The sequence below is a fragment of the Neovison vison genome, chromosome 9 (assembly GCF_020171115.1).
Source record: "Neovison vison isolate M4711 chromosome 9, ASM_NN_V1, whole genome shotgun sequence".
Classification (NCBI taxonomy): domain Eukaryota; kingdom Metazoa; phylum Chordata; class Mammalia; order Carnivora; family Mustelidae; genus Neogale; species Neogale vison.
In genome coordinates this window covers 65,987,352-66,059,440 of record NC_058099.1, presented here as the reverse complement: position 1 = coordinate 66,059,440, position 72,089 = coordinate 65,987,352, and positions in this window count along the sequence as shown.

The window sequence follows — 72,089 nt, the reverse complement described above, 5'->3', positions numbered from 1 at the left end:
ATGGCAAGGTTACCCAGAGCTGAAAGTAGACACAGGTGTACATGCTTATTGGTCAAGGCTGGCTGTGAATTTGAACTGCCTCAAATCTTGATTCTTTTTGCCACTTCTTATTCTCTGACCCTGTTTTTCATAGTTTAGGACGTAGGGATAATAATATCAGCTAATGGGGTATTCTGAATTTTTGATGTTTTAGTTCTTGTCAGACATTTACCATAATGCTTAGCACATGGATGTGTGTGTGCACACACATGCACACACTTGACACTCAAAAAATTGTTCCCTGATATTAACTTTATCAGTGCACTTTGCATCCATCACCAATTGGCTCTTTTGTCACAAACTGATTAAAGCAGAACTGTCAAGTGAGGAACTTCAAAGCCAAAGCATCAAGTGCTATGAGAAACCAGCACCTGGGAGGTTTTGTCTCAGCATCTGTGATTAGAAGGCAGCAAAAAGAGACTTTGGGGACACAGTTCACCCCTTCATGAAGCAGCCATTCAGAACTTTCTCAGAAGGGCTAATGCCTAATCTTCCAAAGACCAGCAAGAACAAGCTTATGGTCTGTTAAAATCAGATTTTTAAAAGATTTTTATTTATTTATTTGAGAGAGAGAGTGAGAGAGAGAGCATGAGAGGGGAGAAGGTCAGAGGGAGAAGCAGACTCCCCATGAAGCTGGGAGCCTGATGCAGGACTTGATCCCAGGACTCCAGGATCAAAATCAGATTTATTGACTCAGTACAGTCAGGGAGGACATTCCTCAGGAGTCATAGAATGCTGGTTGCCATGGGGGAGGAGGGAAGCATCTTTTACAAAGTCTGGGCTCTCACAGGAGTCTGAAGCAGGTGTATGGAAAGCAGAGGTCAGTTCTGGATTATAAGCTCTTTCTGAGAAGAAATGAGTAGAAGCAGGGATTAACCAGGACTTGGGCTCTGCCTTATTCAGTTCAGGCTACTGCAACAAATGATGATAGACTGGGTGGATCAAACAGCAAAACATTAACTATTCCTTGCAGTTCTAGAAGTCCAAAAGCAAGGTCCTGGGAGATCTTATATCTAGCAAGAGACTGCTTCATTATCTATAGATGCCCATATTCCTGTTGTAGCCTTGCATGGCTGACAGCTGGCTGAACAAGCTCTCAGGTCTTTTCTCAGAAGTGCTTTTATCTCATTCACAAGCGTTCCAATCTCATGATCTCATCACCTGTCAAAGCCCATACCTCCTGATGGCACTCCTTCAGGGTTACGGCTTCAACATCTGAATTGGGACAAGACATAAACGTTCAGTCCATTAACAAGTGCTGTCATGAGGACAGCATAGATTAGCAACTGGGTATCCCCAGGAATCCATGGGACTAGCAAAGAAGAATCTGGGGGCATCACTAGTAGGAAAGCAGGAGTTCCCCAAGAAAGAGTCCTCATAGCAATTTTTTTTAAAGATTCTATTTATTTATTTGAGAGAGAGAGAGATCACAAGTAGGCAGAAGGGCAGGCAGAGAGAGAGGGGGAAGCAGGCTCCCTGCTGAGCAGACAGCCTGATGTTGGGCTTGATCCCAGGACCCTGAGATCATGACCTGAGCTGAAGGTAGAGGCTTAGCCCACTGAGCCACCCAGGTGCCCCCCCTCATAGCATTTTTAAGAGACATCGTGACCCTTGAGAAACAATAGTTTCCATGACTCATACATCAGCCTTTATCTATGCCTGTCCTCCATGCTGGATTCACAGCAAGCCTGCTTCTTTCTTTTCCAGTACAAATGGATTTCCACTCTCTGAATCCTGATGAATTTTTGCTCTCTTGCAGTTAGTAGGTTGTCCCTCAGGATTCTGCATGTCTGGATTTGCAATTGTGTAAACTGCCAAAGGTCCAGGGTCCAGGGTGGCAGAACCTGGCCTCAGCCACTATTGCCCAAGGTAGGAACTCTGGTCCCTCAAGCGTCCTGTGCTGCTGTCAAAGGTTTGTGTGCATTGGCTTTTTTTTTTAATGTAATTGCTTATACATGTGTTTGATCATGCTCAAGTGGCCTTTCTGTGGAAACAGCGGCCAAGCTACACCTAGAAGTCACTGAAGAAAGTTCTAAGAACTCCTGGTTGGTATGAGGCTAGAGAAAGAGAGAAAGAGAGAAACGAAATCTGCCTCTCTGCATTTTGCAAGTCCCTGGACAAAATCCGTGGGCTGTGCACTCCCCACATGGAGATTCCAGGCAGGGAGGCCCTCCTGAGCCTCATCTCTCTGGGCTCCTCCTCCAGGAGCAATCCCTAGTTTGAGACCAGGGTTAGGGAGGGAAGAGCAGCAAAGCAGGATCCAGAGTGAAGGACTGCCACAAACCATGGAGCACCAGAGGGCCAGGCTGGTACCTGCTTACTGTTGGAGTACAAATGGGCTCAGCTCAGCAGGTGCAGGGGTGCCCTTGGCCTGTCTGGTGGGCTTTGTAGTACCCCAAACTCAGGAAGAAAAAAGGATGGCTCAGGTGACCTATTTTTGGCTGGGAAAGAGCTGACAGCATTGGAAATAAACGAGTAGGGAATGATGTTGGAAAGTTGGAGGGTTTGTCCTTTATATCTCAGCTTTCTCTCCTATCTTCCCTTGCTCTGTATTGTGTTCTCAAAGAAGTTTTTGGCATGATATTCCTGTTCACTGGTTTACTCCTGAGCTGTGTCTTTTCTGCTGTTCAGCCCATCTGGTGAATTCTTTTACTGTAGAAAAGTATCTTGCCCTTGCAAGGTCTTGTCTCACCCTCTCCCTGGGGAGACCTGAGAAATCCCAGAGAACTCAGCTTGCCACCCAGAAGGAAATCAGGCTATTTGGAATGCTGGAAAGGATTCATAGTAGGGGAAATCTTCTTGGACATCTGAGACCACCCCCACATTCAGCAGTCCCCTGGACACAAACCCAGACCCTGATACTGATCCTGAACAATGCTCTCAACTCAGACCCCTGTGACCCTCAACACAGTGCTTTCAGATCAGTGCAGCCATGCCCATAGGCACAAACTATAAGCCTAGATTCTGTCCTGAGAGGTCGTTCCCCAAGGGCATGGCTCCAAAGCCCCAGAGATTGGGGACAGTGAGGAACACCATAGGACTCACCCTGCCACCCTGAAAGAAACCATGACGTTTGGAACTCCAGAGAGGATTAAGAGGAACTGAAGTCTGCATTCCCATCTCTGGACGCCCCTATATTCAGCAGGCCCCTGGATGCAAACCTGGAGCTTGACACTTACCCTGAACCAATCCCTCGACTCCCCCACCCCCAGGAAGATAGAGTGCTGGCAGATCGGGCCTGCCATGTGGTGGACCCTAACTATAACCTTTGGTTTGGTTCTCAGGGTTCTGACCCCAGAGGCCTTGCAATAGACGCCCTACAATTTGGGGACACCTGGGCAATACCAGAGGACTCAGCTTGATTCCCAGAATGTAACCATGCCATGTAGAACTCTGGAAAGGATGAACAGCAGAAAAAAGTCTGCATGTGCACCTGAGGCCATGCCCACAGTGAGTGGACCTCCATCCAAAAAATCCAGAGCCAGACACTCACCCTGACCCACATCCTCAGCTCAGCAGTCTGGGAAGCTCTCCACAGAGCCTTCAGATGGGTCTTTCCATGCCCCTAGGCCCCAACCCTAAGCCACAGCTGGGTTCTGATAGGTCCATTCCCAAGGGCCTGTCCTCAGAGCACAAGGGACAGGGAACACCTGAGCAATCCCAGAGGACTCAGCCTGCCACCCAGAAGGAAATTGTGCCATTTGGAACTCTAGAAAGGATTCAGAGGAACAGAAATCTGCATGCCCAGCTGAGGACACACCCACACTGAGCTGACTCCTGGACACAAAGCCAGAGCCAGAAACTCACCCTCACCAACACCGTCAACTCAACCACCCAGACAGCTCTCTATGGGGTCTTCAGGTCAGTCCTGCCATGTCCCTAGTCCCTAACGCTAACCCTTGATGGGTTCTGTAATGATCTCCTCATTTCAGGTTATGTGGTGGTTCTGCAGGACATTGTCCTGGTGTGGGGTCAAACACACTGAAGCATCCTGTGTGAAGTGGCAAACGTGGTAAAGAAATGACAGCTGGGGAATCTGAGTGTGGAGACAGCACGTATTTGTGCTGCTATAACAAGCTGACTGCACTTTGAAATCACCGCAGAGGAAATGACTCTTCCAAACATCCATGTTAGTATGATGACACGGAAGCAGAGAGAACATCAGACTTTGAGATGGAGGCCAAGCCCTCCCAGATCCAGGTCACCCAACGTGGAGAGGCCACATGTTAGCAAGAGACTTGTGGGAGGACTAAATCAGGGGCCCCCGTGTCTCAGGTGCAGTAGAAGCAGTGGATTTGGAATTCCAGTTTTCCACAAGCTGGTTAGAACTGTGCAAAAGCAGGAAGGGAAGTAAAGGGGACTGGGGACGCCAGAAGGGAGGCTGGAAGGGGGTGCCTGGTGCTCAGTGCCCATTACAGACCCCACATTGCAATCCCCCACAGGAGAGATTCACCCATTCCAGACCCCACAGGGGAAGCTAGAAGTTCATCTCCTGACTTTTTGTAGGAGCTTGCAGCTCCGCTTGTGAGAATTCTCCATCACCCTGAACTCTTGCCTTTCTCCAGGGGACTTTCCTTCCAAGCACCCCTCCCAACTTCTTCCTCCTTCTCCATGAAATAATGTTCCTTTCCTTTGTTTCTCGTACTTCCCTGTGATGGGACTGTAGCTTGCTCAGCCCAGCTGCCATTCTCTGCTCTTCCCAAATAAACCCATGCTGCTGGTCAAATAACTGGCAGTTTGAGTTTAAGGCAAATTGAACTAATAAATTCAAGAAACTTGCAAGGAACAAAATCAATATGCACAAATCAGTGGCATTTCTACGTGCTCTGCAGGACCATCAGAAAGAGACTAGGGAGAACAATCTCATTTACACCTGCATCCAAAAGAGCAAGATACTGGGAGTCCCCTGAACCAAGGAGGTGACAGACAGGGAGGGAGACACATGGAGATGGGGAGGCACTGTGCTCAGGGAAGAACCCACACTGGGAAAATACCTACTCTCCCCAAAACCATCACAGAGTCTGCACTGTGGCTCCCAAACTTCCGGACTCAGGATCAGCCCGGAGTGGGTGTGGACATGAGAAGGACCCCGCAGGGTCGAGGTGGGGGGAGCACAAGCCCCGAGGCAGGCGGACGCTCCCTGACTGCAGACCATCTGAGGAGCCCCAGGAACCAAATCCGGGAGCCACAAACACAGACGGAGGACCAAGGAGCATCCGAGCCCAGAAAGGGGGAGCCCCACAGCCCCGACACAGCACAGCAGGAGGCCACGTCACCGCACACAAAACGATGGGAGCCTTAGTGTCTACACAGGGCGCCCTTCTTCTGTGGGGTCCTGAGACCACGTACCCCCTTGCCAGTCAGCTCAGGCGGCTTCTCCTCACCTCCTCCAGCGTCCAGTCCTTAGGAGGCTGGACTGCTGTCAGTGTGGGCGCGTCCTCCACAACACGTCCTGTCAGTGTGGATGCAGACCCACACCCTCCTCAGCTTGTCCTGTCAGGGTGGGAGCCGCCCCACATTCTCCAGAAATCTCCACAGTGGGTCCTGAGGAGGCAGGGCTCAGGTCCCAGCTGTGGTGGCAAGGCAAGGGCTCAGGGCGGGAGCTGGGGTCTGGCGCCCCCTGCAGGCGATGAAAGGCAGTGCAGAACTGTGGGTGCTCACCCTTCAGTGGAAGCTCCTGCTCCCTCCCAGGGTCAAGATGACACCATTTCATTCCGGAAATTCAAGCTGCATGGAGCCCAATATCCACCAACTTCTCCAAAAATAGCTAAGGAACAATGAATTGGAAACAATGTGGAATTACAACATTCCTTGACCCAGTGGCACTGAACATGGCCCTGATGCAGACCCACACTCTGACCTCAACTTGGTCTCAAACCTGGACCTGACCCTAATCCAAGACCCTAACCCTAGCCCCCAACCCAAATAATGTTCACAAGAATCAAAATGTAGAAACTGCAAATATCCATCAATGGCAAATGCATAAGCAAAGTGTGGTGAAGGATTTGAATTTGGGTTCAGGTTCAGGTTTTAGTTCTAGATTAGGATTTGGGTTCAGTGTCAGGGTGAGGATTTAGAGTGAAGGGCAAGGGAACAGAATTATATTTTAGGGCTTTAAGTTTATGATTTAGGCTTTAAGACTCAGGGCTTATGGGATAAAGTTCAAAGTCAAATTTGGGGTTTGGCTTCATGCTGAGACTTGGGTTTGGGATTCATGACTTGGAGGTCTGGTTTAGGGTTTAGGTTCATGTTTCAGGGCTTGGATCCAGGGCTCAGGTACAGGTTTTCGGTTCCATTTCAGGTTTGGGATTCAGGGTTCTAGTTTGGGCTTTAAGGTCAGCTTAGGTTTTGGCGTTGTTAGGGGTTAAGGTTAGGTTTAGGGATGACAAATTTTCTTCAGTTGTCATCATGGACACAAAATTTCTATCTGAAGTTTCTAAGTCAGAAATGTATTTAATCTGGGGGTGCCTGAGTGGCTCAGTGTGTTAAGCCTCTGCCTTGGGCTCAGGTCATGATCTCAGGGTCCTGGGATCAAGCCCTTTATCAGGCTCTCTGCTTGGTGGGGAGCCTGCTTCCCCATCTCTCTCTCTGCCTGCCTCTCCCTACTTGTGATCTCTGTCTATAAAATAAATAAATAGAATCTTAAAAAAAAAAAAAAGAAATGTATTTCATCTGGGTGTCAGGAGCTTGTTTGGAATTTAGGATCCCAGTAACTCCCTACCAACAGCATTCTGATCCTAGAGTCTCCCAGTCACCCAGAAGCGGCTCTTGTCTTGGCACAAACTTGGCTCTCTGCCCTTGACAGAGAAGGGCAAGTTGGTGCCAAAGTTGGGATTCACCATGGTAGAGGTGTGAAACCAAATATTGTGGAACTATCATGGAAAATGAGACAGGAGACAAATAACTGGTTGACTCCTGATTCTTCCACAAAAACAAAGACCAAGTTTCCAATAGAATCTGATAATGTTCCCTAGGAAGGCCTATGGTACTCATTACCAGTACCAAAAGAGGACCCCTCCCTGGTTTAAACTAAGAATCACAGCAGGATATTTCCTACTTAGTGTCAAAAATAAAAATTTATTTTTTGGCTGTTCCAGCGTACAATTTGTGGAAGCACTGACAACCGTTTCATGCTCAAATTCTCATCAACACAACGCTGGCAACGTTGTAATGTATTGCTCCTTGGAATACCAAGTACAAGGAGGGCTAATAGAAGTAGTAAAAAGATACCAAATATGAGATTCAGAAAAAGCACCATTTATGGGCATCTAATGTGGATCCCTAACCATAAGATCTAACATATCATCCTATAGATTTCACTTACAAAAGTCATCAATAACAGTAGCCTACTGACCACTGTAACCACCCCACCATTGACTTCTAGGTCTGTAATACACATTCCAACCGCTGGAGACACAATTCTCAGCAGCAGAATGGGACTTGCCCAGTCCAGGTGGACCAACTCTTACAGTAAAGCCACAAAATCCCGCTCCTTGGAAATCTCAGCCATTAGGACACAGTCACAGAAACCATACCCAGAACTCAATAAGGGACAGACATCCCATGGGGCGGATGCTGCAGATCACCCCCACTCCCATGAAGTAGCTCCACAGCGGACTCCAGGTCCGTCCCCTTCCCGAGATCACACATTGCACCACTTCCTCCTCAGAACAAAACCATGAGCTGTCCTCATCAGGCCTGTGTGCAGCCTCACAGAAGGCCAGACACTTCCTTGAGAGTATTCAGCCTCTCATGCCTATACCAGCAGATGGAGGGTGCTGTCTTCCCGACTACCATACCAACTAGAGAAGTCTTGGAACAAGTCTTACCAGACTCTATGCAAAGGAATATTCTCCATCTGCAAAATGATGGATGGTGAAACACCACGGATTCCCTGCAGCTTCTTGAACCTAGGTAAGTTGGAGCTACAGCTTGGCCAGAGCTATTATCCCCAATCCCCTAAACACACACACTTACCTTGTGCACTCTGGGCCAGTTTCCATCCACTTTGCTCCTCAGCCATTGTTTCTGCAGAGAAGGACAGCAGTACTGAGGTGCTGGGACGGAGGTGCTAGGTGCTAAGCCAGGACCTTGGACCCACTTGCTATCAGAAATTAATATTCGTTTTATTAACAGATGCATCCCATAAGATCTTGCCACCATAGCCATTAGAAAAGTCATTACAACAGAGGTCTTAACAACATGTGCCAATCTCCATGGCTCCACTCCCTGGCTCCAGGGATTGGTTCATTCATGGGCATGTGACCTGTTCCCAGCCAATGAGGTGGGAGGAACCTTGGGTCTTAGCCTGCAGGGCCAAGGATGGGGTGAACTGCCCAGGCCAGGGTTTTTTTCCATCATGACTGCATAAGTGGCCTCAGCCAGGCCTGTGCCAGTGCCACAGATTGCTCAGGAAGCCAGATGCTCCATAACATTGCTGAGGGCTGAATCAGACATGTCCTGAAGCTCACACATGCTACATCCTCTGCTAACTCAGGAGAACCCTAAATGTGCTCATGGTCTTGTCCTGAACAAGAAGACCATCTGTGTGGTATATAACCTGCAAGATATACCCACCAGGCAATGGGGACTGTCTCAGCCAAACAATACCTACATGGAATTCAACCACAGACAAACGTCTTGTGGCAAACTTGAGGCCTACAGAGAAAGGCAGGAGAATTCCTGAGGCCTTCATTGTTGGCCAATCTCACTATCATCTTTTTTTCCTTTCAAGTGGAGGGGCCAGGGTCAGGCAGGATATGTCCCAGTGTACTCCCACTCTGCCACTGGAAAAGAAGAGCCCTCTCCCCCATCATCCGTCATGTTGCAGATCTAGAGTGTGGGAAACTATCACCCGTGGGCCAAATGGGACTTCTCCCTGTATTCTGTCAATCAAGTGTGGCTGGAACATGAGTTATGGATGGTCGGTGGCTGCTCTCAAGCCACAGTGCAAGGGTGGAGTCATTGCCAGAGACACCACATGGACAGCAAACCTGACAGAAAATCTCTACAGAAGACTTTATGGAAAAGTCTGTGTCAATTCCTGGTCTCAAAGATCCTAGGATCATGTCACTTCTTTGAACAGAGCATAGTGCCTTCTGGGTAAAATGTAATTTCTTCACCCCCAGAGGCAAGGACTTCCATCCTTTTAGCCAGAACTGGATCTCTATCCTACTCTATTTAAACCTTAAATGGCACATCAAGCCACAGTGTGCAAGGAGGATATAATACAGTAGCGTGTTTTCTGTCCCACAGGAATGGCACACAATGTGGTCCCATTGTGATCTCAGAAGGAAGCCACCTTCATAAAACAAACTTCATCTGGGAGGACTCCCAAGTCCCTTGTCCTAGACACTATGTTCCACCAAGGCTGGGGGCACACAGAGGGACAGAAACTCCCCTGCCCTCAGGGTTTTGAATGATGTCTGTTCTTCCAGGACAAAATATCCTGAAACCATTTATCGACCTGTCATCCAGCCAGATGTCTGCTAGAGAGATCTACTTCAAGCAGAAAGGACGGACCAAGAGACAATAATTGACAGCCTTGTGTGACAAGTGCCATGTCAGGGACACTCAGGAGGACTGGGGGTGTGCAGGGTTGGCCAGACCAGGTTCCCAGGAGGACTGGGAATGTTCCAGGAGGGTGATCACAGCTGTGTCACTACAGGGAATGCTCGGGAAGACTGGAGGTGAGCAGGGTTGGCCAGACTGGGGGCAGGGGCCTGGGAGTGCTCCAAGAGGGTGAACACAGCGGTCACTATAGGGAATGCTCTAGAGGACTGGGGTTGTGCAGGGTTGTCTAGAATGGGGGGCAGAGGAACCAGGAGTGCTCCAGGAGGATGTCGCAGCTGTGCCCTTGTGTGGCTACACATGTCAGTGTGACTCGGCATTGGCCAGACCAGAAATGACAGGGCAGGTGAGGGGCCATGTCCCTAAACTGTCTTCTACAAGGAAAAAATTCAGTAATGAGATTTCTTTCAGTACAATTTCATGTCACATGCGCCCGTGAGCTGACTGTGTAGAACATGAAGTACGTAGTTTGCCATTGCTTTCAAACCTGAGGTGCCGGGGGCAGAGCACACTGGATATTTCATACTCTGCTTTCAGAGTATGATGACGTTTCCTGCCTTCATCTCTGACCCAAGCACAGGGAATGAAGGCAATACAGATCTACACTTCAAAATGTCAACAGAAATCTGAAAACACAAGTTCTCCCAGAATCTAAAGGCTCAGGACCAGGCTGACGGAAAGGGGATGCAGAGAGCAAGGAACCAAAAGAACACGTCATGTGCATGTGAGCTGGCCCACTTCTCCACCTGTTGGAAGTGAGCCATGTCTGACAGGAGGGAGTCCCACCTGCACCCGGTCCGTCTGTTTGCTGCCCTTGGGCAGAGCAGAGGATGGGCTGATCCAGGTGTGGGTGTCATGGGGAGATGGCCAGCTGGCCACAGATGCTACCTGCCAAGTACCTGTAGGACCAGCTCCTGATCCTCAGCTAAGATGAAACAATCATTATGTTTAGTTATCTATAACCTGGTACAGGGCATGTGCTCAGTGCTTTGGTGACTATATCCTCTCCCATTTTATTTTTAAAAAACACATTAGGCAGGTTAAGATTGACATACAAAAAACTGTCTGTCATTAATGTATGAAACTTGACCCTCACTCTAACCCTAATATCTAGTTAAGATATACTCAATTTAGAATATCGATCGAAAGTTAGAGGATGGTTTTTAGGAGCTAAGGAACTCAGTGACCAACCTTCTGTCTTATTCTCCTTTGAATCTGTTTAAGTTGGAAAACGTTCAGCCACATGCTTTCTGGAGAGTGGCCACACGGGGGCAACAGTGAGTAAACACTGACACAAACCCCACTCCAAGCCAATTCTTCCTTCACCCCGTCAAACCTCGTTCATTCAATGTTTACAGGTTATTGTACACATTATGAAAAGTGTGACTTTGTTGAATTTTTAAAAAAAACAAATTAATTCTTTCAACCTGTTAAGAATAGAAGATGTTTTCTAAAATCTGGGAGTTGGCGAGTGGATGAAGGCCCAGGGGTCTGGGAAAAGGCTACTACTGTCGAATCTATTCAGGTCTACTAAGGAAACAAGGATGACTTCTATTCCACTTCTTTGCAGGAAGAATTTGTGTCAACTCACAGCACTGAATCCACACAAAATAGTGTAGCTCAGAGGAAAACAAAAAGAGAATAAACAGCCTCCAGGAGCAGAGAAAGACCCACACCCAGGAACAGAGAAGACAGACCACAGAGGCTCTGCTCAAGCCAATTTATATTTCTGTAGATCCTCTGGAGCTAGAATGCCCCTGGTGCCCCTGGGGGTCATGGGTCAGGCAGAGAGCACACCCTGATACTGCACTGTCGGAACCCATGACAAGCCTCCTGGTCCCTTCCTCTGCGAGACACCCCCTACCCCCTGACTATTCCATCCTGCTTTTGGAACTGCCATTCCCCTTTCTGACACCATTGTTCACTTTTCCCATCACTGCCATCATATAGAGTACATACTATTTTGTCATTTAAATGTTTTTTGTCATGTTTGCTGTGAAACTACACTTTGCAACATCTACCCGGATGTAGATCACCTGCTGCTTTGCGTGACAAAGCTGTGGACTCTGAGTGCCCTCATGGTGTCATGGGGGCTAGTGTCCTGGGCAAGGTCCTCACTAAGCCAACTCAGTTGTTGCAGTGAAGGCCTGAGAGGGGCACTGCTATTTTTGTGCAAGCAAGGTAGCACAGCCAAAGCCTTGGTTTGGGTTCCTAATTGCTCATGGCCCCTTGGCCACATCAGATGGCATGGGGGCACACTCTGAAGACCCTTGCTAATCCAGTGTTGCTCTGGTTAATTTCCATGGAACAGCCATTGTGTCCAATGGAGGAACTCAATAGGAGTGGGAAGGATGGGAGTCAGAACTCCTGAGATAGAATCCATCTTGGGGGTTGCCCAAAACTTCCTAGGAGTTCATGCCACAGTCTTGAATGAATCCATTAATCTAAAAACATTTCCTCATTTTAAAAATAATGAGCCTAAAGCTCTGATGAAGTGACTCTCCCAAGTCATACTGGAAATCAGTGAAAGAGCCAGAATGAGCTGGGAGATGGCCTCCAGGAGGAACCCCCAGAGTGGCTTTTGCTAGAGCCGCAATCTCCCATTTATCTTTCCTGGAATCCCCAACTCTCATGGGACTCTTCATGGGACATATCCTGGGAACAAAGGTCATGTCAGTGCCACAAAAACCTCTGACACTGGCTATAAAGATGTCAATGGAGTCCCAAGCCATGGGCCATTTCAGAGTTTGTCTGCAAAAGAAATGGTTGGTGGGAAACCCACATGATGACAGATGGTAGAGGAAGATGGAAGCAACTAGGGAAAGAGGAGTTGCGCACATCACATCTGGCCCCAGATGACACAATGGTGTCCAGCAGGACAAGCCCCCCAAACGCCCCCCAGCACCTTCACAGAACTCACCCTAAGCTTTGAAGCTGATCTTCCTACATGGGTCAGGAGTGCTTGGCTAGCTCAGGGAAGCATGACACAGGACATAAGAAAGCCACAGCCTTGACAGATGTGTTTTCATGGAACAATAGTTTTCTCCAAATATATTCTGAAATAGTAAAAAAATTCACTGATAGAACATGGATATTTTTGATTAAAAAGAAAGCCATACTTGTTGAATTAATAAATATTTATGGAGTATCTACTTGGTGCAAATGTATAGCTCTAGTCCCACCTGGGAGCTTGCAAAGTACACGGAATACAATCAATGGATCAATGGTAGGAAGGAATGTAGGCTGAGGGTTGAGAGAGCCATCCTATTCAGAGACGCCCATTAAGGAAGCCCACTGAGGAGATGTCTTTCAGCCAAGACCAGAAAGACAGGGCCAGTGAATCCATCTGGGAGAGGAGTGATAGAGCAACTTGATTTTTCATTATTTTGACCATAAAACACAAATGTCAAGAAATACTGTCTTAGGGCACCTGGGTGGCTCAGTGGATTAAAGCCGCTGCCTTCGGCTCAGGTCATGATCCCAGGGTCCTGGGATCGAGCCCCACATCGGGCTCTAGGCTCAGCAGGGAGCCTGCTTCTTTCTCTCTCTCTGCCTTCCTCTCTGCCTACTTGTGATCTCTGCCGTCAAATAAATAAATAAAATCTTTAAAAAAAAAGAAATACTGTCTTAAGTGTTGATTTGGAACATTTGGTTCTTCTCTGTAACTATTTCGGTTACATGCTAACCTTACTCACTATAAAATACTCTAAGAAAATATCTTATTTAAGCATGGACATCTTGTATTAAAAGGCAAATTAAGGCACGCCTGGGTGGCTCAGTGGGTTAAGGCCTCTGCCTTCAGCTCAGGTCATGATCCCAGGGTCCTGGAATTGAGCCACACATCAGATCCTCTGCTCGGTGGGGAGCCTGCTTCCCTTCCTCTCTCTCTCTGCCTACTTGTGATCTCTGTCTGTCAAATAAATAAATAAAATCTTAAAAAAAAATAAAAGGCAAAGAAATTAACCCTAGCACAACCCTAAACTTACTCCTACCCCAACCCCTGACACTAACCCTACCCCAAACCCCTAACCTTAACCCCTGACCCTAACCTGTGACCCTAAACCCTGACTATAAACTTGACCCCAACCCTGACCCTAGGTTGGGCTCAGAGGGGTCTGTTCCCAGACCTGATGCCAAAGCCCCAGGGACTAAGAACACCTAAGCAAATCCAGAGGATTCCACCTGCCACCCAGAGGGAAACCATGCCATTTGGAACTCCGGAAATGGTTCAGAGCAGGAGAAATCCGCATGCTCACCTAAGGCAACACCCACATTCGGTGCTGGCTGGACTCAAACCTGGAGCCTGACACTCACCCTGGCCATGCCCTGAACTCAGGCCTTTAGTAGTCTTGCCACACAGCTGGCAGATTGAACCTGCCATGATCCTAGCCCCAACCCTAACCCTAGATTGGCTTTTTAAAGGACCATGCCCAGAGGCCTGGCTCCAGATCTGCAGGGAATGGGGACACCTAAGCGAAGCAGAGGGCTCATCCTACAACAAAGTCAGAAATCATGTCTTTTGGAACTGCAGAAAGGATTTAGAGAAAAAATCTGAATGAAATCTTGAACCAATCCCTGCTTATTTATAATTCCAAACCATACTGGATGCAAAGGCTGAGACTGATACTCTCCTTAACTCAATTAAGGACGTCTGTGAAGGTCTCCACACCTAAGCAGATCACACCTTCCATGCTCCTGGGACCACCCCTATCCTAGATAAAGACATCGGTATAAACATGAACACAACTTTCTACCAAAAGGACATGCAAGAGATCAAGAGACCCATGAAAAAGTGCTCCACATCACTTAGCATCAGGGAAATACAAATCAAAACCACAATGAGATACCACCTTACAACAGATGGCATGGCTAAAATTATCAAGGCAGGGAAAAACAAATGTTGGTGAGACATGGTGAAGGGGGAACCCTCTTACACTGCTGGTGCAAAAGCAAGCTCATACAGCCACTCTGCCAAATGTTATAAAGTTCCTTCAAGAACTTAAACATAGAGCTACCCTACGACCCAACAATTGCACTACTAGGTATTTACCCCGAAGACATAGATTGAATGAAAAGTAGTGGCACATGTTCCCCAATGTTCATTGCAACATTATCCTCTCTAGCCAAAGTATGGCAAGAGCTCAGATGTTCATGGACAGATGAATGGATAAAGAAGATGTGGTTCATATCTAAAACAGAATATTATTCAGCCATCAGAGAGGATGAAGACTTAGTATCACATCCACCTGGATGGAATTGGAGGGTGTTATGATGAGCAAAATAAGTCTATCAGAGAAAGACAGTTGTACATGGGTTCACTCCTATGTGAAATAGAAGAAACACCACAGATGATCAGAGGGGAAGGGAGGAAAGCTGAATGGGAAGTCATCAGAAGGAGGAAAACCATGAGAGATTCTTCAGTACAGAAACAAACTTTTGGGTTTGTTACAGAAACAAACTGAGGGTTGCTGGAGGGGAGGTGGCTAGGGGATGTGGTAACTGGGTGATGGGCATTAAGGAGGGCATAAGATGCAATGAACACTGGGTGTTACACACACCTGATCTATTATTGAACACTATATCTGAAACAAATGATGTTCTCTAAGTTGGCTGATTGAATTTAAGTTAAACAAAAAGAACTCAAGAAAACACTCCTAAAAATCTGTATGGAACCAGCAAAGATACTGAACAGCCAACACAATGCTGAGCAAGGAAAACAAAGCTGGAGGAGTCACAATTCCAGATTTCAAGTTCTACTACAAAGCTGTAGTCATCCTAACAGGATGGTCCTGGCAAAAAAATACACACAGCAACCAAGGGAACAGGACAGAAGCTCAGATTAAACCCACAGTTGTGTGCCCAATTAATCTTCCACAAAACAGGCAAGAGTATCAAAAAGGAAAAAGTCTTTACAACAAATGGTTTTGGAAAAACTGGACAGCCACGAACAATAGAATGTAGTTACCCTGCTTCCTTACACCATAGAGACAAATAAACTCAAAACAGTTTCAAGACCTCAGTGAAAGACCAGGAACCATAAAATCCCTACAAGAGGGCTCAGACAGTAACTTCTTGACATGGACCAAGCAGCATTTTTCTAGACTGTCTCCTGAGGCAAAGGAAAGAAAAGCAAAAATAAACTACTGAGACTATATTAAAAAAATAAGAAGTTTCCAGGGGGGAAGGTTATGGACATTGGGGAGGGTATGTGCTTTTGGGTAAATTGGAAGGGGAGATGAACCATGAGAGACTATGGACTCTGAAAAACAGTCTGAGGGGTTTGAAGTGGCGGGGGGGTAGGAGGTTGGGGTACCAGGTGGTGGGTATTATAGAGGGCACAGCTTGCATGGAGCACTGGGTGTGATGAAAAAATAATGAATACTGTTTTTCTGAAAATAAATAAATTGGAAAAAAAATAAGAAGTTTCCACACAGAAGAACTAGGAAGAAGTAATAATAATAAGACAACCTACTGAAAGGGAGAAGGTATTTACAAATATCCTATGCAATGAAGGGATAGTGTCCAAAATATATAGAATGGATACAACTCAGCATCCGAAAAACAAGTAATCTGGTTAAAAAATAGTCTGAAGACATGAACAGACATTTTTCTAAAGAAGAAATAAAGATGGCCAATGGTCCCATGAAAAGCTGTTTCACCATCACCCAAGCTCAGGAAAATGCAAAGCAGAAGTATAACGAGATATTACCACATACTGTCAGAATGGCTCCCATCAACAACACAAGGAACAGCAGGTTCTGGGAGGGTGTGGCAAAAGGGGACCCTCGTGCACAGTTGGTGGAACAACAACCTACTGCAGCCACTCTGGAAAACAGTATGGAGGGTCCTTGAGCTGTTAAACATAGAGTTGCCTTGGATCCGGCAATAACACTACTGGGTATTTACCTAAAGCACATGAAAACAAGAACTTTGCTTCTTCCAGCATTATTTAAAAGATCACAATACAGAAGCAACCGAAGTGTCTGTTGATAAAGTGATAAATGAAATGAGATGCAAACACACACACACACACACACACACACACAGGAATATTACTCGGACAAAAGAATAATGAAATCTTGCCATTTGCAGCCACATGGATGGAACTAGAGATTATCCTAAGTGAAAACAGTCAGTCAGAGAAAGACAATACCATATGATGTCACTCTAGTGTAGAATTGAGGAAACAAACATACACACATAAAGGAGAAAAAAGAGACAAACCAAAATACAGATTCTTTTCTTTTAAATTTCTTTTCAGTGTAACAGTATTCATTATTTTTGCACCACACCTAGTGCTCCATGCAATACGTGCCCTCTATAACACCCATCACCTGGCTCCCCCAACCTCCCAGCCCCCCGCCCCTTCAAAACCCCCAGGTCGTTTTTCAGAGTCCATAGTCTCTCATGGTTCACCACCCATTCCAATTTCCCTCAATTCCCTTCTCCTCTCCATCTCCCCTTGTCCTCATATGATCATTGACTCTCTCTGCTTGACTTATTTCACTCAGCATAATCTCTTCCAGTCCTGTACATTTTGCTACAAAAGTTGGGTACTCATCCTTTCTGATAGAGGCATAAAACTCCATAGTGTATATGAACCACATCTTCCTTATGCATTTGTCCGTTGAAGGGCATCTTGGTTCTTTCCACAGTTTGGCGACCGTGGCCATTGCTGCTATAAACATTGGGGTATAGATGGCCCTTCTTTTCACGCCATCTGTATCTTTGGGGTAAATACCCAGGAGTGCAATGGCAGGGTCATAGAGAAGCCCTATTTTTAATTTCTTGAGGAATCTCCACACTGTTCAAAGTGGCTGCACCAACTTGCATTCCCACCAAGAATGTAAGAGGGTTCTCTTTTCTCCACATCCTCTCCAACACACGTTGTTTCCCGTCTTGCTAATTTTGGCCATTCTATGTGGTGTAAGGTTGTATCTCAATGTGGTTTTAATTTGAATCTCCCTGATGGCCAGTGATGATGAACATTTTTTCATGTGTCTGATAGCCATTTGTATGTCTTCATTGGAGAAGTGTCTGTTCATATCTTCTGCCCATTTTTTGACATGATTATCTGTTTTGTGTGTGTTGAGTTTGAAAAGTTCTTTATAGATCCTGGATATCAACCTTTTGTCTGTACTGTCATTTGACAATATCTTCTCCCATTCCGTGGGTTGCCTCTTTGTTTTCTTGACTGTTTCCTTAGCTGTGCAGAAGCTTTTGATCTTGATGAAGTCCCAAAAGTTTATTTTTGCTTTTGTTTCCTTTGCCTTTGGAGACATATCTTGAAAGAAGTTGCTGTGACTGATATCGAAGAGGTTACTGCCTATGTTCTCCTCTAGGATTCTGATGGATTCGTCTCGCGTTGAGGTCTTTTATCCATTTCAAGTTTATCTTTGTGTATGGTGTAAGAGAATGGTCGAGTTTCATTCTTCTACATATAGCTGTCCAGTTTTCCCAGCACCATTTATTGAAGAGACTGTCTTTTTTCCACTGTATATCTTTTCTGCTTTGTCAAAGATTATTTGACCATGGAGTTGTGGGTCCATATCTGGGCTCTCTGTTCCACTGGTCTATGTGTCTGTTTTTATGCCAGTACCATGCTGTCTTGGTGAACACAGCTTTGTAGTAAAGCTTCAAATCAGGTAACATGATGCCCCCCGTTTTATTTTTGTTTTTCAACATTTCCTTAGTGATTCGGGGTCTCTTCTGATTCCATACAAGTTTTAGGATTATTTGCTCCAGCTCTTTGAAAAATACTGGTGGAATTTTGATCGGAATGGCATTAAAAGTATAGATTGCTTCCCTATGACCCTGCAATTGCACTCCTGGGTATTTACCCCAAAGACACAGATGTCGTGAAAAGAAGGGCCATCTGTACCCCAATGTTTATAGCAGCAATGGCCACGGTTGCCAAACTATGGAAAGAACCAAGATGCCCTTCAACGGATGAATGGATAAGGAAGATGTGGTCCATATACACTATGGAGTATTATGCCTCCATAAGAAAGGATGAATACCCAACTTTTGTAGCAACATGGACAGGACTGGAAGAGATTATGCTGAGTGAAATATGGCAAGCAGAGAGAGTCAATTATCATATGGTTTCACTTATTTGTGGAGCATAACCAATAGCATGGAGGACAAGGGGCGTTAGAGAGGAGTAGGGAATTTGGGTAAATTGGAAGGGGAGGTGAACCATGAGAGACTATGGACTCTGAAAAACAGTCTGAGGGGTTTGAAGTGGCGGGGGTGTGGGAGGTTGGGGTACCAGGTGGTGGGTATTATAGAGGGCACGGCTTGCATGGAGCACTGGGTGTGGTGAAAAAATAATTAATACTGTTTTTCTGAAAATAAATAAATTTGAAAAAAAAACATAAAAGGAAATAAAAAAAAAAGGATAGATTGCTCTAGGCAGTATAGACATTTTAACAATGTTTATTCTTCCGATCTGAGAGCATGGAATGGTCTTCCATCTTTTTGTTTCTTCTTCAATTTCTTTCATGAGTGTTCTGTAGTTCCTCAAGCACAGTTCCTTTACCTTTTTGGTTAGGTTTATTCCCAGGTATCTTATGGTTCTTGGTGCTATAGTAAATGGAATCGATTCTCTAATTTCCCTTTCTGTATTTTCTTCTTAGTGTATAAGAAAGCCACTGTTTTCTGTACATTGACTTTGTATCCTGCCACGTTACTGAATTGCTGTATGAGTTCTAGAATTTGGGGGTGGAGTCATTTGGGTTTTCCATATAAGGAATCATGTCATCTGTGAAGAGAGAGAGTTTTACTTCTTCATTGTCAATTTGGATACCATTTATTTCTCTTTGCTGTCTGATTGCTGTTGCTAGGACTTCTAATACTATGTTGAACAAGAGTGGTGAGAGTGGGCATCTTTGTCGTGTTCCTGATCTCAATGGGAAGGCTGCAAGTTTTTTCCCATGGAGGATAATATTTGCTGTGGTTCTTTCATAGATAGATTTCATGAGTTCAGGAATGTTCCCTCTATCCCTATACTTTGAAGCGTTTTAATCAAGAACAGATGCTGGATTTTGTCAAATGCTTTTTCTGCATGAAATGAGAGGACCATGTGGTTCTTCTCTCTTCTCTTATTGATTTGTTCTATCAAACTGATTGATTTGTGAATGTTGAACCAACCTTGTAACCCAGGGATGTATCCCACCTGGTCATGGTGGATAATCTTTTTAATGTGCTGTTGGATCCTGTTTGCTGGGATCTTGTTGAGAATCTTAGCATCCATATTCATCAGGTATATTGGTCTGAAATTCTCCTTTTTGGTGTGGTCTTTGCCTCGTTTGAGGATCAGGGTAATGCTGGCTTCATAAAAAGAGTCTGGAAGTTTTTCTTCTCCTTCCATTCTTAAAACAGCTTTACGGTTTCTTTGAAAGTTTGGTAGAAGTCCCAAGGGAATCTGACTGGTCCTTGGCTCTTGTTTTCTGGGAGGTTTTTGATCACTGCTTCAATCTCCTCACTAGATATCGGTCTATTCAGGTTGTCAATTTATTTCTGGTGCACTTTTGGGAGTTTAAAGGGCGGGGAAAGACGCTGTTCATCTAGCATCATTCTGGAAGCCAGAGCCCATGCCCGGTGCTGAAGAGGCCCAGGGCCCAAACAGCCGTGAGAGCCGGTCACACTGAAACTGCATCCACGCAGGCAGAAGACAGCCCCACTCTCCACACGGTGTGTGGAGGTTCGAGGAACATGCTGGACCCTTCTCTGGGAGCGAGAAACAGGTCTGCTGAGAGAGCAGCCTTCCCATCCGACAACACTCTCGAGGAAAGGTGCCTCCACAAATTCGCTCCTGCCAGTGAACACAGGTGCCTTCAGAAGCATGTGTGAGGGGAAAGGGGGCAGTGTAGCCATCTCACCAAGGAGGCCGGTGTGTGAGGCCTGCACCCAGGGCGAGAACCCTGATCCACGGAGACAGATGTGATTTCCAAATGTATGTGAAGAAACCTCAGCCAAAGAGTCCTACGGATGAGCACTCAGACACATTCCTGTCAGGAAAGCCATTGGCGCACTTATGGGTCGTGAAGAGGGAACCCCCTCGCAAGGGCGGTGGGACAGCGTAGGCAAGGTGCCACATAGTGACCTGGGTGATCCAGGTGGTCGCGACCTGATTCTTTGCACCAGAAGCTTATTCCAGGGGTGCAGCAGCGATGCCAAATGTACTGGAAGAAGCCGAAGCCAAGGGCCCTATGCAAAAAGCGCTAAGACGCCTTCCTGTGAACAAAGCCGAGTCTGCGCATGTGGCTCGTGAAGAGGGACCGCCATTGGGATGCCTATGTGATAGCATCGGCGAGGTGCACTGTGCCAACCCATGAGGAGGAATCCAGTCAATGAGGCATCCTTCCACAAGCTACCGCCTGCCAGGCCGGCTGGAGGGCTAGCCGACGTGCATGGTGCAGTATGCGGTAAGGAACACACCCTGGGCTCTGAGGAAGCAGTTCCGTAGAGCACCCCTCTCCAGGCTCGACTTCCTCACGAGGGCGGACCTCTCTCACAACCTAAGCTCAGAAGCCAAGGAGGGGGCCTTGGGCGTAAGGCCCAGGGGCAACACTGCAGTGAGGATTGGGACCTTGAAGTGGCCTCCGACAATAAGACGCAGGCATTGCCAAAGTGTGTGGGACAGCTTGGGGAACGTGTTTGGTGCTCCCCGGTGAGGGAGAAACACGTCTGTGGCGAAGGCGACTTTCAGCTCTGACAGCACCGGAGAGAGAAGGTGCAGCCACACACGTGGGCTGGCGCGGGAACACAAGTGTACTGCACAGTCTGTATGGGGCAAGAGGAAATAGGAAATCACCTCACCTAGGATGCCCAGGTGCATGCAGAAGGTTCCATTCAACTAACGCCTGGTTGCCCCAAGAGGGGCAGCACGCTACCATGCACGCCGCTCTAAGGAACAACAGGGAGGGGAAAGCATTTGTTCAGCATCTGATCTTGGAAGCTAAGCAAGGTCAGGCCTGGTTATTATTTGGGTGGGGAAATGCCATGGAATAATGGGTGCTGTAGGCTTTATTTGTCCCCAAATCTTTTCTTTGGCCTTCCTCTTTTCTTTCCCCCTTCGGTCTCCTTCCCTCTCCCTTGGCTGCCACCGCTTGGCACCCTGGCCAATGCAGCTGCCTCCCTTTCCACCTCCACTTCAACAGGTCCGCCTGCACCTCACCTGGCCTTGGGGGGCTGCTGGCAGGGCAGGGCAATGTTGGAGGGGGCTCAGGGGCCAGAGGCAGGGAAAGGGGGACCGGGGTGAGGACCAAGGCCACAAACGCGTGGAGGGGCGTGGGGGCCGCTGGGCTGTGGGAGGAGGGCAAGGAGGTGGGGGTGGGTGGACAGGAGGCAGGATCGGGCCTCGACCCTGGGCTCGGGCTCCTCTCCATGGGCCTGTGCTCCCGAGGCCCTGGGCCTGAGCCCTGGTCCCTGGATCCCCTAGTGAGGCCCTCGGGCTGCCCCCAGCTCCCAAGCCAACCCATAGCCACCCCACCCCCCCGCCCCTTTCGGTGACCCCGCAACCTGGGCCGTCCCTGCCCCTTCCCTCCATCGGGTCTGGGCTCTGCTCAGGCTGGAAGGGCATTCCCTTCCTCCTCACTGGCCACCTCCCACCGACCACCTCGCCCGGGCTCAGGTGCCCAGGACGTGACATAGCCCACCACCCTGGCTTCTGGCGCCAAGGGCACCCGGCTCCAAGCTCCGTCTTATGGGAACGGTGAAGACAACAGCAAGGCTCTCTCACTCAGCAAGACCGGCGGCGACCCACACTGGGTGAAGACAGGCACTGCGGGCCCCCTCCACACCTGACACCAAAGGACTAGATCAGAGAAAGAAACCCTCGCAGGCCCCAAGGCCAGAAGGGGTGCTGGGCAGTGACTCCCGTCACCTCACCTGCAGGTCCTCAGGCTCCCTGGGCTCCTCTGGCCACCTAGGCCAAAGCCCCACCCAAGCATGACGGCCCTCCCACGTGGGACAGGTGCCAGGCCACCGCAGCCTCCTGGGTGTGTGGTGTCTTGTCCGACTGTGTGTGTGTGTGTGTGTGTTCCTGTGCGTGGGTGGGTCTGTGGGTCTGTGTGTGTGTGTGAGTGTTGTGTGCACCCGTGTCTCTGTCCGTGTCCCTGTCTGCATCCCGTTCAGGGTCACCGTGTCTTTCCTGAGGGTTGGGGGGGGTGGAGGGTCTGAGGGGGGTCTGCGGGGTGGAGAGTCTGTGTCTGTGGCTCTGTGTTCTTGCCGTCTGTCCAGAGGTCCCTCCATCTGTTTCCCTGGGTGTCCGTGTGTCCATCTAGGTGAGCCGGCCTCTCATGTCTATGGGACAATGGCCTGGTGTGGGTGGGTGGTGAGGGGAAACGAGGCAGAGGAAGGGCCACGGGCGGGAATGCTGCATCTGAGCTGACGTGTGGTTTCACCCGTGTCCTCGGGTGGGCTGGGAGTGAGGTGGGGTGGAGAGGAGGGGAGAGCAGAGCAGAACAGAGCAGAGTGGAGCTGAGCCGAGGAGAGCAGAGGAGAGGAGAGGAGAAAAGAGGAGAGGAGAGGAGGGAAGGCCAGGTGGATGGCAGCCGCAGGACTAGGGCGGCAGGAGGGCGCTGGGGCAACCACGCCTATGGGTCCTGAAGGAGGAACCCCCTCGCAAGGGCTGTGGGACAGCATCGGCAAAAAGCCTCACACTAACCTGGACAATGCAGGTGGTCGTGGCCTGTGTCCTTGGGCCAGAAGCTTGTTCCAGGGGCGTAGCAGCGATGCCAAATGTACTAGAAGAAGCCGAAGCCGAGGGCTCTATGCAAAAAGCGCTAAGATGCCTTCCTGTCAACAAAGCCATTTCCATGCATGTGGCCCGTGAAGAGGGACCGCCGTTGGGATGCTATGTGATAGCATCGGCGAGGAGCACTGTGCCAACCCAAGAGGAGGAATCCAGTCATTGAGGCATCCTTCCACAAGCTACCGCCTGCCAGGCCGGCTGGAGGGCTAGCCGACGTGCTTGGTGCAGTATGCGGTAAGGAACACACCCTGGGCTCTGAGGAAGCAGTTCCGTAGAGCGCCCCTCTCCAGGCTCGACTTCCGTCACGAGGGCGGACCTCTCTCACAACCTAAGCTCAGAAGCCAAGGAGGGGGCCTTGGGCGTAAGGCCCAGGGGCGACACTGCAGTGAGGATTGGGACCTTGAAGTGGCCTCCGACGACAAGATGCAGGCATTGCCAAAGTGTGTGGGACAGCTTGGGGAACGTGTTTGGTGCTCCCTGGTGAGGGAGAAACACATCTGTGGCGAAGGCGCCTTTTGGCTGAGACAGCAGCAGAGAGAGAAGGTGCAGCCGCACATGTGGGCTGGCGTGGGAACACAAGTGTACTGCACAGTGCGTGTGGGGCAAGAGAAAATCAGAAATCACCTCACCTAGGATGCCAAGGTGCGTGCAGAAGTTTCCGTTCAAAAAATGCCTGGGTGCCCCAGGAGGGGCAGCGTGCTGCCATGCATGCCACTCTAAGGAACAACAGGGCGGGGAAAGCCGCCCTTCATCTAGCATTATTGTGGAAGGCGGAGCCCAAGCCCGGTGCTGAAAGGCAGAGGGCCTAAACGGCCATGAGAACTGGTCACCCCGAAACCGCATCAACTCAGGCAGAAGACAGCAGAGTTCTGCACAAGGTGTGTGGAGGCTCAAGAAGCATGCCGGACCCTACCCTGGGAGGGAGAAACAGGTCTGCTGAAAGAACAGCCTTCCCCTCCAACAATGCTTTTGAGGAAAGGTGCCTCCGCAAACGTGTTCTTGCCAGAGAACACAGGAGCCTTTGGAAGCATGTGTGAGGTGACTGGGGGAAGTGCAGCCATCTCACCTAGGAGGCCGGTGCGTGCTGTGGCACTCTCCTGAGTTTTCCAGGCTGAGGTTTCAGAAGGTCTCCTTGTCCGTGGAATGATGTGCTGCGGGGACAGTGATCGCATTCCGCACTGACTTCTTTCTCCCCAGGAGGTAGACAGAAGCTACCTCAGCTGTTCTCACACACACACACTCTTGGCACACTGCTGTGTCGTGGAGGCTGCAAGGCGCTGATGTGGGCTCTGCTGGCCCCTCAGGACGGGCGCTCCCCCAAGAGCAAGCAGGTCGATTCCTCTCTCATTCACTTCTCTCTTCCTGGATGATGCTCGGGCGAGGAGGTTGGTCCCCAAGATCAGTTGCTTCCTTGGATCAGAGCCCTGCTGGCTGGTGCGGTTTCCAGGCCCCTGTGAGAGACACCTCTGTATCCCTGAAAAGTGCTGTGGGACCAGAGGTGCTGGTCACACTGAGAGGGTCCCAGAGTGGGGCCATGGCCCTCAGGATGTGTGTCTGTTCTCCAGCATCTGACAAGCCATTTTGCTTTCCGGGAATGCGAACGTGACTGTGTCCCTTCTGTGATGCTCATTCCTGAGACTAATGCCTTCAGGGCTTGATCTATGCTTCTCGGTGTCAGAACTGCTTCCCTCCTCAGGGACCTGAGTGAGGGCATGTGGTGACAAGGCATCGTCCTGAGGTCAACCGGTGGCAAGGCCCTGGCAAATGCCGCCCCCTTTTTCGGCAGGCCTCTCTGTTCAGGACGCCACCAAGATGTCAGCCTGAAGGAGGGCCTTGCCGTCTGGTCTTCTCTGCCTGACAGGAAGGCAATATGGTTTTTCCTGAGTCTTCCACAAGTGGGTCAGATGGACAGCCCATGTTGGGCTGAGGGAAGCCTTTCATCTGTCAGAAGTAAACCGTCACACTCAGAACGGGACTGTGTGTTCTGCCCTGGGTCCCGTTCTCAGGGTAGCAGCAGCAGCCGATATTGACACACTTGTGACGGGATTCTGGATAGCGGAGTGAAGGGGTGCCTCCTCAGATGCCGTCCGCGATCTGATCCGAGCTCGGGCGGCCTGCCTTAGGCTTCCACACCAACACACGGGGGCGAACTTTTCTCTCTCTGCAAAGGAGTCCTGCTCGCAAAAGTCAGATCGACTTCATGCTTGTTTCAGGTAAGGAAGGCTGTGGTTCTTTCCTGATTTTTCCAGGATGAGGTTTGACAAGGCCCCATTCTCCGTGGAGAGACGTGGTGTGGGGACGGTGTTCGTATTCCCCACTGACTTCTTTCTCCCCGGGAAGCAGAGGGACGCTACCTCAGCCGTTCTCACACACACTCTTGGCACACTGCTGTGCCGTGGAGGGTGCAAGGCACTGACAGGGACTCTGCCGGCTCCTCAGGATGGGCACTCCCATGAAAGCAAGCAGGCCGTTTCCTCTCTAATTCACTTCTCCCTTCACAGACATTGCTCGGGCTGGGAAGTTGGTCCCTGAGATTGGATGCTTTTTTGGATCAGGGCCCCGCTGGATGCTACAGTTTCCAGACTCCTGTGGGAGACTCCTCCATCTCCCTGAAAAGTGCTGGGGGACTAGAGGTGTTGGCCGCACAGACTGGGTCCCAGAGTGTGGCCATGGCCCTCAGGATGTGTGTCCATTCTCCAGCATCTGACAGAAGCCTTTTTGCTTCCCGGGAATGCCAAGCTGACTCCATCCCTTTGGCGAAGCTCATTCCTGGGACTGAGGTGTTCATGGCTTGCTCTATGGTTCTCGGTATCAGAACTGCTTCTCTCCTCAGGGCCCTGAGTGAGGGCGTGCTTTGCTAAGGCATCATCCGGAGGTCAACCTGTGGGAAGGGCCCTGCGCACGCCTCACCCGGTTCCGGCAGTCCTCTCTGCTGAGGGTGCCTCCAGGATGTCAGCCTGAAGGAGGGCCTCGCCATTCGGACTTCTCTGCCTGACAGGCAGGCAACACGGTTTTTTTCCTGAGGCTTGCACTAGTGTGGCAGCCGGATGGCAGGGGTCGGGTTGAGGGAAGCTGTGCTTCTCTCAGAAGTAGGCTGGAACACTCAGAATGGGAGCATGTGTTCTGCCCTGGATCCCGTTCTCAGGGTAGCAGCAGCAGCCGATTTCGACGCACTTGTGACGGGCTTCTGGGGAGCTGCGTGAAGGGTGGCCTGCTTGGATGCCATCTGCGATCCGAGCATGGGCTGCCTTCCTTAGGCTTCTGCACCAACGCATGGGGGCGAACTTTTCTGTTTCTGCAAAGGAGTCCTACTCTCAAAAGGCAGCTCGGCTTCGTGCTTGTTTCAGGAAAGGAAGGCTGTGGTTCTCTCCTGATTTTTCCAGGATGAGGTTTGACAAGGCCTCCTTCTCCGTGGAGAGACATGGTGCGGGGACGGTGTTCGCATTCCCCACTGACTTCTTTCTCCCCGGGAGGTAGAAGGACGCTACCTCAGCCGCTCTCTCACACACACACACTCTTGGGACACTGCTGCACTGTGGAGGGCACAAGGCACTGACAAGGGGCGCTCCCCTGTCCTCAAGCTGGCCGATTCCTCTCTAATTCACTTCCCCTTCTTGGATGTTGGTCAAGCTGGGAAGTTGGTCCCCAAGATTGGATGCTTTTTTGGATCAGGGCCCCGCTGGATGCTGCGGTTCCCAGGCTCCCGTGGGAGACGCCTCCGTCTCCCTGAAAAGTGCTGTGGGACTAGAGGTGCTGGCCGCACTGACAGGGTCCCAGAGTGAGGCCATGGCCCTCAGGATGACTGTCTGTTCTCCAGCGTCTGACAGAAGCCGTTTGCTTCCCGGGAATGCCAAGCTGACTGTGTCCCTTCCGTGAAGCTCATTCCTGGGACTGAGGCTTTCACGGCTTGCTCTATGCTTCTTTGTGTCAGAATAGTCTCTCTTCTGGGCCCTAAAAGGGTGTGCGGTGCTAAGGCATCATCCGGATGTCAACCTGTGGCAAGGGCCCTGCGCACGCCTCACCCGTTTCCGGCAGGCCGCACTGCTCAGTGTGTCACCAAGATGTCAGCCTGAAGGAGGGCCTGCCATTTAGTCTTCTCGGCCTGAAAGGCAGGCAACACGTTTTTTTCCTGAGGCTTGCACCACTGTGGCAGCCGGGCGGTGGGGGTCGGGTTGAGGGAAGCCGTACTTCTCTCAGAAGTATGCCGGGACACTCAGAACAGAACCGTGTGTTCTGCCCTGAGTCTGGTTCTCAGGGTAGCAGCAGCAGCCGATCTCAACGCACTTGTGACGGGCTTCTGGGAAGCCGCTTGAAGGGGTGCCTCCTCAGATGCCGTCCGCGAGCCGCCTGCTTTAGGCTTCTGCACCAACACACGGGGGCGAACTTTTCTGTTTCTGCGAAGGAGTCCTACTTGCAAAAGGCAGCTTGGCTTCATGCTTGTTTCAGAGAAGGAAGGCTGTGGTTCTCTCCTGATTTTTCCAGGATGAGGTTTGACAAGGCCTCCTTCTCCATGGAGAGACATGGTGCGGGGACGGTGTTCGCATTCCCCACTGACTTCTTTCTCCCTGGGAGGCAGAGGGACGCTACCATTGCCGTTCAAACACACACACACACACACACACACACACACACTCTTGGCACACTGTTGTGCCATGGAGGGTGCAAGGCGCTGACAGGAGCTCTGCCGGCTCCTCAGGATGGGCGCTCCCATGAAAGCGAGCAGGGCGATTCCTCTCTAATTCACTTCTCCCTTCATGGACCTTGGTCAGGCTGGGACCTTGGTCCCCGAGATCGGATGCTTTTTTGGATAGGGCCCCGCTGGATGCTGCAGTTTCCAGGCTCCTGTGGGAGACGCCTTCGTCTCCCTGAAAAGTGCTGTGGGACTAGAGGTACTGGCCGCACTGACAAGGGTCCCAGTGAGGGGCCATGGCCCACAGGATGAATGTCCGTTCTCCAGCGTCTTACAGAAGCCTTTTGGCTTTCCGGGAATGCCAACCTGACTGCATCCATTCCGTGAAGCTCATTCCTTGGACTGAGACATCCATGGCTTGCTCTATGCTTCTCTGTGTCAGAACAGCTTCTCTCCTCTGGGCCCTGAGTGAGGGCATGCGGTGCCAAGGCGTCGTCCAGAGGTCAATCTGTGACAAGAGCCCTGCGCCCGCTGCACCTGTTTCTGAAAGGCCTCACAGCTCAGTGCGCCACCAAGATGTCAGCCTGAATGAGGGACTTGCCATTAGGACTTCTCTGCCTAGAAGGCAGGAAACACGGAATTTTTCCTGAGGTTTGCACCAGTGTGGCAGCCGGACTGCGGAGGTCGGTTTGAGGGAAGCCTTGCTACTCTCAGAAGTAGGCCGGCAAACTCAGAGGGGGAGCGTGTGTTCTGCCGTGGGTCCCGTTTTCACGGTAGCATCAGCAGCCGATTTTGACGCACTTGTGTCGGGCTACTGAAAAGCCACGTGAAGGGGTGCCTCCTCAGATGCTGTCCGTGATCCAAGCGCGGGCAGCCTGCCTGAGGCTTCCACACCAACACATGGGGGCAAACTTTTCTCTCTCTGTGAAGGAGTCCTGCTCGCAAAAGACAACTTGGCTTCATGCTTGTTTCAGAGAAGGAAAACTGTGGTAACAGCCTTAAGGAAAGTGACTAACATGTCACGGCACCCCCCAGAAGCATGTCTGGGGAGAGTGTAAGACTCTGCCCCGGAATAAGAGAGGAGCCATTGGCATTGCTGTCAGGAAACTGAAGAGAAGCTGGAGAGCCTGGCCTCTGAGAAACAGCGGGCCGGTGGCAAGACAAGTGTCATCCACTCCCTGTGCGGAGACAAAGAAGCCTGTCTACTAAGGAGACACGAGGGGATGACTAGGGCAGCAGCACGTGCTCCACTCTGAGAAAGGAGTCGGCAGAAGGCAGGCCTGCCCTGTGCCTCTGGACGCAAGGGGACAGCACCTCCTTGGCCGCCTGTCCCTAGGGCACCTTTCGAGTTCCCACCAGATGTCCAAACCTGTACTTGCAGAAACAGTTCCCTGGAGGAACGGGCAGTCAGCTCCCGTCTTCCTCCAGGATGTGGAAGCGTTTGCGAAGGCAGGGGTGTCCGGGGAAGGAGATGAGACAGTCCCCCACAGGCTCCCCACCCCAGGGCACTGGTGCTGTGTATTTTTCCTGTCACCTCTCCTCTCATCTGGGGAATACAAAGGGATGTTTCAGACTGCGCCTGAACTTGAGAGTAAAAGGCCAGGCCCTGGCTAAGGTGGTAGATGGCAGTCTGTGCACAGTGCCACCCTGGTGATACAGGCAGCTGCAGGGTCGAGGCTGTGTCTGCTGACATTGGAGAGGCAGTGTGAACCCAGGTTGCAAGCCTGGAGCCCGGGAAAGCAATGCTCAAGAGGCACCAACTGTCCCTCAACTCTTCGCATATGCTAGAGAGCAAACGCACAAAGACCTGTTGGGAAGCAGTAGCAAAGTGCTGCTGTACAAGCCAAGCCGAAAACCTCTGGGAAAGCTCAGCATTCGCTGGGAAATCAGAGTCGGTGGGCTGGGTTCGCTGGGAAATCAGAGTCGGTGGGCTACTGCTTGCTTGAGCCTAGTCTCCGCAGTGCGGTGGGAGAAACCTGCATACAGCGAAACCCTCTTTGCCCGGACAACCCTCTGCTCAAGAGAGAAGCGTGGTTGCGCCTCTGGTAAGAGCCTTAAGGAGAAAGACACGCCTGTACCGCACTCCCCAAGAGAATGTATGGGGAAGGTATAGCATGCCGCCCGGGAGAGGAGAGGAGTCGTTGGCATTGCTGTTGGGAAACTGACACGAAGCAGGAGAGCCTGCCCTCTGAGGAACAGCAGGCTGGTGGCAAGACAAGTGTCATCCACTCCCTGTGTGGAGACACAGATTCCTGTCTGCTAAGAAGACACAAGGGAAAGACTAGGGCAGGGGTGCATGCTCCACTCTGAGGAAGGAGTCTGGGCAGAAGGCAGGCCTGTTCTATGCTTCTGGGCGCAAGGAGACAGCAGCTCCTTGGCCGCTTATCCCTAGAGCACCTTTCGTGTTCCCACCAGGAGCCTGACCCTGAACTCACAGAAACAGTTCCCTGGAGGAACGGGAAGTCAGCTCCCATATTCCTCCAGGATGTGGAAGCGTTGGTGGAGACAGGGGTGTCCGGGGAGGGAAGGGGACAGTCCCCCACAGGCTCCCCATCCCAGGGCGCAGTGGTGTGCAGTGCTCCTGTCGCCCCTCCTCTCGTCTGGGGAAGGCACAGGCCTGATCCTCTAGTCTCCCTAATGCCAGAGGAAAAGGCTAGGCCCAGGCTATGTCGGGAGATGGCAGTCTGTGCACGTGCCACCCTGGGCTACGCACGCTGCTGCAGGGTTGAGGCTGTGTCTGCTGACATCAGCGATGCAGTGTGAACCCAGCGCACGAATCTGGTGCCCGGGAAAGCAAGGCCCAAGGGGCACCAACTCTCCTGCAACTCTTCGACCCTTATGCAAGAGAGCGAACGCCCAAAGCCTTGTTGATGTAGCAGCAGCGAAGTGCTCCTCAGGACAAGCTGAAAACCTCTGGGAAAGCTCAGCATTCACGAGGAAATCTTTTTCGGTTCTGTGGGCTGCTGCTGCTTGCCTGAGTCTAGTCTCCGCTGCACGGTGGTGGAAACCCGCATACAGCGAAACACTCTTTGCCGGGACATCTCCTCTGCTCGAGAGATAAGCGTAGTTGCGCAGGTGGTAAGAGCCTTCAGGAGAGGGACACGCCTTCACTGCACTCCCCAGGAGGATGTCTGGGGAAGGCGCAACAAGCCGCCCCAAGAGAAGAGAGGAGTCGTTGGCATTGCTGTTGGGAAATAGTCACGAAGCAGGAGAGCCTGCCCTCTGCAGAACAGAGGGCCGGTGGCAAGACAAGTGTCATCCACTCCCTGTGAGGAGACACAGATGCCTGGCTGCTAAGGAGACACGAGGGGATGACTAGGGCAGGGGGCGTGCTCCACTCTGAGAAAGGTGTCTGGGCAGAAGGCAGGCCTGTCCTGTGCGTCTGGGCTCAGGAGGACCTCAGCTCTTTGGCCGCCTGTACCTAGGGCATCTTTCCTGTTCCCACCAGGTGCCCGACCCTGAAATCGCAGAAATACTTCCCTGGATCAACGGGCAGTCAGCTCCCGTCTTCCTCCAGGAAGTGGAAGCAGAGGCAGGGGTTTCCTGGGAAGGAGCGGGGACAGTCCCCACAGGCTCCTCATCCCACGGCGTGGACAGTGAGCAGTGTTCAAGTCACCTGTCCTCTTGTCTAGGAAGGCACAGGCCAGGAAAAGGCCAGGCCCTGGCTGAGTCGGGAGATGGCAGTCTGCGCAGAGTGCCACCCTGGGCGACGCACGCTGCTGCAGGGTCGAGGGTGTGTCTGCTGACATTGGAGAGGCAGTGTGAACCCAAGGCGTGAACCTAGTGTATGCAAAAGCAAGGCCCAAGAGGCAGCAACTCTCCTGCAACTCTTCTTCCCTTATGCGAGAGGGCGAACTCCTAAAGCCTTGCTGAGGAAGCAGCAGCGAAGTGCTGTTCGCGCCAAGCCGAAAACCTCTGGGAAAACTCAGCATTCACTGGGAAATCATTTTCGGTTCTGTGGGATGCTGGTGCTTGCATGAGCCTAGTCTCCACAGCACGTAGGGAGAAACCCGCATACAGCGAAACCCTATATTCCCGGACATGCCCTCTTCTCGAGAGAGAAACGTGGTTGCGCATGTGGTAAGGGCATGAAGGAGAGGGAAAAGGCCTGTTACCCCGCTCTCCAGGAGAAGGTCTGGGAAAGGTGCAGCACGCCGCCCCGGTGGAAGAGAGGAGTCGTTGGCATTGCTGTTGGGAAACTGACGCGAAGCAGGAAAGCATTTGCTCTGAAGAAAAGCCGCCAGTGGCAAGATAATTGTCATCCAATCCCTGTGGGGAGACACAGAAGCCTGGCTGTTAAGGAAACAGGAGCAGATGACTAGGGCAGGGGTGCCTGCTCCTCTCTGAGAAAGGAGTCTGGGCAGAAGGCAGGCGTGTCCTATGCCTCTTGGGCGTAAGTGGACAGCAGCAACAGGAACGCCTGTCGCTAGGGCACCTTTGGTGTTCCCACTAGGCGCCCGACCTTGAACTCGCAGATACTGTTCCCTGGAGGAGAGGGCAGTCAGCTCCCATCTTCCTCCAGGATGTGGAAGCGTTTGCGAAGGCAAGGGTGTCTGGGGAAGGAAATGGGACAGTCCCCCACAGGCTCCCAATCCAAAGGTGCTGGCACTGTGTATTTTTCCAGTCGCCACTCCTCTCGTCTGGCGAAGGCACAGGTCTGTTCCTCGAGTCCACCTGAACTCCAGAGCAAAAGGCTAGACCCTGGATATGCTGGGAGTTGGCAGTGTGCACAGAGTGCCACCCTGGGCGACGCACGCTGCTGAAGGGTCGAGGCTGTGTCTGCTGACATCGGAGGGGCAGTGGGAACCCAGGGCTAGAACATAGTGCACGGGAAAGCAAGGTCCAAGAGGCAGCAACTCTCCTGCAATGCTTCTTCCCTTATGCAGGAGAGCGATCTCCTATAGCCTAGTTGAGGAAGCAGCAGCAAAGTGCTCTTCGCGCCAAGCCGAAAACCTCTGGGAATGCTCAGCATTCTCTGGGAAGTCACTGTCGGTTCTGTGGGCTGCTGCTGCTTGCCTGAGCCTAGTCTCCGCAGTGCGGTGGGAGAAACCCGCATACAGCAAAACCCTCTATGCCCGGACATGCCCTCTGCCCAAGAGAGAAGCGTGGTTGCATATGTGGTAAGATAATTAAGGAGAGGGGCACAACTGTCAGCATGCTCCCCAGGAGAATGTCTGGGAAAGGCGCAGACGCCACCCCGGGGAGAAGAGAGGAATCGTTGGCATTGCTGTTGGGAAACTGACGCGAAGCCGGAAAGCCTGTGCTCTGAGGAACAACCGCCGGTGGCAAGACAAGTGTCATCCAAACCCTGTGTGGCGACACAGAAGCCTGGCTGCTAAGGGGACAGGAGGGGATGACTAGGGCAGGGGTGCATGCTCCTCTCTGAGAAAGGAATCTGGGCAGAAGGCAGGTGTGTCCTGTGCCTCTTGGGTGCAAGGGGACAGCAGCAACAGGACCGCATGTCTCTAGGGCACCTTACGTGTTCCCACCAGGCGCCCGACCTTGACCTCGCATTAACAGTTCCCTGGATGAACGGGCAGTCAGCTCCCATCTTCCTCCAGGATGTGGCAGCTTTTGCAGAGTCAGGGGTGTCCGGGGAAGGAGCTGGGACAGTCCCCCACAGGCTCCCAATCCTAGGGTGCTGTCAGTATGCACTGTTCCTGTCGCCTCTCCTCTCGTCTGGGGAAGGCACAGGCCTGGTCCCCGAGTCCGACTGAATGCCAGAGCAAAAGGCCATACTCTGGTAATGCCGGAAGCTGGCAGTCTGCACAGAATGCCACACTGGGCAACACACGCTGTTGCAGGGTCGAGGCTGTTCTGCTGACATCGGAGAAGCAGTGTGAACCCAGGGCGCGAACCTAGTGCACGGGAAAGCAAGGCCCAAGAGGCAGCCACTCTCCTGCAAGTCTTCTTCCCTTATGAAGGAGAGCGATCTCCTATAGCCTAGTTGAGGAAGCAGCAGCGAAGTGCTGTTCGTGCCAAGCCAAACACCTCTGAGAAAGGTCAGCATTCGCTGGGAAACCACTGTCGGTTCTGTGGGCTACTGAGGCTTGCCTGAGCCTAGTCTCCGCAGCGCGGTGGGTGAAACCCACATACATCGAAACCCTCTTTGGTAGGATATGCCCTCTGCTTGAGAGAGTAGCGTGGATGCGCTTGTGGAAAGAGCATTAAGGAGAGGGACACACCTGTCACCGCGCTCCCCAGGAGAATGTCTGGGGAAGGCGCAGACGCCTCCCCGGGAGAAGAAAGGAATCGTTGGCATTGCTGTTGGGAAACTGACGCGAAGCCGGAAAGCCTGTGCTCTGAGGAACAACCGCCGGTGGCAAGACAAGTGTCATCCAAACCCTGTGCGGCAACTCAGAAGCCTGGCTGCTAAGGAAACAGGAGCGGATGACTAGGGCAGGGGCTCGTGCTCCTCTCTGAGAAAGGAGTCTGGGAAGAAGGCAGGCGAGTCCTGTGCCTCTTGGGTGCAAGGGGACAGCAGCAACAGGACCGCATGTCCCTAGGGCACCTTTCGTGTTCCCACCAGGCGTCCAACCTTGACCTCGCATTAACAGTTCCCTGGATGAACGGGCAGTCAGCTCCAATCTTCCTCCAGGATGTGGAAGCACTTGTGAAGGCAAGGAAGTACGGGGAAGGAGATGGGACAGTCCCCCACAGGCTCCCCATCCTAGGGTGCTGTCGGTGTGCAGTGATCCTGTCGCCTCTCCTCTCGTCTGGGGAAGGCACAGGCCTGGTCCCTGAGTCCGACTGAACGCCAGAGCAAAAGGCCAGACCCTGGTAATGCCAGGAGTTGGCAGTCTGCACAGAATGCCACACGGGGGACGCACGCTGTTGCAGGGTCGAGGCTTTGTCTGCTGACATCGGAGAGGCAGTGTGAACCCAGGGCGCGAACCTAGTGCACGGGAAAGCAAGGCCCAAAAGGCAGCTACTCTCCTGCAAGTCTTCTTCCCTTATGCAGGAGAGCGATCTCCTATAGCCTAGTTGAGGAAGCAGCAGCGAAGTGCTGTTCGCGCCAAGCCAAACACCTCTGGGAAAGCTCAGCATTCGCTGGGAAATCACTGTCTGTTTCTGAGGGCTGCTACTGCTTGCCTGAGCCTAGACTCCGCAGCGTGTTGGAAGAAATCCCCATAGAGCAAAACACTCTATCCCCAGACATGCCCTCTGCACGAGAGAGAAGTGTGGTTGCCCATGTGGCAAGAGCATTAAAGAGAGGGACACACCTGTCACCGCGCTCCCAAGGAGAATGTCTGGGGAGCAAAGAGGAGACGTTGGCTTTGCTGTTGGGAAACTGACGTGAAGCAGGAAAGCCTGGGCTCTGAGGAACAGCCGCCGAGGCAAGACAAGTGTCATCCACTCCCATTGCGGAGACACAGAATCCTGGCTGCTAAGGAAACAGGAGTGGATGTTTAGGGCAGGAAGGCGTGCTCCACTCAAGAAAGGAGTCTGACAGAAGGCAGGTGAGTCCTGTGCCGCTTGGGCTCAAGGGGACAGTAGCAAAATGACCGCATGTCCCTAGGGCACCTTTCATGTTCCCACCAGGCGCCCGACCTCGACCGTGCAGAAACAGTTGCCTGGAGGAAAGGGCAGTCCGCTCCCATCTTCATCCAGGATGTGGAAGCGTTTGCGGAGGCAGGGGTGTCCAGGGAGGAGATGGGACAGTCCCCCACAGGCTCCCCATCCCACGGCACTGGCACTGTGTATTTTCCCTGTCGCCTCTCTTCTCATCTGGGGAAGGCACAGGCCTGTTCCCCGAGTCCGCCTGAACTCCAGAGCAAAAGGCCAGACCCTGGTTATGCTGCGAGTTGGCAGTCTGCACAGAGTGCCACCCTGGGCGACGCACCCTGCTGCAGGGTCGCGGCTGTGTCTGCTGACATCGGAGAGGCAGTGTGAACCCAGGGCGCGAACCTGGTGCACGGGAATGCAAGGCCCAAGAGGAAGCAACTCTCCTGCAAGTCTTCTTCCCTTATGCAGGAGAGCGAACGCCTATAGCTTAGTGGAGGGAGCAGTAGCGAAGTACTGTTCGCGCCAAGCTGAAAACCAATGGAAAGCTCAGCTTTCGCTGGGAAATCACTGTCGGTTCTGTGTGCTGCTGCTGCTTGCCTGAGCCTAGTCTCCGCAGAGTGGTGGGAGAATCCCGCATACAGCAAAACCCTCTATGCCCGGACATGTCCTCTGCCCGAGAGAGAATCGTGGTTGCATGTGGTAAGAGAATTAAGGAGAGGGACACAACTCTCAGCACACTCCCAAGAGAATGTCTGGCAAAGATGCAGACACCACCGCGGGAGCAGAGAGGGGACATTGGCATTGCTGTTGGGAAACTGACGAGAAGCAGAAAGCCTGCACTCTGAGGAATAGCTGCATGACAAGACAAGTGTCATCCACTCCTTGTGCGGAGACACAGAAGCCTGGCTTCTAAGGAGACACGAAGGGATGACTAGGGGCGCGAGCTCCACTCTGAGAAAGGAGCCAGGGCAGAAGGCAGGCGTGTCCTGTGCCTCTTGGGCGCAAGGGGGGAGCAGCAACATGACCGCCTGTCCCTAGGGCACCTTTCGTGTTCACACCAGGCGCCCGACCTTGACCACACAGAAACAGCTCCGTGTAGGAAAGGACAGGCAGCTCCCATCTTCCTCCAGGATGTGGAAGTGTTTGCGGCAGCAGCGATGTCCGGGGAAGGAGATGGGACAGTCCCCCATAGGCTCCCCATCCCAGGGTACTGGCGCTGTGTATTTTTCCTGTCGCCTCTCCTCTCGTCTGGGGAAGGCACAGTCCTATTCCCTGAGTCAGCCTGAATGCCAGAGCAAAAGGTCAGACCTAGTTATGCCTGGAGTTGGCAGTCTGCACAAACTGCCCACCTGGGCGACGCACGCTGCTGCGGGGTCGAGGATGCGTCAGTTGACATCCGAGAAGCAGTGTGAAAGCAGGGCGCAAACCTAGTGCTCAGGAAAGCAAGGCCCAGGAGGCAGCAACTCTCCTGGAACTCTTCTTCCCTTATGCAGGAGAGCAAAGTTCTAAAGCTTGTTCGCACCAAGCCGAAAACCTGTGGGAAAGCTCAGCATTCGCTGGGAAATCAATGTTGGTTCTGTGGGCTGGTGCTGCTTGCCTGAGCCTAGTCTCCGCATCGTGGTGGGAGAAACCCACATACAGCGAAAACCTCTATGCCCGGACATGCCCTCTGCTCGAAAGAGAAGCGTGGTTGTTCATGTGGTAAGAACATTAAGGAGAGGGACACACCTGTCACCGCGCTCCCCAGGAGAATGTCTGGGGAAGGTGCAGACGCCACCCCGGGAGAAGAGAGGAATCGTTGGCATTGCTGTTGGGAAACTGACACGAAGCCAGAAAGCCTGCGCTCTGAGGAACAACCGCCGGTGGCAAGACAAGTGTCATCCACTCCCTGTGAGGTGACACAGAACCCTGGCTGTGCAGGGATGACTAGGGCAAGGGTGCCTGCTCCACTCTGAGAAAGCAGTCTTGGCAGAAGGCAGTGGTATTCTGTTCCTCTTGAGAGCAAGGGGACAGCAGCAACATGACCGCCTGTCCCTAGGGCACCTTTCGTGTTTCCACCAGGCGCCCGACCTTGACCTCGCAGAAACAGTTCCCTGGAGGAACGGGCAGTCAGCTCCCATCTTCCTCCGGGATGTGAAAGCGTTTGCGGAGGCAGGGGTGTCCGTAGAAGGAGATGGGACAGTCCCCCCACAGGCTCCCAATCCCAGGGCGCTGGCGCTGTGTATTTTCCCTGTCGCCTCTCTTCTCGTCTGTGGAAGGCACAGGCCTGTTCCCCGAGTCCGCCTGAACTCCAGAGCAAAAGGCCAGACCCTGGTTATGCTGGGAGTTGGCAGTCTGCACAGAGTGCCACCCTGGGCGACGCATGTTGCTGCAGGGTCACGGCTGTATCTACTGACATTGGAGAGGCAGTGTGAACCCAGGGCGTGAACCTTGTGTACCGGAATGCAAGCCCCAAGAGGCAGCAACTCTCCTGCAAGTCTTCTTCCCTTATGCAGGAGAGCGAACTTCTAAAGCTTTGCTGAGGATGCAGCAGTGACGTGCTGTTCGCGCCAAGCCGAAAACCTGTGGGAAAGCTCAGCATTCGCTGGGAAATCACTGTCGGTTCTGTGGGCTTCTGATGCTTGCCTGAGCCTCGTCTCCTCCGCGCGGGGGAGATACCCGCATACAGCGAAACCCTCTATGCCTGGACATGCCCTCTGCTTGAGAGAGAAGCGTGGTTGCACATGTGGTAAGAGCATGAAGGAGAGGGACAGGCCTATTACCATGCTCTCTAGGAGAATATCTGGGAAAGGTGCAGCAAGCCGCCCCGGGGGAAGAGAGGAGTCATTGGCTTTGCTCTTGGGATACTGACGCGAAGCAGAAAGCCTATGCTCTGAGTAACAGCCACCGGTGACAAGACAAGTGTCATCCACTCCTTGTGAGGAGACATAGTAGCCTGGCTTCTAAGGAGACACGAGGGGATGACTAGGGCAGGGGCGCGTGCTCCACTCCAAGAAAGGAGTCTGGGCACAAGGCAGGCGTGTCCTATGCCTCTTGGGTGCAAGAGGACAGCAGCAACATGACTGCCTGTCCCTAGGGCACCTTTCGTGTTCCCACTAGGCACCCGACCTTGACCTGGCAGAAAGAGTTCCCTGGAGGAACGGGCAGTCAGCTCCCATCTTCCTCCAGGATATGGAAGCGTTTGCGAAGGCAAGGGTTTCTGGGGAAAGAGATGGGACAGTCCCCTACAGGCTCCCCTCCCAGGGCGCTGGCACTATGTATTTTTGCTGTCGCCTATGCTCTCATCTGGGGAAGGCACAGGCCTATTCCCCTAGTCCACCTGAACACTAGAGCAAAAGGCCAGTTTTGGTTATGCCGGAAGTTGGCAGTCTGCACAAACTGCCTCCCTGGGCGATGCATGCTTCTGCAGGGTCGAGGCTGTGTCTGCTGACATCAGAGCGGCAGTGTGAACCCAGGGCGCGAACCCAGTGCACGAGAAAGCAAGGCCCAAGAGGCTGCAAATCTTCTTTCCTCATGCAGGAGAGCGAACGCCTATAGCCTAGTTGAGGAAGCAGCAGTGAAGTGCTGTTCGCGCCAAGCCGAAAACCTCTGGGAAAGCTCAGCATTCGCTGGGAAATCACTGTCTGTTTCTGAGGGCTGCTACTGCTTGCCTGAGCCTAGTTTCCGCACCGTGTTGGAAGATACCCACATAGAGCAAAACCCTCTATCCCCAGACATGCCCTCTGCACAAGAGAGAAGTGTGGTTGCCCATGTGGCAAGAGCATTAAAGAGAGGGACACACCTGTCACCGCGCTTCCAAGGAGAATGTCTGGGGAAGGCGCAGTCCCTGCCCCGCGAGTAGAGAGGAGACCTTGACTTTGCTGTTGGGAAACTGACGTGAAGCAAGAAAGCCTGGACTCAGAGGAACAGCCGCCGAGGCAAGACAAGTGTCATCCACTCACAGTGCGGAGACACAGAATCCTGGCTGCCATGGAAACAGGAGTGGATGACTAGGGCAGGGGTGCGTGCTCCACTCTGAGAAAGGAGTCTGGGCAGAAGGCAGGCATGTCCTCTCCCTCTTGGGCGCATGACAGCAGCAACATGACCGCCTGTCCCTCGGGCACCTTTCGTGTTCCGACCAGGCGCACGACCTTGACCTCGCAGAAACAGTTCCCTGGAGGAACGGGCAGTCAGCTCCCATCTTCCTACAGGTTGTGGAAGCGTTTGCGGAAGCAGGGGTGTCTGGGGAAGGGAGGCGGACAGTCCCCCACAGGCTCCCTATCCCAGGGCGCAGGCGCTGTGTATTTTACCTGTCGCCTCTCCTCTCGTGTGTGGAAGAAGGCACAGGCGTGGTCCCCGAGTCAGCCTGAACACCAGAGCAAAAGGCCAGACCCTGGTTATGCCGGGAGTTGGCAGTCTGCACAGAGTGCCAACCTGGGCGATTCACGCTGCTACAGGGTCAAGGCTGTGTCTGCTGACATCGGAGAGGCAGTGTGAACCCAGGGCTGTAACCTAGTGCACGGGAAAGCAAGTCCCAAAAGGCAGCAACTCTCCTGCCTCCAGACTGATGTCATCTAAATACGAAAGAGGACCTCAGATGTTCTCTTTAGGATAAAAAAGGAAAACATTTTTAGGATGTGGGGGAGGTGGCAGAGATGAGTGGAAGAGGACACCAAAAACGGGAAGCACCAGAAAGTTTGGGGAGTTGGACTCTACTCCTTCCCCACTTAAAATCCAAGGATCTTGCCCACCACATGACAAGACAAAAACGATGAAAGGCTCTATCGAGATCCCAGCTAAGGAACTGTATACAAATTGAAATAGGATAACTAGGAATCCAGAAAGAAAGGTAGGTCACTTCCAAACTATGAAAATCCTTGAACAGAAATATCCCAAGGAGAAAACCAAGAGCCATAAACACAGGAAAAGATTCCTAGCATCCTCAGAGTTCCCCCAAGAGCCAAGGAAAACACAATGTGTTAGTGTTAGTACAGAGAAGGCAGACCCAAATAAGTGTTGCTCCATCCACTGGACTGAATAGTGAACAACTGATGAATCACAGAGTGGGGCACTTGGGTGGCTTCATTGTGAAGCATCTGCTTTCTGCTGAGGTCCTGATGCCAGGGTCTTGGGATCAAGCCCTGCCTGGGGCTCTGTGCTCAGCAGGAAGCCTGCTTCTGCCTCTCCCACTTGCCCTGCTAGTCCTCACTGTCTCTCTCTTTCTGTCAAATCCGTCAATCTGTCACCCAATTCCTTCCATTCAATAAGTAAAAACACCGTGTTGACGCCTGGGGTCCTAAGGAACAACAGGAATATTGAGGGTTGTTTAAAGATCTTTTCGTTTTTAAGGTTTTATTTCTTCCTTTTACAGTCAGGCAGAGAGGGTGGCAGAGAGTCAGGGGAAAAAAAGCTCTCTTCTAAGCAAAGAGCCAGAGAAAGGGCTAGGTCTGCAGGCTGGTGCCTGGCTACGCCAACGTCAAGCCCTGTAGCAGCACCGCCAGTCCCCTGGGGATCTTCCTACACATCCTGCCTGCCCCTCTCCCCGCGGGTGCCTGGGCGCCACCCTTGCCTCCTCTCTGGACTGGTCTGGGGCCCCGCCCCCCCAAGCGAGAGAGCTCAGAGGATGCTGGAGGCGCTACTCCCTCCTAGTGCCTCAGCTCCAGGGCTCAGAGGCTCCCGGTGGCGGCGGGAGCGGCTGAGGGAGAGCAGCCCTGCGAGGGCGGGCAGCATCTCGGGCTCCTCCCACTTGCCTCGGGTCCGTCGCTTCTCTCCCCAGCCCTCCCACTCTCAACCATTGTTCATTTCTGTGAAAGGTTTACCTTGTTTGTTTTACAGAGAGAGTCAATTATCATATGGTTTCACTCATTTGTGGAGCATAACCAATAGCATGGAGGACAAGGGGCGTTAGAGAGTAGTAGGGAATTTGGGTAAATTGGAAGGGGAGGTGAACCATGAGAGACTATGGACTCTGAAAAACAGTCTGAGGGGTTTGAAGTGGCGGGGGGGTGGGAGGTTGGGGTACCAGGTGGTGGGTATTATAGAGGGCACAGCTTGCATGGAGCACTGGGTGTGGTGAAAAAATAATGACTACTGTTTTTCTGAAAATAAATAAATTGGGAAAAAAAAAAAAAAGAAAGAAAGAGCACACGGGAGAGAAGGAGGTGGAATGGCCAGGACCAAGAGAGAGTCCTAGTGGACTCTGCCCTGAGCCCAGAGCTTGCCTCAGGGCTCAATCTCAAGAGCCTGAGATCACCCCCTGAGCCAGAACCAAGAGTTGGGCAATTCACGGAGGGTGCCGCCCAGGAGCCCCTCAGCTGTTGTTGATCCATTTCTGGAGAAGGGCTCGGGCGTGGCTCCATTGGTTGAATGTCTGCCTTAGGCTCAGGTCATGACCTCGGACTTGCAGGATCTCCACCCGCCTTGGGCTCCCAGCTCCTTGGGGAGTCTGCTTCTGCCTCTGACTTTCTCCTCTCTCCTGCTCTCTCTCACTCATTCTCTCTCAAATAGAGAAAGAAAACCTTTCAAACAAATGTCTTGAGCTTTGTTTGAGGCGCTTGAATGTGGTTGAGCTCAATGAGTTTCTCATCGGAAGCACACACCTTGAGGATGGCCATGGCTTTCTAAATGGGTGCTTTGTTGTTCCGAAATGCCTTCTTTCTCTCTTCATTCTGTCTGCTGTCTCTCTACTGTCTCTTGTCACGACCTAGGAAAATCAGACTTTTAGGATTCGCTTGGGGCCACTCTAGCCCTTTTCATCCTGTTTCTTTTCACAAAAGCTATACACTCCTCTGCATCCTTCTATGTAGAGTTGATTTTTCACTGACATATTCAGGTCTTTTCTTTCTATAGAATTTTAGTCGTTCATTCTGAAGGGAATTGTTGAAATGATGAAGTTGAAGTCTACTACCTGGCTAGTCCTCTTTTCTTGTTCGCATCGATTCCTTCTTCTATTTTGAACTGCCTTCCTTTTGATGACTTGACTCATTGGGAGGCTGCTATCTGCCTTCTACGATTGGCTGTCCCACGGGTAGTGAGATCTTAGTAGGTAATTCTGACTCTTTCTCAAATTGTTCTCCCACGTGGTTAGGGAATCTGTAGAGGAAGCTTTCTTGAAGGGACCTTTTTATCCTGCTCCTAACTCATGATCCTTACCGGATATCTACTGAAGATTCTGACTTAGCCACAAGAACTCTTCCGTCGGGCTGGTTGGAACTCCAGTGACCTCTAGGCTTGGAGGAGCCTTGGCAACCATCTGGTTCAGTTCCCTTGACTCTTCGTTAGAACCTGGGGCATTTTCTCAGATACACACAGCTTCCTATTGAGCAAGGACTCAAGAGGACTCCAGGGTGTGTTTCCAAAACCTTGTTTTCTACTTGACTTCCTTCTTTCTGGAACCCATGGCCTTTTCCTCACTCCAGCCTTCTTGAATTCCAATCTCTCTTTCCTCACACCCGGGAGACTCCCCTCTTTTCCTTGGAATCTCCTTCCTCTCCCCACCATCCAGAACTCCTCCAGGTGAAAAGCTGAGTGAATCCTGGGGCTCAGTGTTTTTGTTTGTTTCTTTGCTTCTTTTCCTTTTCACAGGGTTTACAAGTGTGTGTTCCTTTTCAATATTTTAAAGAGATAGATAGAGAGAGAGAGAGATACTTTTTTCTTTTCCAATTCCCCATTGGCTTCTGGTGAGTTTCTTTTCCTCTAATCAGGTTTCTATTAGTTTTCTAGGGTTGCTATTACAAGATACCACAAGCCTAGTGGCTGAAACAAAAGAAGTGCACAGTGTCACAGTTCTAGAGGCTACAATGTTGGTAGGCCATGCTCTTTTTGTAGGGATTAAGGAAGGGCTATTCCAGGCCCCTCTCCCAGCTTGAAGTTCTGCCCTGGCTTTGGGCTTCTTCACATGGCCTTCTCCCTCGGGGTGTATGTGTGTATCCCCAATTTCCCTTCTTTGAAGGACACAAGTCCTCCTGAATGTGGGGCTGAGTCTGTTCAAATATGACCTTATACTTGCTACTTACATCTCCAGGGACCCTATTTCCAAGAAACATCACGCTACCAAGTGCTGGTGTTTAGGACTGGGATAGTTTATATGCATACACACACACACACACACACAAATATGTGTGTGTGTGTGTATTCCTTATTTATTTAATTTCTTTCCTAATAAAACATTTTTGTTCAGCATCTTAGTCTTCCTTCCTTTCATTACAAGGTTATTCGCATGATTTTAGTGCCTCCTGAACAATTCGACCGTCTCTATCTCCTCAATCTCCATGAAAGTTACTGTTAGCTAACGTTGTCTGCCATTTTTTGAAAAAGAGTTGGTATCTCTTTGGAGTTTTCAGTTTTTGGTATTGAGTATCTGTTTATAGGCCTTTGGAGGTGTCTTTCATCCTAGTCTTTCCTTCTGAATTTGTTTCTTTTTGGGAAAGTAAACTCTCCAGTCTTTAAAAGAAGGACCTGTAAAAACTAAATGGTTCTTCTTTGTAAGTCTAATTTCCTTTTTCTCTTTTTGTATGTTCTTTAAGTGACCAGAGATATGGGGGATGACAGCATTTATCATCGTTTAAAGGAAAAATTTTTTTCAATTACATTTAAATTAATTTATTCAATTTAATTTAACATTTAAAATTTAATTTAAGGTTCAAATATAAAAATTTAAATTAAATACATTTAAAGAAAAATATATTTTTAGAAAGGGATCTAATAAGGACTGAAGCACAAATTGCAAGACAACGGACATAAATTGAGGACCTCAGTCATCTATACTCTAATGAAAAGATTCAACTAATTTTAGACTTCAAGGCCCCCTCCAGATTTAAAGTGAGGGGTCAAAACAACTTGACATGCTAATAGTCATGAAAAGAAAGCTGCGGTGGCAATCCTTATATCAAATTAATTAGATTTTAAGCCAAAAACTATACTAAGAAATCAGGAAAGATACTATATCATATCCAACATTTCTGTCCAACAAGAATATTTAACAATTTTTAATATCTATGCTCCTAACATGGAAGTAGTCAACTATATAAACCAATTAATACCAAAATCAAAGAAACCCATCAACAATAATACAATAATAATAGAGGACTTTACCACCCGCCTCAGTGAAATGGATAGATCATCCAAGCAAAAGATGAACAAGGAGATAAAGGCCTTTAATGACACACTGCAATAAATGGACATAACAGATATATTTAGAACATTCCATTCCCAAACAGCAAAATAGAAATTCTTCTCTAGCACACATGGAACATTCTCCAGAATAGATCACATCTTGGGTCATAAGTCAGGTCTCAACCTGTACGAAAAGATTTGGGTTGTTCCCCACATATTTTAAGACTGCAATTCTCTGAAATTACAAATCAATCCCAAGAGGAAATTTGGAAAGAACCGGAATACATGGAGGATAAAGAGAATTTTATTTAAGCATGAATGGGTCAACCAGGAAATAAATGAAGAATTGAAAAAATTCTTAGAAAGAAATGATAATGAAAACACGGTGGTTCAAAATCTGTGGGACACAACAAAGGTTGTCCTGAGAGGAAAGTATATAGCGATTCAAGCCTTCTTCAAGAAACAAGAAAGGTCTCAAATACACAACCTAACCCTACTCTTAAAGGAACTGGAGAAAGAACAGCAAAGAAAGCCTAAACCCAGACAGAGAGGAGAAGTAATAAAGATCAGAGCAGAAATCAATGAAATAGAAACAAACAAACAAACAAACAAAAAACCAGTAGAAATAATCAACGAAACTAAGAGCTAGTTTTTGAAAGAATTAATATGATTGATAAATCCCTGGCCAGAATTATCAAAAAGAAAGAGAAAGGACACAAATAAATAAAATCATCAATGAAAGGGGAGAGATCACAAGCAACACCAAAGATATACAAACAATTATAAGAACATATTATGAGCAACTATACGTCAGCAAATTTGACAACTGGAAGAAATGGATGCATTCATAGACATGTGTAAACTACCACAACTGAACCAGGAAGACATAGAAAACCTGAACAGACCCAAAACCAGTAAGGAGATTGAAACAGTCATCAAAAATCTCCCAACAAACAAGGGCCCAGGCAAGATGGCTTCCTAAGGAAATTCTGCCAAACATTTAAAGAAGAATTAATACCTATACTCCTGAAAATGTTCCAAAAAATAGAAATGGAAGAAAAACATCCAAACTCATTTTATGAGGCCAGCATCACCCTGATCCCAAAATCAGACAAAGATCCCATCAAAAGGGAGAATTAGAGACCAATATCCTTGATGAACACAGATGTGAAAATTCTCACCAAAATACTAGCCAATAGGATCCAAGACTTCATTAAAAGTATTATTCACCATGACCAAGTGGGATATTTTCCAGGGATGCCAGGATGGTTCAACATCCACAAATCAATCAATGGAATACATTAATAAAAGAAAGAACAAGAACCATATGATACTCTCAATAGATGCTGAAAGAGCATTTGACAAAGTACAGCATCCTTTCTTGATCAAAACTATTCAGTGTGTGGGGATAGAGGGTGCCTACCTCAATATCATCAGAGCCATCTACGAAAAATCCACAGCAAATATCATTCTCAATGGGGAAAAACTGAGAGATTTTTCTTTACGGTCTGGAACACCGCAGGGATGTCCATTATCATCACTGTTATTCAACATAGTACTAGCAGTCCTAGCCTCAGCAATCATACAACAAAAAGAAATTAAAGGCATCCAAATCAGCAAAGATGAAATCAAACTATTACTCTTTGCAAATGATATAATACTCTATGTGGAAAACCCAAAAGACTCCATTCCCAATCTGTTAGAACTTGTACAGGAATTCAGTAAAGTGTCAGGACATAAAAGCAATGCACAGAAATCAGATGCATTTCTATACACCAACAGCAAGGAAGAAGAAAGAAAAATTAAGGAGTCAATCCCATTTATAACTGCACCCAAAATCATAAGATACCTAGGAATAACCCTACATGAAGAGGCAAAGTATCTATACTCAGAAAACTATAAAGTACTCATGAAAGAAATTGAGGAAGACACAATGAAATGGAAAAATATTCCATGCTCATGGAATTGGAAGAAAAAATATTCTGAAAATGTCTATGCTACCTAAAGCAATCTACATGTTTAATGCAATCCCTATCAAAATACCATGTTTTCCAAGGAAATGGAACAAATCATCAAAAAATTTATATGGAACCAGAAAAGACCTTGAATAGCCAGAGGAATGTTGAAAAAGAAAGCCAAAGTTGGTGGCATCACAATTCCAGACTCAAGCTCTACTAAAAAGCTGTAATCATCAAGACAGCTTGATGCCATTATGGTACGGGCACAAAAACAGACATATAGATCAATGGAACAGAATAGAGAGCTCGGAAATCGACCCTCAACTCTATGGTCAACTATTTTTTGGCAAAGCAGGAGAGAATGTCCAATGGAAAAAAGAGAGTTTCTTCAACAAATGGTGTTGGGAAAATTGGACAACCACTTGCAGAAAAATGAAACTGGACCATTTTCTTACACCACACACAAAAATAGACTCTAAATGGATGAAAGACCTCAATGTCAGAAAGGAATCCATCAAAATCCTTGAAGATGACACAGGCACAAATCTCTTTGACCTCAGCTGCAGCAACTCTTCCTAGAAATATCACCATAGACAAGGAAAGCAATGCAAAAGTGAATTATTGGGACTTCATCAAGATCAAAAGCTTTTGCATGGAAGAGGAGATAGTCAACAAAACCCAAAGATAACTGACAGAATGGGAGAAGATATTTGAAAATGACATATAAGTTAAAAGGCTAGGATCCAAAATCTAAAAAGAACTTATCAAACTCAACACCCAAAGAACAAACAATCCAATCAAGAAATGGACAGAGGACATGAACAGACATTTCTGCAAAGAAGACATCCAGATGGCCAACAGACTCATGAAAAAGTACTCCACATCACTTGGTATCAGGGAAATACAAATCAAACCACAATGAGATACCACCTCACACCAGTCAGAATGGCTAAAATTAACAAGTTGGGTAACAACAGGTGCTGGCCAGGATGCAGAGAGAGGTGAATCCTCCTATACTGTTAATCTCACAAAACAAACTGAGGGTTGTCTGGGAAGGCGGGTAGGGAGAGGGTGGTTAGGTTAAGGATATTGGGGAGGGTATGTGCTATGGTGAGTGCTCTGAAGTGTGTAAGACTGATGATTCACACACCTGTAGCCCTGGGGCTAATAATACATTATATGTTAATTTTAAAAGATGATAAAAAATAAACAAATGTATGAGCATATTATTTTTGGATCTTGAAAATAACATTTTAATATTTATGTGTGAGGTTAGAGTATGAAGACTAGTCACCTTGATTTGAGAGTGAAAAGGGATAGTTCCCTTTCATTTTGTTGGTGAGAGTATAAGTCTAGAAATTCTAAATCCAAGCATTTAGCCTAACAAAAAAAACTGAGTTTGCAAATAGAGCATCATACTAACACATATGCATACCAATTCATGAAAACAATTCTTTACAGATTTCAAGGCAATTATATATATATATATATATATTATATTATATTATATATTATTACTTATAATATATAAAGTTATTATATATATGACATATTCTTTTAAAACAATAATGTATTTTTAGCCAACATATTATTAAGGCAATTCTTTAAAACATAAAGATGCAGTCGTCTCTACAGTTGACCCTTGACCAACACAGTTTGGAACTACCTGAGTCCATTTATAACGTGGATTATTTTCAATAAATATACTGGAAACGTTTTTACAGATATGTGAAATTTAAAAAACTCACAGACAAACCACATGTCTTACTGAAAAAAAAATATGTTTTATTGTACAAATACAGTATATAATACATATACCATACAAAAATATGTGCTATTGACTATTTATGATGTCAGTAAGGCTTCCAGCCAACAATAGGTTATGAGTAGTCAGTGTTTGGGAGGCCAACAGTCATACACAGATGTCTGGCTGTAGGGAGTGTTGCTGCCTCTAAACCCATTGTGTGTGTGTGTGTGTGTGTGTGTGTGTGTGTTTGTATCATGCTCTTTCCTACTAGACATTTTAAAGGAATTATATAGCACTGCCACAAAGACAGATCATCCATCATTCTCCATTAACTGACTTGGAATAATATCCACAGTATATTTTCTGTGAAAAAAGAGTGTGAAAATATTATGAACATTATAATGCAAAAGTGGATGTTTTTATAAGATGAGGAAATTTTATTTATTGATAGTCCCCTGGGACAGAGATTCATGTATATTTGAGAAAAAATGGTTTAGAGTGGTATAGAGCCATGAGGGCCATACTCATATAGCAGGTGCTTGCTTCAAAAGAGGGCAGATATTATGAACACAGGCATTTAGTTCATCAAGACGGGTTTGGACATATTGATGATGGGGTGTCAACTCAGGAAGAACCAACCAAATCATTGTGTGTAACAAAATAGATATCTGAGTGATATCTGTTAGGAAGAGGCCAGATATTGGAGAAGGAAGTAGGGGAAGAAAATGTAGATAGCTCTGTGATCAGAGTTCCTACTGTGCTTGTGGGAGAAAATAAATTGTCTTGGGGATTTTTATGTTTTTTAAAATTAATTTATTTTTTATATCTTTTCAGTGTAACAGTATTCATTGTTTTTGCAGTACACCCAGCGCTCCATGCAATACGTGCCCGTAAATTGTAGGATGTGTGATATAAACAATTGCATTCATCTCCTCAGTGAAACCCATAAGTTTTGCATATTTCACCATGAATGTTTCCAGAGTGTGAATGAGAGAATATAATGAATTATGTATCTAGCACAGACACAATCACAGAGATGCTGATGTGAGAGGAACAGAGACCAGTAATGTGTTTGTACCTTGTGCAAAAGTCAAGAGGGACAAGGACTGGAGCTCTCCATACAAGGCACCAAAGTGTTAACTGCCATTTGTTGTTTTCTGTTTTTTCTTTTCAAATTATATAGCCTAATCTTTCATAACAAACATGTGCTGATAGTTAGAAAATGTATTGCTTTCATTAAAAGAGCTGTGCTCATCCAGTGGCTTGTTCAGAGTTTCATCCATACTGATTGGGTGAGGATCATATGCCAGATGTCATGTGTTTCTTTTTTTTAGGTTTTAAAAAATTTATTTTTTCACCACACCCAGTGATCCGTGCAATCCATGCCCTCTATAATACCCACCACCTGATAATACCCACCACCTATAATACCCACCACCTGATACCCCTCTATAATACCCAATCCATGCCCTCTATAATACCCACCACCTGATACCCCAACCTCCCACCACTTCAAACCCCTCATATTGTTTTTCAGAGTCCATAGTCTCTCATGATTCACCTCCCCTTCCAATTTACCCCAACTCCCTTCTCCTCTCTAACACCCCTTGTCCTCCATGATATTTGTTATGCTCCACAAATAAGTGAAACCATATGATAATTGATGCTCTCTGCTTGACTTATTTCACTCAGCATAATCTCTTCCAGTCCCGTCCATGTTGCTACAAAAGTTGGGTATTCGTCCTTTCTGATGGAGGCATAATACTCCATAGTGTATATGGACCACATCTTCCTTACTCATTCGTCCATTGAAGGGCATCTTGGTTCTTTCCATAGTTTGGCAACCGTGACCATTGCTGCTATAAACATTGGGGTACAAATGGCCCTTCTTTTCACTCCATCTGTATCTTTGGGGTAAATACCCAGGGGTGTAACCTCATCAAATCTATCTATGAAAGACCCACAGCAAATATCATCCTCAATGGAAAAATAGCTTTCAGCCTTCCCGTTGAGATCAGAAACACGACAAGGATGCCCACTCTCACCACTCGTGTTCAACATAGTATTAGAAGTCCTAGCAACAGCAATCAGAGAGCAAAGAGAAATAAAAGGTATCCAAATTGGCAATGAAGAAGTCAAACTCTCTCTCTTCGCAGATGACATGATTCTTTATATGGAATACCCAAAAGACTCCACCCCCCAAACTTCTAGAACTCATACAGCAATTCAGTAACGTGGCAGGTCAGTCAATGTACAGAAATCAGTGGCTTTCTTATACACCAACAATGAAAATACAGAAAGGGAAATTAGAGAATCGATTCCATTTACTATAGCACCAAGAACCATAAGATACCTGGAAATAAACCTAACCAAAGAGGTAAAGGAACTGTGCTCGAGGAACTAGAGAACACTCATGAAAGAAATTGAAGAAGAAACAAAAAGATGGAAGACCATTCCATGCTCTTGGATCAGAAGAATAAACATTGTTAAAATGTCTATAGGGCCTAGAGCAATCTATACTTTTAATGCTATTCCTATCAAAATTCCACCAGTATTCTTCAAAGAGCTGGAGCAAATAATCCTAAAATTTGTATGGAATCAGAAGAGACCCCGAATCGCTAAGAAATATTCAAATTAAAACCACATTAAGATATCACCTTACACCAGTTAGAATGGCCAAAATTAACAAAACAGGAAACAACATGTGTTGGAGAGGATGTGGAGAAAGGGGAACCCTCTTACACTGTTGGTGGGAATGCAAGTTGGTGCAGCCTCTTTGGAGAACAGTGTGGAGATTCCTCAAGAAATTAAAAATAGAGCTTCTGTATGACCCTGCAATTGCACTCCTGGGTATTTACCCCAAAGATACAGATGGAGTGAAAAGAAGGGCCATCTGTACCCCAATGTTTATAGCAGCAATGGCCACAGTCGCCAAACTATGGAAAGAACCAAGATGCCCTTCAACGGACGAATGGATAAGGAAGATGTGGTCCATATACACTATGAAGTATTATGCCTCCATCAGAAAGGACGAATACCCAACTTTTGTAGCAACATGGACGGGACTGGAAGAGATTATGCTGAGTGAAATCAGTCAAGCAGAGAGAGTCAATTATCATATGGTTTCACTCATTTGTGTAGCATAACCAATAGCATGGAGGACAAGGGGTGTTAGAAGGAGTAGGGAATTTGGGAAAATTGGAAGGGGAGGTGAACCATGAGAGACTATGGACTCTGAAAAACAGTCTGAGGGGTTTCAAGTGGCGGGGGTGTGGGAGGTTGGGGTACCAGGTGGTGGGTATTGTGGAGGGCACAGCTTGCATGGAGCACTGGGTGTGGTGAAAAAATAATGAATACTGTTTTTCTAAAAATAAATAAATTGGGAAAAAAAAGAAATGTTGAAAAACAAAAATAAAGCTGGGGGCATCATGTTACCTCATTTGAAGCTTTACTACAAAGCTGTGTTCACCAAGACAGCATGGTACTGGCATAAAAACAGACACATAGACCAGTGGAACATAGTAGAGAGCCCAGATATGGACCCTCAACTCTATGGTCAAATAATCTTTGACAAAACAGGAAAAAATATACAGTGGAAAAAAGACAGTCTCTTCAATAAATGGTGCTGGGAAAACTGGACAGCTATATGTAGAAGAACGAAACTCGACCATTCTCTTACACCATACATAAAGATAAACTCAAAATGGATAAAATACCTCAATGTGAGACAGGAATCCATCAGAATCCTAGAGGAGAACATAGGCAGTAATCTCTTCAATATCACCCACAGCAACTTCTTTCAAGATATGTCTCCAAAGGCAAAGGAAACAAAAGCGAAGATGAACTTTTGGGACTTCATCAAAATCAAAAGCTTCTGCACAGCAAAGGAAACAGTCAACAAAACAAAGAGGCAACCCACGGAATGGGAGAAGATATTTGCAAATGACAGTACAGACAAAAGGTTGATATCCAGGATCTATAATGAACTCCTCAAACTCAACACAGACAATCATATCAAAAAATGGGCAGAAGATATGAACAGAGGCTTCTCCAAAGAAGACATTCAAATGGCTATCAGACACATGAAAAAAAGTTCATCATCACTAGCCATCAGGGAGATTCAAATTAAAACTACATTGAGATATCACCTTACACCACTTAGAATGGCCAAAATTAGCAAGACAGGAAACAACATGCGTTGGAGAAGATGTGGAGAAAGGGGAACCCTCTTCACTGTTGGTGAGAATGCAAGTTGGTGCAGCCTCTTTGGAGAACAGTGTGGAGATTCCTCAAGAAATTAAAAATAGAACTTCCCTATGACCCTGCCATTGCGCTCCTGGGTATTTACCCCAAAGATACAGATGGAGTGAAAAGAAGGGCCATCTGTACCCCAATGTTTATAGCAGCAATGGCCACGGTCGCCAAACTGTGGAAAGAACCAAGATGCCCTTCAACGGATGAATGGATAAGGAACATGTGGTCCTTATACACTATGGAGTATTATGCCTCCATCAGAAAGGACGAATACCCAACTTTTGTAGCAACATGGACGGGACTGGAAGAGATTATGCTGAGTGAAATAAGTCAAGCAGATAGAGTCAATTATCATATGGTTTCACTTATTTGTGGAGCATAACAAATAGCATGGAGGACATGGGGAGTTGGAGAGGAGAAGGGAGTTGGGGAAAATTGGAAGGGGAGGTGAACCATGAGAGACTATGGACTCTGAAAAACTATCTGAGGGCTTTGAAGGGCGGGGGGTGGGAGTTCGGGGTATCAGGTAGTGGGTATGATAGAGGGCACGGATTGCATGGAGCACTGGGTGTGGTGTAAAAATAATGAATACTGTTATGCTGAAAATAAAAAATAAATTTAAAAATAAAATAAATGAGAAAAAAAGAACTGTTAATGCAGCTCTTTCAGAAATTCAAAGTTCTCCTATTCCTTTTCCCGATACCCCAAACTCTCCTGCTTATCAAAGGGGGCTTATAAAAGTTTCGCTTTTTTTCTCCTTAAAGTTACAAACCTTATCATATCCTTGAAATAAAAAGTCAACCTATAGATGCCTGAAACTGAATGGAACCAAAGGAAAGATGCTTTTTGAAAGTACAAACTGCTAATAACACATAAATATGAAATATGAACTGCTAAAGGGATCCTGTGCCTAAACTCTATGATAGTCTCCTTAATATTACAGGGACACAAACAAATCTTAGTTTTCTCCATACATGTTAGTGACTCTAGGCTCCATGCAGTGGTCTTTATGTCTACAAATATATGTTGTCAATGTGAGCTATTTTTCTCACTGAATGGATATTGCCCAAATTAATTTGTAGAGAGCTTTATCTCCTTGGATTGAAGACAAGTACATGTAAGGATTGGGGATTCTAAAACTTTCAGAAAGATAGAAACTAACCTAAATGTGTTGCAATTCATATGATCTGGGCAAATAGACTTGGCTTTAGTTATAAGCACTAAAATTAAAACTTTCATGTGCTTTGGTTTACTAAAATAAGTATATGTGATCTCTATTCCAAAATGTTAAAATAGAATAGCTTAGAAGAATCACAAGCTTTTATGTTTCCTAATTTTTTAAAATTTTATTCTAATTAATTTTTATTTTATATTTTAAAATTTTATTTTAATTCCAGCTACTCGACACACCATGTTATATTAGTTTCATGTGCACAGTATAGTGATTCAACACTTCCATCCATCACCTGTGCACATCAGGACACGCACAACCTGCAGTCCTCATCTCCTACTTCCCTGATCCCAACCCATGTCTCACACAATTTTTATGGGTACTCTCAGTGAAACTGTTAGGAACAAGTTAAATTGAATAGATGTAAATAAAATTAGAAATTTTAGATAAGGTCTTAGTCTTCCAAATCTTTTGGGTAAACTAAAACTTTAATGTTTTGGTGAGTTAGGTCAATGGTTAAATCAAATTTTCATTAAATATCTAGATCATACTAGGTAAGATAATACTAAGTTATTAGTGTTGGGTCCATTATCAAAGGAACAAGACTGAGACAAAGTTACACAAAGCCTTATTCTATGCCAAGCATTAGAAGTTAGACTGACTGGCCGGGGAAACAAGGCTGAGACAAAGTAAAAGTTATGTAAAGTTTTATTCTATGCCAAGCATTAGAAGTCAGACTGACCGGATAGGGCCGCCTCCGAAGAGAGTGACGCTCCTTGGTCTTACAGGCTAGTTTTTATAGGGCACAATCTCAGACATCTGCATATGTGGCTTTGGCTGATTGGATGTCTCCTACCTGTATGTTTTAGTAACGGTTACCTGGAACCAATACTAGTAACTGTTGAGGCATTTATTAAACAACAAAATGGCCTTGTTTTAGGTGTGTATTTTAGTAACAGTTACCTGGAACCGATATAAACAAAATGGCCTTGTTTTAGGTGTGTGTTTTAGTAACAGTTACCTGGAACTGATACCAATAACTGTTGAGGAATTTATTAAACAACAAAATGTCTTCCTAGGCAACATGGAGTCACTATAGCTAAGTAGGCCCAGGCAGGCCCTAGGGGGTTAACATGTTTTAACATGGAATTGACCCCAACAATTAGTAAATGAACATGAGTTTATCTCCTTTTTGTTACCTTATTGCAAAGAAACTGGGCTTGTTTTTAAATGCATTTTGTGCTTTCCTGAAAGATCGTTTAATGAAGAAGCACATATTTCAGCAAATTATGAATTGCATTCATAAATTTCCCAACCTAAACAATACTTGTTCACAGTTCACAATTGCTTTCTTTAAAAATGAAAGTTTCCAAGAGTTAAGAATTCTAAGTAATGTAATGAAGGCTACTGAAAATAATTAGAAAAACCATTCAGAATACAAAGAAGGTAAGATGTGTGTTTTTCATAAGTAAAGGAATGAGGAACGGAAATTTTTTTTCAGGGAAAAAAAGAAAGGAATTCTGTTTTGCAGCAAAGCTGGTTCCCTAAATATGGCAAACTCAGGACAAAAATCTAAATGTAAAAGAGAAAGTTGTAAAGCCTTCTAAAAAGGGAATGTTTGGAAAGGAATGCTATGTGTGGTCAGGATGGTCTAAGATTGGAATGAAGAATTTTCCAGTCAAAAGTAAGATGGTAAAACATCAGAATTTGGTTTTCCTTCCTCAAGAGAATGAAGGATTTTGTGTTTGTTTGTTTTTTTTAATTTTCTTTTGGGGTATTGGCCCGCTTAAGTCTCTTTGACCTGGAACATCCCAAAGGATTTGCTAAATTAATTTAGCTTATATGATATGTTAAATTACATGATAATCATTGTCAAATAAAACTTCATACTAAGGTTTTTTGTGGCTATTATAGTTGTAAGATTGTGGCACATGTAGATAAGGTCTATTCCAGTTCAACAAAACATGGCTCCTCATTGCCAGATGCAGGCCATCCTGATATCCTTGTAACATGGCACCTGTTTCCTTCTGAATCAGAGAGAAGAAGGGGAGTAAAGAATGGGGGTGATTTAAAGAAAGAGTCATGGCTAAGGAAAAACCAAGACAACCACCTGGTTCTTCCCAGATCCCTGGCAAGCCTCATTTTTCTTTATTTTTTTCATTCCTTCACCCACCATAGGGCATTTAAGATGATTCAATTGATAAATGGACATCAGTGGGAAGCCTTCTAAAACAGTAAAAAAAAACAAAAAACAAAAAAAAACAAAAAAAACAAAAAAACTGTTTACCAGTGGTGTCTAACTTGTCATGTCCATAATCCTGAACAACTTTTTGTCTCCAGAGGTTTCAGACCTCCTTCCTGTGGACTCTTTGAACACCTGCATCTGGGTTCATTCATATACCCTTGTTGTTTCTGTATTTTCTGCATCAGTTAAAGCCTTTCCCTGCCAAGAGACTGATGATTCCACTGTGGCAAAGACACTGTTAAAAATGGGTTTCTCCCTTGGGGCACACTTTCTGTGATCTCCAGTGACCAGGGCACATATTTCACTGGGCAAGTCACAGGAGACTTTAGGAAATACCTGGAGACTCCGTTGAATTATTTCAGTGTACAACATTTTACTGATCCATTGTGTTGCATACTAGTCTATCCAACTACTGTAAGTCTACGATATTCAGTGCTCAAGCCTGTCTTCAAGAGGTTATGGACGCCTTCCTAGATCACAGTTAAAAGGATCCTCTCCGGAGGGGGGACAAGATGGCGGGGGTAGTAGGAAGAGGCGTCTTTTCAGCCAGTACCCCAAAGTGAGCTGATTACCTACCAAAGAACTCCGATCACCCATGAAATCAGCCTGAGATCAGAATTATACACGTCTGGATCTCTACAGGGGCAGAAGACGCCAGTGAGCAGGTAAAGTGGAATGGTAACTGCGGACTGATATCTGGAAGATAAACAAAAGGGGGAGGGAGACACCAGTGGCGACCGGTGGGAAAGTAATACCCCAATACGAGCGAGAGTGCCCTGCGTCTGGGGACCAGCAGTAACTCGGAGACTGGTTGAAAGCACTCCAAAAGAGCAAAGGATCGCGGGGGGAAATTGTGGGAATCGGGGCGGCTAGGGACAGGGGCTTAAGTCCCCGGTCCCAGACGGCCTCCCCGGCGCGGAGGCAGAGAGAGTGCGGCGGTGAAACCGCTCCTGGTCCCTAAGCCGCCAGCAAGCCCGAGAGCGCGTGGGTTCCGGCTCCTGTGAGGGGATGGGAGCTGCACCGGTCTGCGGAATGCGCGCTAGCCCTACGACAAAGCTTGAGATACACGCGCACGTCCCTCACTCTCCCCTGAATTACTGAGGCCCGTCTGGCGCTCCTTGACCCGCGCCATTGTTTCAAAGCCTAAGCCGCGCACGCGCACGCGAAACTCTTCCCCAGACAGAGGCGCGCAAAAGCCTAGCCTGGGGCTCACGGACCCGCGCCCCATTCTCAGTGCCCCAGACGGGCGCCCGACCCATAGCCGCCTCTGAAAAGAGGTGCGCGCAAGCCGGGCACTCCCAGCCCGGGCCGGCGGCAAAATCTCAGTGTGCGATCGCTGCTTGGAACCTCTCTGGTGGTCGGGAGCTCCCAGACAGCCTCCACTGCCTTGGCTTTGGGGACGAGCAAATAATCCTGCACCCCCAGGGTCTGCACCTTGGAACCTGCTCTGCCAGCGGCCAAGGGGGAATTTATTCAGCTTCTGCACCCAGACTGAGGCTTCTCTCTGAGAGGGAGATCAGGGTGCGGTTTGATTTCTTCTAATACTACAAAAACCATCAAAGGCGGTCAAGGTGAGAGGGAAAAAAGTGAACAAGCAAAAAATCCGCCAGAGAACAAAAGCCTGAAAAAAACCAGGTTCCCCAGAGCCCACCCCCTTGAGGGGGGCGGGGGGACTCAACTCAGGAAACATCATTGACTGACAACCCACGTGGCAGGCCTCTCCCCCAGAAAACAAACCAAGAAAGAAAAAAAAAAAAAAAGGACTACAAGAGAACCACCACTACTTCATAGGAAAACTTGTATTGTTCACTCGTTTCCATTTTCCGGTTCATATTTTTTTATTTTTTTTATTTTTTACACATAGGTAATTTTTTAACCTATTTACCATCACAGCGAGCTGTACAGTACATCAAATTCCATAATACCTTTCTAACCTGAACTTTTTGATACATACACCTATGATTTTCTTTTGCATTTTTATTTTTTGAATTCCCTTTTTAAAAAAAATTTTAGTTTAGTTTAGTCTAGTATATTCCTTTTTATTTTTATCCTCTAATATTCATATAGAGTTAACTTCAAAGTAATCCCCTTTTCCCAATCAATACAACCCCTATAGGTAAACCAATTTTTAATCCCCTTTATCTTAGGAAAGTTGAGTCCTTTAACAAAGACATCAAGATACATCCAGGAAGAATCAAAACAACCTTCCTCGCACACACTGAGAATTTATAAGAACTCTCCCATCTTCTTCCACCAGTGTTTCTGTGTTTTTTGTGTTTGTCCTTATAGCATATAAATTTTACACTTGTGATTCTTTTTGACGAGGTTCTTTCTTTATTTGCATATATATATTTTTTTCTTTTTTTCTCTTGCCATATAATTGTATCAGTCTTTTTATCTCTTTTTGTTTGTCTACTTCATAAATCTTACCTTGGGGCCCATCTGGGCTGAACCTTCTCTTTCATCTTCCCTTTCTTTCCTGTCTCTCTCTCTCTCTTTTTTCTTTTTTGTTTTTCTTTCTCTTCTTTTCCTCTTTTTCTTTTCTTTTGTCTCTCGTTTGGGTGGGGAATCCTGATTGCTCAGAAGTGTTCCAGGGTGCACCTTGACTGCACCAGAGTTGATACATCCAGCTACATCTGTTCAGTCTTCTCCCAACAAAATGACTAGGAGGAAAAATACAGAAGAAAAATACAGAGGATGGACCTTCTGCAACAGAGCGAATGGCTATCAACATAGACAATATGTCGGAAAGAGAATTCAGGCTAACAATTATCCAGGCAATAGCTAGGTTGGAGAAAGCCATGGATGACCAAACAGTATTGATTAGGGCCGAGCTGAAAGTGACCAGACAGGATGTTCACAATGTTAGGGCTGAGCTTAAAGCTACCAGGGAGGAGGTCCACAATGCTCTCAATGAGTTCCAATCTAATCTAAACTCTCTCAAAGCTAGGGTAACTGAGACAGAAGATAGAATTAGTGATCTGGAAGACAAACAGATAGAGAGAAAGGATCAAGAGGAAGCCTGGAACAAACAGCTTAGATCCCACGAAAGCAGAATCAGGGAAATAAATGATGCCATGAAGCGTTCCAATGTCAGAATTATTGGAATTCCTGAAGGGGAGGAGAAAGAAAGAAATCTAGAAGATATCGTGGAACAAGTCCTTCATGAAAATTTTCCGAATCTCGCGAATGAAACCAGCGTTCATGTGCTAGAGACTGAACGGTCTCCACCCAAGATTATACACTCCAAAAAAACATCACGACACCTGATAGTCAAATTGAGAAATTATAATTGTAGGTATAATCTCTTGAAAGCCGCCAGGGCAAAGAGGCTCCTTACTTACAGAGGGAAGCCCATCAGAATAACGTCAGACCTGTCCACAGAGACCTGGCAAGCCAGAAGAGGCTGGCAAGATATATTCAGGGCACTAAATGAGAAGAACATGCAGCCAAGAATACTTTATCCAGCAAGACTGACATTCAAAATGGATGGAGAGATAAAGAGTTTCCAAGACCGGCAAGGCTTAAAAGACTATGCAACCACCAAGCCGATACTGCAGGAAATATTAAGGGGGGTTCTATAAAAGAGGAAAAATCCCAAGAATAGCATTGAACAGAAATATAGAGACAGTCTACAGAAAGAAAGACTTCAAAGGTAACTCGATGTCAATAAAAACGTAACTATCAATAATCACTCTCAATGTGAATGGCCTAAATGCACCCATAAAATGGCACAGGGTTGCAGATTGGATAAAACGACAGGACCCATCCATATGTTGTCTACAAGAGACCCATTTTGAACCTAAAGATACACGCAGACTGAAAGTGAACGGGTGGAGAATCATCTTTCATGCCAATGGGACTCAAAAGAAGGCTGGGGTAGCGATTCTCATATCAGATAAATTAGACTTCAAACTAAAGACTGTAGTCAGAGATAAAGAAGGACACTACATAATCCTTAAAGGGACTATCCACCAAGATGATCTAACTATTGTAAATATCTATGCCCCAAATATGGGAGCAGCCAAATACTTAAGAATACTGTTAATCAAGATAAAGAGTCATATTGACATGAATACACTAATCGTAGGAGATCTTAACACAACTCTTTCAGAATTAGACAGATCATCGAAGCAGAAAATCAATAAAGAAACAAGAGCATTGAATGACACATTGGACCAGATGGACCTCATAGATATATACAGAACATTCCACCCTAAAACAACAGAATGCTTATTCCTTTCAGGTGCACACAGAACCTTTTCCAGAATAGACCACATACTGGTTCACAAATCAGGATTCAACCGAAACCAAAAGACAGAGATTATTCCCTGCATACTCTCAGATCACAATGCTTTGAAACTGGAGCTCAATTACAAGGAAAAGTTCCGAAGGAACCCAAACACCTGGAAGCTAAAGACCACCTTGATTAAGAATGCTTGGATCAACCAGGAGATCAAAGAAGAACTGAAACAATTAATGGAAACCAATGAGAATGAAGACACTTCGGTCCAAAACCTATGGGATACAGCAAAGGCGGTCCTAAGGGGAAAATATATAGCCATCCAAGCCTTGCTCAAAAAAATTGAAAAATCCAGAACACACCAGCTGTCTCTACACCTTAAAGAACTGGAGGATCAACAATAAATCAAACCAACTCCACACATAAGAAGGGAAATCATCAAGATTAGAGCTGAGATCAATGAGGGAGAAACCAGAGATACAGTAGAACGTATCAATGAAACTACAAGCTGGTTTTTTGAAAGAATCAATAAGATCGATAAGCCACTGGCTACACTAATCCGAAAGAAAAGAGAGAAATCCCAAATTCATAAAATTATGAATGAAAAGGGAGAGATCACAACTAACGCCAAGGAAGTAGAAACAATCATCAGAAGTTATTACGAACAGTTATATGCCAATAAGCTTAGCAACCTAGATGAAATGGATGTATTCCTGGAAAAATATAAACTACCAAAATTGAACCAGGAAGAAATCAACAACCTGAATAGACCGATATCTAATAACGAGATTGAATCAGTGATCAAAAACCTCCCAAAAAACAAGAGCCCAGTACCTGACAGATTCCCTGGGGAATTCTACCAAACCTTCAAAGAAATAATAACACCTATTCTCCTGAAGCTGTTTCAAAAAATTGGAGCAGAAGGAAATCTTCCAGACTCTTTCTATGAAGCCAGCATTACCCTGGTCCCCAAACCAGGCAAGGACGCTACCAAAAGGAGAATTTCAGACCAATATCACTGATGAATATGGATGCTAAGATTCTCAACAAGATCCTAGCCAACAGGATCCAACAGCACATTAAAAAGATTATCCACCATGGCCAGGTGGGATTCATAGCTGGGCTACAAGGATGGTTCAACATTCGTAAATCAATCAATGTGATACAACAAATTAATATGAGAAGAGAGAAGAACCACATGGTCCTCTCAATTGATGCAGAAAAAGCATTTGACAAAATCCAACATCTGTTCGTGATTAAAACGCTTCAAAGTATAGGGATAGAGGGAACATTCCTGAACCTCATCAAATCTATCTATGAAAGACCCACAGCAAATATCATCCTCAATGGGAAAAAGCTTGCAGCCTTCCCATTGAAATCAGGAACAAAACAAGGATGCCCACTTTCACCACTCTTGTTCAACATAGTATTAGAAGTCCTAGCAACAGCAATCAGACAACAGAGAGAAATAAAAGGTATCCAAATTGGTAATGAAGAAGTCAACCTCTCTCTCTTCGCAGATGACATGATTCTTTATATGGAAAACCCAAAAGACTCCACCCCCAAACTACTAGAACTCATACAGCAATTCAGCAACGCGGCAGGATACAAAGTCAATGTGCAGAAATCAGTGGCTTTCTTATATGCTAACAATGAAAATACAGAAAGGGAAATTAGAGAATCGATTCCATTTACTCTAGCACCAAGAACCATAAGATACCTGGGAATAAACCTAACTAAAGAGGTAAAGGATCTGTACTTGAGGAACTACAGAACACTCATGAAAGAAATTGAAAAAGACACAAAAAGATGGAAGACAAATCCATGCTCTAGGATCGGAAGAATAAACATTGTCAAAATGTCTATACTGCCTAGAGCAATCTATACTTTTAATGCCATTCCGATCAAAATTCCACCGGCATTCTTCAAAGACCTGGAGCAAGTAATCCTAAAATTTGTATGGAATCAAAAGAGACCCCGAATCGCTAAGGAAATGTTGAAAAACAAAAATAAAGCTGGCGGCATCACCTTACCTGATTTCAAGCTTTATTACAAAGCTGTGATCACCAAGACAGCATGGTACTGGCATAAAAACAGACACATAGACCAGTGGAACAGAGTAGAGAGCCCTGATATGGACCCTCAACTCTATGGTCAATTAATCTTCGACAAAACAGGAAAAAATATACAGTGGAAAAAAGACAGTCTCTTCAATCAATGGTGCTGGGAAAACTGGACAGCTATATGTAGAAGAATGAAACTCGACCATTCTCTTACACCGTACACAAAGATCAACTCAAAATGGATAAAAGACCTCAATGTGAGACAGGAATCCATCAGAATCTTAGAGGAGAAATAGGCAGTAATCTCTTTGATATCAGCCACAGCAACTTCTTTCAATATACGTCTCCAAAGGCAAAGGAAACAAAAGCGAAAATAAACTTCTGGGAATTCATCAAAATCAAAAGCTTCTGCACAGCAAAGGAAACAGTCAACAAAACAAAGAGGCAACCCACGGAATGGGAGAAGATATTTGCAAATGACAGTACAGACAAAAGGTTGATATCCAGGATCTATAATGAACTCCTGAAACTCAACCCACACGAAACAGAAAAACACATCAAAAAATGGGCAGAAGATATGAACAGACACTTCTCCAATCAAGAAATACAAATGGCTATCAGACACATGAAAAAATGCTCATCATCATTAGCCCTCAGGGAGATTCAAATTAAAACCACATTGAGATATCACCTTACACCAGCTAGAATGGCCAAAATTAACAAAACAGGAAACAACATGTGTTGGAGAGGATGTGGAGAAAGGGGAACCCTCTTCACTGTTGGTGGGAATGCAAGTTGGTGCAGCCTCTTTGGAAAACAGTGTGGAGATTCCTCAAGAAATTAAAAATAGAGCTTCTCTATGACCCTGCAATTGCACTCCTGGGTATTTACCCCAAAGATACAGATGTCGTGAAAAGAAGGGCCATCTGTACCCCAATGTTTATAGCAGCAATGGCCACAGTCGCCAAACTATGGAAATAACCAAGATGCCCTTCAACGGATGAATGGATAAGGAAGATGTGGTCCATATACACTATGGAGTATTATGCCTCCATCAGAAAGGACGAATACCCAACTTTTGTAGCAACATGGACGGGACTGGAAGAGATTATGCTGAGTGAAATCAGTCAAGCAGAGAGAGTCAATTATCATATGGTTTCACTCATTTGTGGAGCATAACCAATAGCATGGAGGACAAGGGGCGTTAGAGAGGAGTAGGGAATTTGTGTAAATTGGAAGGGGAGGTGAACCATGAGAGACTATGGACTCTGAAAAACAGTCTGAGGGGTTTGAAGTGGCGGGGGGTGGGACGTTGGGGTACCAGGTGGTGGGTATTATAGAGGGCACGGCTTGCATGGAGCACTGGGTGTGGTGAAAAAATAATGAATACTGTTTTTCTGAAAATAAATAAACTGGAAAAAAAAAAAGTCTGTGCCACTGAGGGACATCGTTCCGGAGGGTAAACCAGGGCGAAGCCCACACGGGGTCAGCATGGCTTCGGGTCTCGCAGGGTCACAGAAAGATCGGGAGTGTCTGAGTGTTGTAGAGCTTGCAGATATTGGAACGGGAAAGCCGGCTACACAGACAGAACCGACAGTAAGCTCGCAGCTCAGTGTTGCCTTGAGCCAGTCTTGGGCTCGGTGAGGTTGGAGCACGGCTGGAGGTTGGGCAGACGGGAGATACTAGGAGCTGTTCGCTGAGGGTGCACTGGGGAGCGGGGCCCCGGGATTTTGGCTCCTCCAGGCCGGAGATCAGGAGGCCGCCATTTGTATTCCCGTCTTCCGGAACTCTACGGAAAGCGCTCAGGGAACAAAAGCTCCTGAAAGCAAAGCCGAGCAGATCACTCAGCCCGGTCCCTGGTAAGGGCGGTGTAATTCCACCTGGGGCAAAGACACTTGAAATCACTACAACAGTCCCCTCACCCAGAAGATCAACAAGAAATCCAGGCAAGACCAAGTTCACCTACCAAGGAGTGCAGTTTCAATACCAAGGAGAGCAGCAGAATTCCAGAGGAGGAGAAAACAAACCACGGAACTCATGGCTTTCTCCCTGTGATTTTTTAGTCTTTCAGTTAATTTAATTTATTTTCTTTTTCATTTTTATTCTCTTCTTATGCTAAATTTTTTTTAAACTTTTACCCTTTTCTTTTTTAACGTTTTTTAACTAGTTTATATAATATATATACATATATTTTTTTCTTTTTTATACTTTTTTTATTCGTTTTTTTAAAATTTTTTTTCTTTTTTTTCTTTCCTTATTTTTGAACCTCTTTTTATCCCCAAATCAGAAGAGATCCCAATCTCTTCAATCTCTTTTTTTAATTCTTTATTTTTCTTTCTTTCTTTTTAAACCTGTTTTTATCCCCAAATCAGAAGAGACCCCAATCAGAAAAGATTGGGAGATCCCAATCAGAAGAGATCACAATCAGAGGAGATCCCTCACCCAATCGTGAGGGGAAGAAATCCCCCCTCACGATTTGGGATCTCTTCTGATTAGGTTAAAGCATATTTTCCTGGGATTGTTGCCACCCTTTTAGTATTTTACTTGCTCCTTCATATACTCTTAGCTGGACAAAATGACAAGGCGGAAAAATTCACAACAAAAAAAAGAACAAGTGGCAGTACCGAAGGCTAGGGACCTAATCAATGTAGACATTGGTAATATGTCAGATCTAGAGTTCAAAATGACAATTCTCAAGGTTCTAGCCGGGCTTGAAAACAGCATGGAAGATATTAGAGAAACCCTCTCCAGAGATATAAAAGCCCTTTCTGGAGAAATAAAAGAACTAAACTCTAACCAAGTTGAAATCAAAAAAGCTATTAATGAGGTTCAATCAAAAATGGAGGCTCTCACTGCTAGGGTAAATGAGGCAGAAGAAAGAATTAGCGACATAGAAGACCAAATAACAGAGAATAAAGAAGCTGAGCAAAAGAGGGACAAACAGCTACTGGACCATGAGGGGAGAATTCGAGAGATAAGTCACACCATAAGACGAAACAACATTAGAATAATTGGGATTCCAGAAGAAGAAGAAAGAGAGAGGGGAGCAGAAGGTATACTGGAGAGAATTATTGGGGAGAATTTCCCCAATATGGCAAAGGGAACGAGCATCAAAATTCAGGAGGTTCAGAGAATGCCCCTCAAAATCAATAAGAATAGGCCCACACCCCGTCACCTAATAGTAAAATTTACAAGCCTTAGTGACAAAGAGCAAATCCTGAAAGCAGCCCGGGAAAAGAAGTCTGTAACATACAATGGTAAAAGTATTAGATTGGCAGCTGACTTATCCACAGAGACCAGGCAGGCCAGAAAGAGCTGGCATGATATTTTCAGAGCACTAAATGAGAAAAACATGCAGCCAAGAATACTATATCCAGCTAGGCTACCATTGAAAATAGAAGGAGAGATTAAAAGCTTCCAGGACAAACAAAAACTGAAAGAATTTGCAAACACCAAACCAGCTCTACAGGAAATACTGAAAGGGGTCCTCTAAGCAAAGAGAGAGCCTACAAGTGGTAGATCAGAAAAGAACAGAGACAATATACAGTAACACTCACCTTACAAGCAAAACAATGGCACTAAAATCATATCTCTCAATAGTTACCCTGAATGTTAATGGGCTAAATGCCCCAATCAAAAGACACAGGTTATCAGAATGGATAAAAAACAAAACCCATCTATATGTTGCCTCCAAGAAACTCATTTTAAGCCCGAAGACACCTCCAGATGTAAAGTGAGGGGGTGGAAAAGAATTTACCATGCTAATGGACATCAGAAAAAAGCAGGAGTGGCAATCCTTATATCAGATCAATTAGATTTTAAGCCAAAGACTATAATAAGAGATGAGGAAGGACACTATATCATACTCAAAGGGTATCTTTTTGTCCAACAAGAAGATCTAACAATTTAAACATCTATGCCCCCAACGTGGGAGCAGCCAACTATATAAACCAATTAATAACAAAATCAAAGAAACACATCAACAATAATACAATAATAGTAGGGGACTTTAACACTCCCCTCACTGAAATGGACAGATCATCCAAGCAAAAGATCAACAGGGAAATAAAGGCCTTAAATGATACACTGGATGAGATGGACATCACAGATATATTCAGAACATTCCATCCCAAAGCAACAGAATACACATTCTTCTCTAGTGCACATGGAACATTCTCCAGAATAGATCACATCCTTGGTCCTAAATCAGGACTCAACCGATATCAAAAGTTTGGGATCATTCCCTGCATATTTTCAGACCACAATGCTCTGAAGCTAGAACTCAACCACAAGAGGAAGTTTGGAAATAACCCAAATACATGGAGACTAAACAGCATCCTTCTAAAGAATGAATGGGTCAACCGGGAAATTAAAGAAGAATTGAAAAAAAAAATCATGGAAACAAGTGATAATGAAAATATATAGCAGTACAAGCTTTTCTCAAGAAACAAGAAAGGTCTCAGGTACACAACCTAACCCTACACCTAAAAGAGCTGGAGAAAGAACAAGATAGAAACCCTAAGCCCAGCAGGAGAAGAGAAATCATAAAGATCAGAGCAGAAATCAATGAAATAGAAACCAAAAAGAAACAATAGAACAAATCAACGAAACCAGGAGCTGGTTCTTTGAAAGAATTAATAAAATTGATAAACCCCTGGCCAGACTTATCAAAAAGAAAAGAGAAAGGACCCAAATAAATAAAATCATGAATGAAAGAGGAGAGATCACAACTAACACCAAAGAAATACAAACTATTATAAGAACATACTATGAGCAACTCTACGCCAACAACTTTGACAATCTGGAAGAAATGGATGCATTCCTAGAAACATATAAACTACCAAAATTGAACCAGGAAGAAATAGAAAGCCTGAACAGACCCGTAACCAGTAAGGAGATTGAAACAGTCATTAAAAATCTCCAAACAAACAAAAGCCCAGGGCCAAATGGCTTCCCGGGGAAATTCTACCAAACATTTAAAGAAGAACTAATTCCTATTCTCCTGAAACTGTTCCAAAAAATAGAAATGGAAGGAAAACTTCCAAACTCATTTTATGAGGCCAGCTTCACCTTGACCCAAAAACAGACAAGGATCCCATCAAAAAAGAGAGCGATCGACCAATATCCTTAATGAACACAGATGCGAAAATTCTCACCAAAATACTAGCCAATAGGATTCAACAGTACATTAAAAGGATTATTCACCACGGCCAAGTGGGATTTATCCCAGGGCTGCAAGGTGGGTCCAACATCCGCAAATCAGTCAATGTGATAAAACACATCAATAAAAGAAAGAACAAGAACCATATGATACGCTCAATAGATGCAGAAAAATCATTTGACAAAGTACAGCATCCCTTCCTGATCAAAACTCTTCAAAGTGTAGGGATAGAGGGCACATACCTCAATATCATCAAAGCCATCTATGAAAAACCCACCACAAATATCATCCTCAATGGAGAAAAACTGAAAGCTTTTCCACTAAGGTCAGGAACACGGCAGGCATGTCCATTATCACCACTGCTATTCAACATAGTACTAGAAGTCCTAGCCTCAGCAATCAGACAACAAAAGGAAATTAAAGGCATCCAAATCGGCAAAGAAGAAGTCAAATTATCACTCTTCGCAGATGATATGATACTCTATGTGGAAAACCCAAAAGACTCCACTCCAAAACTGCTAGAACTTGTACAGGAATTCAGTAAAGTGTCAGGATATAAGATCAATGCACAGAAATCAGTTGCATTTCTCTACACCAACAACAAGATAGAAGAAAGAGAAATTAAGGAGTCAATCCCATTTACAATTGTACCCCAAAACACAAGATACGTAGGAATAAACCTAACCAAAGAGGCTAAGAATCTATACTCAGAAAACTATAAAATACTCATGAAAGAAGTTGAGGAAGACACAAAGAAATGGAAAAATGTTCCATGCTCCTGGATTGGAAGAATAAATATTGTGAAAATGTCTATGCTACCTAAAGCAATCTACACATTTAATGCAATTCCTATCAAAGTACCATCCATCTTTTTCAAAGAAATGGAACAAATAATTTTAAAATTTATATGGAACCAGAAAAGACCTCGAATATCCAAAGGGATATTGAAAAAGAAAGCCAAAGTTGGTGGCATCACAATTCCGGACTTCAAGCTCTATTACAAAGCTGTCATCATCAAGACAGCATGGTACTGGCACAAAAACAGACACATAGATCAATGGAACAGAATAGAGAGCCCAGAAATAGATCCTCAACTCTATGGTCAACTAATCTTTGACAAAGCAGGAAAGAATGTCCAATGGAAAAAAGACAGCCTCTTTAATAAATGGTGTTGGGAAAATTGGACAGCCACGTGCAGAAAAATGAAATTGGACCATTTCCTTACACCACACACAAAAATAAACTCAAAATGGATTAAGGACCTCAATGTGAGAAAGGAATCCATCAAAATCCTTGAAGAGAAAACAGGCAGTAACCTCTTCGACCTCAGCCGCAGCAACATCTTCCTAGGAACATCACCAAAGGCAAGGGAAGCAAAGGCAAAAATGAACTTTTGGGATTTCATCAAAATCAAAAGCTTTTGCACAGCAAAGGAAACAGTTAACAAGACCAAAAGACAACTGACAGAATGGGAGAAGATATTTGAAAAGACATATCAGATAAAGGACTAGTGTCCAAAATCTATAAAGAACTTAACAAACTCAACACCCAAAGAACAAATAATCCATTCAAGAAATGGGCAGAGAACATGAACAGACGTTTCTGCCAAGAAGACATCCAGATGGCCAACAGACACATGAAAAAGTGCTCCATATCACTCGGCATCAGGGAAGTACAAATCAAAACCACAATGAGATATCACCTCACACCAGTCAGAATGGCTAAAATCAACAAGTCAGGAAATGACAGATGCTGGCGAGGATGCGGAGAAAGGGGAACCCTCCTACACTGTTGGTGGGAATGCAAGCTGGTGCAACCACTCTGGAAAACAGCATGGAGGTTCCTCAAAATGTTGAAAATAGAACTGCCCTATGACCCAGCAATTGCACTACTGGGTATTTACCCTAAAGATACAAACGTAGTGATCCAAAGGGGCACGTGCACCCGAATGTTTATAGCAGCAATGTCCACAATAGGCAAACTATGGAAAGAACCTAGATGTCCATCAACAGATGAATGGATCAAGAAGATGTGGTATATATACACAATGGAATACTATGCAGCCATCAAAAGAAACGAAATCTTGCCATTTGCGACAACATGGATGGAACTAGAGCGTATCATGCTTAGCGAAATAAGTCAAGCAGAGAAAGACAACTATCATATGATCTCCCTGATATGAGGAAGTAGTGATGCATCATGGGGGCTTAAGTGGGTAGGAGAAGAATCCATGAAACAAGATGGGATAGGGAGGGAGACAAACCATAAGTGACTCTTAATCTCACAAAACAAACTGGGTTTCTGGGGAGAGGGGGCTTGGGAGAAGGGGGGTAGGGTTATGGTCATTGGGGAGGGTATGTGCTTTTTTGTAAATTGGAAGGGGTGTGAACCATGAGAGACTCTGGACTCTGAAAACAATCTGAGGGGTTTGAAGTGCTGCAGGGGTGGGAGGTTTGGGTACCAGGTGGTGGGGATTATAGAGGGCACGGCTAGCATGGAGCACTGGTTGTGGTGAACAAATAATGAATACTGTTTTTCTGAAAATAAATAAATTAGGAAATAAAAAGTAAGAGTCAGAAAGTTTTCCTTCTGATTCAATTTTTTTTCCAATTTATTTATTTTCAGAAAAACAGTATTCATTATTTTTTCACCACACCCAGTGCTCCATGCAATCCGTGCCCTCTATCATACCCACCCCCCCATACCCCAACCTCCCATCCCCCGCCACTTCAAACCCCTCAGACTGTTTTTCAGAGTCCATAGTCTCTCATGGTTCACCTCCCCTTCCAATTTACCCAAATTCCCTACTCCTCTCTAACGCCCCTTGTCCTCCATGCTATTTGTTATGCTCCACAAATAAGTGAAACCATATGATAATTGACACTCTCTGCTTGACTTATTTCACTCAGCATAACCTCTTCCACTCCCGTCCATGTTGCTACAAAAGTTGGGTATTCGTCCTTTCTGATGGAGGCATAATACTCCATAGTGTATATGGACCACATCTTCCTTATCCATTCATCCGTTGAAGGGCATCTTAGTTCTTTCCACAGTTTGGCGACTGTGGCCATTGCTGCTATAAACATTGGGGTACAGATGGCCCTTCTTTTCACGACATCTGTGTCTTTGGGGTAAATACCGAGGAGTGCAATTGTAGGGTCATAGGGAAGCTCTATTTTTAATTTCTTGAGGAATCTCCATACTGTTCTCCAAAGAGGCTGCACCAACTTGCATTCCCACCAACAGTGTAAGAGGGTTCCCCTTTCTCCACATCCTCTCCAACACATGCCCAAATTGGTAATGAAGAAGTCAAATTCTCTCTCTTCGCAGATGACATGATTCTTTATATGGAAAACCCAAAAGACTCCACCCCCAAACTACTAGAACTCATAGAGCAATTCAGCAACGTTGCAGGATACAAAGTCAATGTGCAGAAATCAGTGGCTTTCTTATACACTAATAGTGAAAATACAGAAAGGGAAATTAGAGAATCGATTCCATTTACTATAGCAGCAAGAACCATAAGATACCTTGGAATAAACCTAACTAAAGAGGTAAAGGATCTATACTTGAGGAAGTATAGAACACTCATGATAGAAATTGAAGAAGACGTAAAAAGATGGAAGACCATTCCATGCTCTTGGATCGGAAGAATAAACATTGTTAAAATGTCTATACTCCCTAGAGCAATCTATACTTTTAATGCCATTCCGATCAAAATTCCACCGGCATTCTTCAAAGACCTGGAGCAAGTAATCCTAAAATTTGTATGGAATCAGAAGAGACCCCGAATCGCTAAGGAAATTTTGAAAAACAAAAATAAAGCTGGCGGCATCACCTTACCTGATTTCAAGCTTTATTACAAAGCTGTGATCACCAAGACAGCATGGTACTGGCATAAAAACAGACAGATAGACCAGTGGAACAGAGTAGAGAGCCCTGATATGGACCCTCAACTTTATGGTCAATTAATCTTCGACAAAACAGGAAAAAATATACAGTGGAAAAAAGACATTCTCTTCAATAAATGGTGCTGGGAAAACTGGACAGCTATATGTAGAAAAATGAAACTCGACCATTCTCTTACACCGTACACAAATATCAACTCAAAATGGATAAAAGACCTCAACGTGAGACAGGAATCCATCAGAATTTAGAGGAGAACATAGGCAGTAATCTCTTTGATATCAGCCACAGCAACTCCCTTCAAGATACGTCTCCAAAGGCAAAGGAAACAAAAGCGAAAATAAACTTCTGGGACTTCATCAAAATCAAAAGCTTCTGCACAGCGAAGGAAACAGTCAACAAAACAAAGAGGCAACCCACGGAATGGGAGAAGATATTTGCAAATGACAGTACAGACAAAAGGTTGATATCCAGGATCTATAATGAACTCCTCAAACTCAACCCACACGAAACAGACAAACACATCAAAAAATGGGCAGAAGATATGAACAGACACTTCTCCAATCAAGAAATACAAATGGTGGGGGGAGGAGTCAAGATGGCGGAGAAGTAGCAGGCTGAGACTACCTCAGCTAGCAGGAGATCAGCTAGAGAGCTTATCTAAAGATTGCAAACACCTGCAAATCCATCGGCAGATCGAAGAGAAGAAGAACAGCAATTCTAGAAACAGAAAAACAACCACTT